At 42.4% G+C, this 54,918-nt stretch overlaps 1 protein-coding gene across 1 annotated transcript; it reads right to left on the reverse strand.

The window, feature by feature from the left end:
* Positions 1-2,741: 2,741 nt before the first annotated feature.
* On the reverse strand, positions 2,742-35,691 carry igsf5a (immunoglobulin superfamily, member 5a). The gene is made up of 9 exons (XM_041886949.2): positions 35,603-35,691; positions 35,066-35,143; positions 19,449-19,775; positions 7,797-8,087; positions 6,457-6,570; positions 5,533-5,557; positions 5,332-5,423; positions 4,999-5,063; positions 2,742-4,455 (listed from the first exon to the last, which is right to left on the reverse strand). Exons 2-9 carry the CDS (start codon positions 35,106-35,108, stop codon positions 4,348-4,350), a joined length of 1,065 nt encoding a protein of 354 aa, XP_041742883.2. The 5' UTR covers positions 35,109-35,143; positions 35,603-35,691; the 3' UTR covers positions 2,742-4,347.
* Between the last annotated feature and the right edge of the window lie 19,227 nt (positions 35,692-54,918).

The raw sequence follows: 54,918 nt of genomic DNA on the forward strand, positions 1-54,918 counted from the left end.
GTCCGGCAGGTTCTGCAGCGATTGTTGGAGAATCGCCTGTTCGTGAAGGCCGAGAAGTGCGAGTTTCACGCCCACACTACATCCTTTCTCGGGTACATCATCTCCAGGGGTGAGATTAGGATGGATCAGGAGAAGGTTAGAGCGGTTCTGGAATGGGTCCAGCCCGGTACGAGATTGCAACTCCAGAGATTTTTGGGGTTTGCGAATTTCTACCGCAGATTCATCCGGGATTACAGCCGTGTGGCCGCTCCACTAACTGCCTTGACTTCCAGCATCAGGACCTTCAAGTGGAATCCGGAGGCGGATCGAGCGTTTCTGGATTTGAAGAGGCGATTCACCAACGCACCGATTCTCTCTCAACCGGACACGGCCCGTCAGTTCGTCGTTGAAGTGGGACGCTTCTGATGTGGGAGTTGGCGCCATCCTGTCGCAGCGATGCTCCACGGACAGTAAACTCCATCCCTGCGCCTACTACTCTCGTCGCCTTTCGCCTGCGGAGAGGAATTACGATGTGGGTAACCGGGAGCTTCTCGCGGTGAAACTTGCCTTGGAGGAGTGGCGCCACTGGTTGGAGGGGGCGGAGCAACCGTTTATTGTCTGGACTGACCACAAGAATCTTGCTTACGTGCAATCGGCTAAACGTCTCAACTCCCGTCAGGCCAGGTGGGCGTTGTTTTTCGGACGATTCAGGTTTGTCCTGACGTTCCGACCTGGATCTAAGAACGGCAAGGCGGACGCCTTGTCCCGGATGTTCTCCAAGACGGAAGAGAGTGGGTCCAAGACCGAGACAATTCTCCCCCGGAACTGCGTCGTGGGAGCAGTTATGTGGAAGATTGAGGAGGAGGTGATGGCGGCCCTTCGGACGCAGCCCGGTCCCGGTAACGGTCCACCCGGTCGGTTGTTTGTGCCTGAGTCGGTTCGTCCTGCTGTCCTCAAATGGTCCCACGCCAGCAAGATGGCTTGTCACCCTGGCGTGGCTCGGACGATGGCGTTTCTTCGCAGACGTTTTTGGTGGCCTGCCATGGCCGAGGATACTCGGGGTTTTGTTGCTGCCTGTCCAGTGTGTGCGCAGAATAAGAGTACCAATCGGCCCAGCTCTGGACTACTTCACCCCCTTCCTATTCCCCGGCGACCATGGTCGCATCTGGCCCTGGACTTTGTCACTGGGTTGCCCGCTTCTGAGGGGAACACGGTCATTCTGACTATCGTGGACAGATTCAGCAAGTTCGCCCACTTTGTGCCTATTGCCAAGCTTCCCTCTGCCTCGGAGACGTCCGAGATCCTGGTCAGGGAGGTTTTCAGGGTCCACGGTTTGCCCAGTGATATCGTTTCCGACCGTGGTCCTCAGTTTACCTCTGCTGTCTGGAAGTCCTTCTGTTTGGCCATTGGAGCTACAGTCAGTCTCACATCTGGTTTTCACCCCCAATCCAATGGTCAGGCGGAGAGAGCCAACCAGAAGATGGAATCCACGCTACGCTGTCTGGTCTCTTCCAACCCCACCTCCTGGGCCTCTCAGTTGCCTTGGGTTGAGTATGCCCACAATACTCTCCCTACATCTGCCACTGGGATGTCTCCCTTCCAGTGCCTGTATGGCTACCAACCTCCCCTGTTCCCTTCTCAGGAGAAGGAGCTCTCTGTGCCTTCTGTTCAGGCCCATATTCGTCGTTGCCACCGGACCTGGCATCGGGCCAGAAAGGCACTCCTTAGAGGTTCGGACCGGTATCAGCTCCAGGCGAATCGTCGCCGGACCCCCGCTCCCACCTATACCATCGGAGATAGGGTTTGGTTGGCCACACGGGATCTTCCGTTACGGACTGAGTCTAGGAAGTTGTTACCGAAGTTTATTGGTCCGTTTGTGGTGGAGAAGGTGATCAATCCAGTGGCAGTTCGACTCAAACTCCCGAGGACGCTCAGAGTCCATCCCACCTTTCATGTCTCCTGCCTCAAGCCTGTCTTCCTCAGTCCTCTGTTGCCTCCTCCGCCTCCTCCTCCTCCTCCTCGGATGATCGGAGGTGGTCCTTCTACACGGTGCGTCGCATTATGGATTCCAGACGGCGGGGCCGGGGTTTCCAGTATCTCGTGGACTGGGAGGGGTATGGTCCTGAAGAGAGGAGTTGGATTCCACGGCGACAGGTCCTAGATGCGGATCTCATCAGGGACTTTTACCGCCTCCATCCTGGCGCTCCGGGGAGTCCGCCCGGTGGCGTTCGTCGGAGGGGGGGTACTGTAACGATCCCGGCTGTCTGAGTCGGGTCCTGTTCGTAATCTCCAGTTTCCCGAGGGTTCGGGAACGCTCCGGGGAGCGCTCTGGTTTCCGCACCTGATTCCCATTTAGCAATCTGCACACCTGGGCCTAATCAGCACCTTTCTTAGGCTCTGGCCCAACATCCAGTTCCTGCCGGATCGTTAGCCATGAACAGTAGGTGTATCTGCGTATCAGTTTTGAGTGCTAGCGTGAGTTTTGGTTGTTTTGTACTTTGTCAAGTTTTTGTGTCCTTACCTCCGTTTTTGTTCCACCTGCAGTCACACGTCCGGAACCTTCACCCCACCTCTGCCTGATGGTCGGCGGCTGCCGAGCCATCACTGGACCAAGTACTGCACCCCCAACTACTCACCCACGCCGTCCGCTCTGTCCCTGGATTATTCTGCACCTTTTTGTTATCTGAATAAACCCTCACTGTCGTTCAACTCTCCTTGTCCTGGTCTGCTTCTGGGTTCTGGCTGAGGGAACTGTGACAGATGCAGGCTGACCGATTGACTCTCTTCATTGGTAGAGTGAAAAATATGGGTGAATGTGTTTTACGCCCCATGGCTTTTGGAAACTATAACTCTGAAATGGTCATTAGTATTTCCCATGCTTATGTTGCACTCTGAAACGTCCTATTAGTCATGGTAATGTCCTTCGTAGGAAAATTAGAAAGTGCTTATTTGATTACATCATACATCACCGGACTTGACCCTGTCAAAACAATTTGACATACTTCATCTGGTAAATCCATACCTCACAATTACAAGATGTTGCATATTACAGTAAACAATTGTTGTCATTTTTATTATAAATACAGAATTGATTTAAAACGATTAAGTTCTGTTTGAACAAAAAGGCCCATTATTATATAGTTATTACACTATGATAATGATGGAAGACTCTTATAGGAAAGTGCTGCACCATCATGTTTTCGGAGTATGACAAAACTTTGTTTCGGGTAGGGTTGAAACATTTTCGGTAATTTCTCAAAATTCCCTGGTTTTCCAGAACTACGGGTTGGATGATTCTTGGAGGGAATGAGCAGGAAATCCTGCAATACTCCTACCTGGATTTCTGGAAAACCTGGGAATTTCGGGAAAGTTACCAGAATTTTGCAACCCTAGCCTCAGGTAATGACACTTCTCAATATGTCTACTGAATCACATTGCATACATGCCATTAACAAAAAGAGAATACATTTTAACATTGATATAGCCCTAAACCTGAATGGCTGAAGCAGTGAGAGTTCCAATGGACTCAGGTGCCTTCTTATGGGCTGAAGGGAAGGAGGAGGATTCTCTCTACTGTCATAAACCTCTGGTTCAATCATGCTGATTTTATGAGGCCCACCACAGCGCTAGCTGGTACACTAGATATAAATTTGGCGGTGCTGGGGCTGTGGGCGGACAAGCTCTTAACCTAACAGAGTTATGAAGCCCTGTGCTCATGACGGAGTGTTGAGAGGCAGGCCTTCGTGCATCAATCAGTTAGTCAAAGTTTCCATCACATTTACCTTGCATGGTCGAACCTTACTGTCAAAAAGATTTTGGCTGCGTGCTTGTGGACTAATTTACACCCAGTTTGCCATTATATAAAACCATGTAGAAATGTATAGTTTTCCCAGTGTGCCAATAATTGATCTTCCATGTACTTTAATGAACATTGGCCCCCTTCAGGTCTCCCTTGTGAAAGAGATATTTCGACCTCAATTGGTCAACCTGGTTAAATGGAAAAATTCAACTTTTTTTTAAAAAAGTTTACACAACTCCCCAGACAGAAATGTAGAAAGCAGATGATGTCCTTTACCCCTCTGACATGCTCCTAAAACTCAAGGAGAATTTGTTTGGTTGGCATCATATGCCCCTGCCCTTAGTTGATATAGATGTGTTTTGACATTATTTGGCCTGGTAGGTTCCCCTACAAGCAAACCCTTCGAGGCTTAGTTCCAAAATAGAGGCACCACTTTGTTTCAAAAGTTGGGGAAGTTTCCAAAATGACAACATGCAGAGCAGAGAAGGGCAACATTAAAACATTTAGAGAGCATTTGACATATTTTAGAGCTTGATTCTGCTGTATGTGAGTAAGATTGTACAATTCCTTCACACAATAGTAACATGTCTGTGTTTCCTGACACCAGTTCCACCCAGGGTGTTGTATGCACTGGCATGGCCATTTGCTGCCTGGTTTCTTTTGACAAGATCAGGAATCTGGTAAACAAAAGCAAAACATAGATTACAGTGTATACTCTTCCCTAAATGTGTCCCAAATGATACATGTTGTTTACAGTTTATGTTTTACTTCTCCCATTTAGGTAATGAAAGAGCACAGTAACACTTTACTGCTCTCTCTCTCTCTCTCTATCGCTCTCTCGCGCTCTCTCTCTCTCTCTCAGGGTTGTGGGTTCGAGTCCCACGGGGACCAGTACGAAAAAGTACATATGCACTCACTACTGTAAATCGCTCTGGATAAGAGTGTCTGCTAAATGACTAAAATGTAAAATGACTAAGTAATAATCTTCAGCTGAAAATGCAATCACCCTGAAATTCTTAGGTTAAGACTTATTATAGTGGACTTCAATTTCACATTTGTTAAGTTTTATGGAGGTACTTCTCACCAGACTCATTACTCTAATGAAAACGAATAAATTACACTGTAAATAAATCATACACAATAAATTGGCATCTGAACAAATTAATAAATCCACATCTAAATCTAAAGGCCACCTCATGTGTCAATGTATTATTACGTACCTCTAAATATTTTGTATAGTTAGTCTGGATGTAACCACTGTCGTTGAATTCACTGTGGGTAACACCTGCAGTAAGAAAGAGACGTCTCAGTATTTTTCCATTGGAGTGTTTCCAGGGATAAAGGAATGTGTACATGTGTGACAGCATGGCTGTGAACATGTGACAGCAAGAGGCTTATATAAACATAACATGACATAACTTAAGCAGTTTGTTAACATTAAAAATGTGTTCTGTTAATCGACAATGTCATTAGAATCTGTGTGTAGGGACTAAGTGCCTATGCGCGCGTGTGTGTGCGTTTGTGTGTGTAAACACAGAAATGAAAGCTCCTACTTGTTTGGCCGTCTATCACGTATGCAGGGTTATCCTTGCCCTGTCTCTGTTCCACTGCACCACCACTCCTCTGGATCTGGGACCTCGTTCTCCTGGAAAACATCAAACACTTCACTGCAACAATCACACTATAAACCTCATATAATGATCAAGGTAACTGATCTGGTCATTGGGGACAAAATGGTAGCAGAATTCTCTTACCCCATTTCCTTCTGGTAGCTGGATTCTGAAATGAACCACAGAGAGAAAATAATAATGAATCAGGTATAGACGTGTTGCTTTTGTTGATGGTAATTATGCCATGATTAATGTAGTAGAAGGTCAAACTTTATTTGGATAGTCCATCTGTAGATGCTATCTACAGACTATCAGTAACATTTCAACTACCTATCTACTAACCCTAACCCTAGCATTAACCCTTATCCTAAACCTACATTTAACCCTTACCCTAACCCTAACCTTAACTCTTACCCTAATCCTTATTCTAAACCTAACCCTAATCTTAGCAAGCACTTGCTTATCAACAGATAGTTTGTTGATAGTATGACCATCAGTAGAGCATCTACGGAAAGTCCGGACTATCCAAATAAAGTGTGACCGAATTAATTCTCCAACATTTGTCCCGAGACACATAGGCCTACTGGTAGGTGTTATAGACCTATAGTCAGAGTTTTGATATTAGACCTCATGTGTAACCTTTCAGACAGTGAATAATCTATATCCACAAATGATCATACATTAACCTTCATACTCATTAGAAAGTTTACTGCAAGTCAATCTCTTTGTTGACATCTCCTTGAAATCTGTTGCTTGTTGTGCCATCCTGTATGCATCGGACAGATGAGAGGCAGGCAGCGGGAGCCAAACAGTCCTAAAGTCACAATACTTGCTGACTGGTGTGTCCTGTATTTAGATGAAGGCCTCTGCATATATCTCACCCTGTCATTGTCCTCATAGAGGACCTCAGTGAGACCTGTCATGACTCCATCATTCAACTTTTAACGGTCTACTTGTTTTCTACTTTCTTCAGTGAAACCGAGCAAGAGGCTCGATTTTGGACATCACTCCTGCTCCTTGGACTATAGGGGGTTTGTACTTGATACAAGCTAAAGAAAGGCTTCTTACTTGCTTCTTTTCTGCGTTTGCAGCAGAAGACGATTCCAAGGATGAGCAGCACCAGCAAAGCGAAGCCACCGATGGAACAAACAACAGCTATGAGCACAGTCCAGTCAGGGGGCTCTGGTGAAACAGTAATCTCTAGGTAAGTAAGGGTTAGTGAGTTAGTATGTATAGTTAGTGAGTATCACAGTGAAGACTGACATCTTAGCCTCAAACTCAGTTGCCTATTGAGTCAGCAGGTTCTATTGTAAGTCCAACCTGCCACTAGTTGTTACAGTACTAAACTAATCAAATGTGTGACGGAACTACAGAAAATTATAAATGGCAATGTATGGGAGTGTTTCATATACATATAATATGGAGCCTCGGTGCCCTTGAACGAAATACACAACTTGTATCACGTAAGCATCTGCATAAACAAAAACTTCATTCACTTATTTTTTTATGTAATAAGTAGTTATGGAAAAATATTCACGGTCCCACAGAACAGGACAAAGGCATATGTTAAGGGAGGTAGCTCTTATCCTTTCTCAGATGACATAATCTTTTTATTGCTCAAAACATAGTACGGCAAGCCAGGATCATCAGCTTTTAATTGTGATTTTTGGCAGCACCTCGACTTGGCCAGGAACCCATAAAATCACTTTCCTGACTCCACAAGGGTTCCCATTTCTGACAATGTAAGCAGGCCTCACTAAATCCTGTCCATGTTGAAGGTACTGTCCAGGCTACTGGAAGTGACCAGACAGGGCCGGCATTATGGGCAGGCCTTAGGGGGCCTGGCCCGCCCTACTGTACCTCCTTAACTGTCCAAATAAAACATTTAAATATTGATCATTTATTTGATCGAGAAGCACGCAAACAGCAAGACTGATCAATCTCAGATAAAGCATTCGAGTGAGCAAAACAGCGCCCCACTGTCTCAATATGTGTAGCCCATGTATCTGATGCTGTCTGGCCAAAAAGAGATGACAGTTTCGCTCGCTCGGATGCTTTCTCCGGTGAGATAGTTTCAGCCACTTGCGAATTTAAGGAAAGTTGGCGGGTGCACGGTGAACTGTTCGGATGCTGGAATTATTTTGGACAAACGTGCTAAGGTAATCTACTTTTGAAGTGATTTGTTTGACAATCAGATGAAAATATCAGACTGGTTGTGTTCATGCACATTAAACCGTAATACATTTTTACAGTTAAATTACATCTTTACAATAAAACCCATTAAAACAATGTGTGCATGCGCTTGTCCCGTAAACAAAACGTGCCCCCCTATGGAAATCAAATGCCTGTCCAACTGATTTGTTCTGGTGCCGGCCCTGGACAGACAGAAAAGTCAGAAGAGTTCTTACCAACCACCAGGTAGATGGAGCTGGATAGTGCGGTGGTTAGGGCAGATACGCTGGCCAGGCACTTCACCTGGACACTGTTGACCCCACGGACAGTGAGGAGGCTGATGGAGTTATACAGACCGTCCAGGGCCTCACTGCTACTGTTGTAGCTGTTCTGGTCCACCACAACCCCATCCAGCACCCAGCTCACTGTGGGCTTAGGGAACCAACCAGAGGCCTCACACCGGATGATGGCCTGGTGGCCCTGGGCCACTGTCATGTTACCTCCCACAATCCTCACTGTGCCGCTCTCTATGGGAACAGACAGAAGAGAACAGTCAGCAACCGTGAGGGTTGACATCATACATTAATCACAATGAATATACTGTAGGGTTAATGTTGGACCAACTACAGAGTGGAAAATACTACAGATGTAGGATCTTAATTTGAGCCTGTTTGCTACAGCAGGAAAATAATCCTGCATCTGTATGTTCTAGTATGGTGAATGCTTTCTGAATGTCCTGACTTAACACTGGTCCCAGCTGAGGGTTGGCCACAATGTAAACAATCAATGTAATCTCGACATCCATTCAGTTGGATATTACATTTTTACATTTTAGTCATTTAGCAGACGCTCTTATCCAGAGCGACTTACAGTCAGTGAATACATATTTTTTTATACTGGCCCCCCGTGGGAATCGAACCCACAACCCTGGCATTGCAAATGCCATGCTCTATCAACTGAGCTACATCCCTGCCGGCCATTCCCTCCCCTACCCTGGACCAATTGTGCGCCGCCCATGAGTCTCCCGGTCGCGGCCAGCTGCGACAGAGCCTGGATTCGAACCAGGATCTCTAGTGGCACAGTTTGCACTGTGATGCAGTGCCTTAGACCACTGCGCCACTCAGGAGACAGTATTACTACTGCCTGCCTAGGAGTATTGATACATGGAGGGGAATATGTTTGTAATCGGGTAGGTCCAAATCAGGGGAATGAGATAAGTCCATCCATGCACCATAGGAAACAAATCAATATCCAATAAAAGCAATCCAATAGAGCCAGCAGGAGCCACAATGAGATAAAGCCTACAACCAGGTTTAGATCCTCTGTACATTAAAACCCCTGGGTGGAGGGCTGGTGGAGGATGTAGCTGGTACGTGTTTGATTCAGTTTTTTAACTGAATGGATGAGGGATCATAATTTTCTGTGTGAGTTCTGGATTTATCCATGTTTATCATGACATCATACATGAATCACAATGAATATACTGTCCCTGGAGGAATGGAATGGCGAACACTAAGATGAATAGTAAATTGGAACCGTGAATTTGTAAATGGCATACCATCACCCAAGCCACTAGAGCAAGGAGGAGAAAACAGAGTCAACCAGGGACAACCACACTCACGTGATGAGTACCCTTTTTTTTAACTGAATGGATGAGGGATCATAATTTTCTGTGTGAGTTCTGGATTTATCCATGTTTATCATGACATCATACATGAATCACAATGAATATACTGTCCCTGGAGGAATGGAATGGCGAACACTAAGATGAATAGTAAATTGGAACCGTGAATTTGTAAATGGCATACCATCACCCAAGCCACTAGAGCAAGGAGGAGAAAACAGAGTCAACCAGGGACAACCACACTCACGTGATGAGTACCCTTGCCTGAGATTTGAAGACTTGCATTAGGTCCCTAAGCTAATGCATAGGCTTTAGCTCAGCAGGATAGCAGTCTTAAGGCACACAGGAGACCAGGGTTCAAATTACGGTCAGTCATACATTTTGCTGAAGTGTTAATAAAAACAGATTGGCAAAAGAGTGTTTAGTAAAGATCAACTGAATTGAGAATATTTGGCTCCCGAAATGTTTTTCGACATCTTGTCTCCAGGCTGGAATCTTTTAACTAAGTGTCTAAGAACATCTGATGTCAAACTTTATTCCTCTCTTTTTTTTGTGAACTCTACCATGTAGAAATAGGCAAAGTCAAATTTTGCAAATCAATGAGCCCCTCCTTATGCATATGCGTGGTGCAACTCTTCAAGATAGTCCCTAACTGCTGAGCCCTGCAAGGCATTTGTATATCTACAGTGTGTTTCCGATATGCTTTCTTATACAGTGGCTTGCGAAAGTATTCACCCCCCTTGGCATTTTTCCTATTTTGTTGCCTTACAACCTGGAATTAAAATTGATTTTTTGGGGGTTTGTATCATTTGATTTACACAACATGCCTACCACTTTGAAGATGCAAAATATATTTTATTGTGAAACAAACAAGAAATAAGACAAAAAAACAGAAAACTTGAGCGTGCATAACTACCCCCCCCAGCAATTACAGCTGCAAGTCTCTTGGGGTATGTCTCTATGAGCTTGGCACATCTAGCCACTGGGATTTTTGCCCATTCTTCAATGCAAAACTGCTCCAGCTCCTTCAAGTTGGATGGGTTCCACTGGTGTACAGCAATCTTTAAGTCATACCACATATTCTCAATTGGATTGAGGTCTGGGCTTTGACCATTCCAAGACATTTAAATGTTTCCCCTTAAACCACTCGAGTGTTGCTTTAGCAGTATGCTTAGGGTCATTGTCCTGCTGGAAGGTGAACCTCTGTCCCAGTCTCAAATCTTTGGAAGACTGAAACAGGTTTCCCTAAAGAATTTCCTTGTATTTAGCGCCATCCATCATTCCTTCAATTTTGACCATTTTCCCAGTCCCTGCAGATGAAAACCATCCCCACAGCATGATGCTGCTACCACCATGTTTCACTGTGGGGATGGTGTTCTCAGGGTGATGAGAGGTGTTGGGTTTGCGCCAGACAGCTCAAAAAGCTCAATTTTAGTCTCATCTGACTAGTACCTTCTTCCATATGTTTGGGGAATCTCCCACATGCCTTTTGGCGAACACCAAACGTGTTTGCTTATTTTTTTCTTTAAGCAATGGCTTTTTTCTGGCCACTCTTATGTAAAGCCCAGCTCTGTGGTGTACGGCTTAAAGTGGTCCTATGGACAGATACGCCAATCTCCGCTGTGGAGCTTTGCAGCTCCTTCAGTGTTATCTTTGGTCTCTTTGTTGCCTCTCTGATTAATGCCCTCCTTGCCTGGTCTGTAAGGTTTGGTGGGCGGTCCTCTCTTGGCAGGTTTGTTGTAGTGCCATATTCTTTCAATTTTTTTATAATAGATATAATGGTGCTCTGGGGATGTTCAAAGTTTCTGATATTTTTTTATAACCCAACCCTGATCTGTACTTCTCCACAACTTTGTCCCTGACCTGTTTGGAGAGCTCCTTGGTCTTCATGGTGACGCTTGCTTAGTGGTGCCCCTTGCTTAGTGGTGTTGCAGACTCTGGGGCCTTTCAGAACAGGTGTATATATACTGAGATCATGTGACAGATCATGTGACACTTAGATTGCACACAGGTGGACTTTATTTAACTAATTATGTGACTTCTGAAGGTAACTGGTTGCACCAGATCGTAATTAGGGGCTTCATAGCAAAGGGGGTGAATACATATGCACGCACCACTTTTCCGTTATTTATTTTTTAGAATTTTTTGAAACAAGTTATTTTTTAAATTTCACATCACCAATTTGGACTATTTGGTCCATTACATGAAATCCAAATAAAAATCCATTTAAATTACAGGTTGTAATGCAACAAAATAGGAAAAACGCCAAGGGTGATGAATAATTTTGCAAGGCACTGTAGTTCACTTTATTTACCCCAAAATAATGGGGGAGGGGTGGGGGGGGGATTGGTTCTTCTATCCTTTTGGGGACCTAAAATCGCTCAAAGTCACCATAAAGATAGTAAAAAAAAGGAACATTCTCCCGCGTGGGGACATTTCCCTCTGCCCAATGAGGACAAAGGCTTTTTTAAGCTTAGGGGTTTGGTTTAGGGTTAGGGTTACAATTAGGATTAGGGTTATACACTGCTCAAAAAAATAAAGGGAACACTTAAACAACACAATGTAACTCGAAGTCAATCGCACTTCTGTGAAATCAAACTGTCCACTTAGGAAGCAACACTGATTGACAATACATTTCACATGCTGTTGTGCAAATGGAATAGACAACAGGTGGAAATTATAGGCAATTAGCAAGACACCCCCAATAAAGAAGTGGTTCTGCAGGTGGTGACCACAGACCACTTCTCAGTTCCTATGCTTCCTGGCTGATGTTTTGGTCACTTTTGAATGCTGGCGGTGCTTTCACTCTAGTGGTAGCATGAGACGGAGTCTACAACCCACACAAGTGGCTCAGGTAGTGCAGCTCATCCAGGATGGCACATCAATGCGAGCTGTGGCAAGAAGGTTTGCTGTGTCTGTCAGCGTAGTGTCCAGAGCATGGAGGCGCTACCAGGAGACAGGCCAGTACATCAGGAGACGTGGAGGAGGCCGTAGGAGGGTAACAACCCAGCAGCAGGACCGCTACCTCCGCCTTTGTGCAAGGAGGAGCAGGAGGAGCACTGCCAGAGCCCTGCAAAATGACCTCCAGCAGGCCACAAATGTGCATGTGTCTGCTCAAACGGTCAGAAACAGACTCCATGAGGGTGGTATGAGGGCCCGACGTCCACAGGTGGGGGTTGTGCTTACAGCCCAACACCGTGCAGGACGTTTGGCATTTGCCAGAGAACACCAAGATTGGCAAATTCGCCACTGGCGTCCTGTGCTCTTCACAGATGAAAGCAGGTTCACACTGAGCACATGTGACAGACGTGACAGAGTCTGGAGACGCCGTGGAGAACGTTCTGCTGCCTGCAACATCCTCCAGCATGACCGGTTTGGCGGTGGGTCAGTCATGGTGTGGGGTGGCATTTCTTTGGGGGGGCGCACAGCCCTCCATGTGCTCGCCAGAGGTAGCCTGACTGCCATTAGGTACTGAGATGAGATCCTCAGACCCCTTGTGAGACCATATGCTGGTGCGGTTGGCCCTGGGTTCCTCCTAATGCAAGACAATGCTAGACCTCATGTGGCTGGAGTGTGTCAGCAGTTCCTGCAAGAGGAAGGCATTGATGCTATGGACTGGCCCGCCCGTTCCCCAGACCTGAATTCAATTGAGCACATCTGGGACATCATGTCTCGCTCCATCCACCAACGCCACATTGCACCACAGACTGTCCAGGAGTTGGCGGATGCTTTAGTCCAAGTCTGGGAGGAGATCCCTCAGGAGACCATCCGCCACCTCATCAGGAGCATGCCCAGGCGTTGTAGGGAGGTCATACAGGCACGTGGAGGCCACACACACTACTGAGCCTCATTTTGACTTGTTTTAAGGACATTACATCAAAGTTGGATCAGCCTGTAGTGTGGTTTTCCACTTTAATTTTGAGGGTGACTCCAAATCCAGACCTCCATGGGTTGATAAATTTAATTTCCATTGATAATTTTTGTGTGATTTTGTTGTCAGCACATTCAACTATGTAAAGAAAAAAGTATTTAATAAGATTATTTCATTCATTCAGATATAGGATGTGTTGTTTAAGTGTTCCCTTTATTTTTTTGAGCAGTGTATATTAATTAGGGAATATATTAATTGTAGGTCCCCACGAGGATAGAATAACATAACGTGTGTGTGTGTGTGTGTGTATGTGTGTGTGTGTATGTGTGTGTGTGTGTGTGTGTGTGTGTGTGTGTGTGTGTGTGTGTGTGGACTGGCCTGAGGCTGCAGTGAACTAGCTGCTCTGGACTGTGCTGATCACTCTGTTTCCCATTCCGTGTACCAGAATGCTGCCGTTGGTGAGGACATTCTCACCTTTACTGTAAAGGCGAGGCTGCAAGTTCATTGCTAGACATGACTGCCTTGTTGACCTGATAGCCAGCGAGGTGAGACAAGTAGTCTCACCAACAGCACACATGTACGTTTGCCCACTGAAAAAGAAATGATCAGTCTATAATTTGAATGGTAGGTTTATTTGAACAGTGAGAGACAGAATAACAACAACAAAAATCCAGAAAAACGCATGTAAAAAAATTTATAAATTGATTTGCATTTTAATGAGGGAAATAAGTATTTGACCCCCTCTCAATCAGAAAGATTTATGGCTCCCAGGGGTCTTTTATACAGGTAACGAGCTGAGATTAGGAGCACACTCTTAAAGGGAGTGCTCCTAATCTCAGTTTGTTACCTGTATAAAAGACACCTGTCCACAGAAGCAATAAATCAATCAGATTCCAAACTCTCCACCATGGCCAAGACCAAAGAGCTCTCCAAGGATGTCAGGGACAAGATTGTAGACCTACACAAGGCTGGAATGGGCTACAAGACCATCGCCAAGCAGCTTGGTGAGAAGGTGACAACAGTTGGTGCGATTATTCGCAAATGGAAGAAACACAAAAGAACTGTCAATCTCCCTTGGCCTGGGGCTCCATGCAAGATCTCACCTCTTGGAGTTGCAATGATCATGAGAACGGTGAGGAATCAGTCCAGAACTACATGGGAGGATCTTGTCAATGATCTCAAGGCAGCTGGGACCATAGTCACCAAGAAAACAATTGGTAACACATTACGCCGTGAAGGACTGAAATCCTGCAGCGCCCGCAAGGTCCCCTGCTCAAGAAAGCACATATACAGGCCCGTCTTAAGTTTGCCAATGAACATCTAAATGATTCTGAGGAGAACTGGGTGAAAGTGTTGTGGTCAGATGAGACCAAAATCGAGCTCTTTGGCATCAACTCAACTCGCCGTGTTTGGAGGAGGAGGAATGCTGTCTATGACCCCAAGAACACCATCCCCACGTCAAACATGGAGGTGGAAACATTATGCTATGGGGGTGTTTTTCTGCTAAGGGGACAGGACAACTTCACCGCATCAAAGGGACGATGGACGGGGCCATGTACCGTCAAATCTTGGGTGAGAACCTCCTTCCCTCAGCCAGGGCATTGAAAATGGGTCGTGGATGGGTATTCCAGCATGACAATGACCCAAGAACACGGCCAAGGCAACAAAGGAGTGGCTCAAGAAGAAGCACATTAAGGTCCTGGAGTGGCCTAGCCAGTCTCCAGACCTTAATCCCATAGGAAATCTGTGGAGGGAGCTGAAGGTTCGAGTTGCCAAACATCAGGCTCGAAACCTTAATGACTTGGAGAAGATCTGCAAAGAGGAGTGGGACAAAATCCCTCCTGAGATGTGTGCAAACCTGGTGGCCAACTACAAGAAACGTCTGACCTCTGTGATTGCCAACAAGGGTTTTGCCACCAAGTACTAAGTCATGTTTTGCAGAGGGGTCAAATACTTATTTCCCTCATTAAAATGCAAATCAATTTATAACATTTCTGACATGCGTTTTTCTGGATTCTTTTGTTGTTATTCTGTCTCTCACTGTTAAAATAAACCTACCATTAAAATTATAGACTGATCATGTCTTTGTCAGTGGGCAAACGTACAATATCAGCAGGGGATCAAATACTTTTTTCCCTCACTGTATAAACATTCTTGTATAAGGGGATGCTAGTTTGATGTTGATGATGTGTTTTCCTGTGTGCCAAATACGCCAGATATTGTTGTTGTGAAGGGAGGCGCTGATTTTTGGAATGTAGCAGGCCTTTGCCGAGAAGTTGCTTAAGTACCAGCCCATCGTGGTATGCATGGATAGCCTCGGTTGTAGGTGCAAGCTGGTGCTGCTGATATTTGGCAGTCTCTGCCACATACACAGGATTGCAGTGCGTGGCCTCCACATTGCTGGCCTGACAAAAACATGGCCAAAGCAGTTGGCTAGGTACTTCTCTGTTTCAGCTGTCGTGGGTGTCATGTAAAAATCTTCCCAACGTGAAATAGTTCCCAATCGTTCTGATTGTGTTGTGATTGTGACGTCATGTTGTAACATTCCCAGTCAATAATTGTGTGGATGGTTGAACTCGTGCAGATGTTTCTCTCACACCCCCTTGCCCTTGATTTAGCTAGCTAGATAACTAACTAACAAATATATGCACTGTCAATCAAAAATGTACGCCCAAGTCATTGCAATCGCAAAAAATCTCTCCTGACATCAACCCTCAGCACTTTGACGAGCGAGTCCGGGTATTTACAGCACCAGTCAAAAGTTTGACACACCTACTCATTCAATGGTTTTTCTTTATTTTTACTATTTTCTACATTTAAGAAAAATAGTGAAGACATCAAAACTATGAAATAACACATATGGAATCATGTAGAAACCAGAAAAGTGTTAAACAAATCAATATATATTTGAGATTTTTCAAAGTAGCACCCTTTGCCTTGATGACAGCTTTGCACACTCTTGGCATTCTCTCAACCAGCTCCATGAGCTAGTCACCTGGAATGCATTTCAATTAACAGGTGTGCCTTGTTAAAAGTTAATTTGTGGAATTTCTTTCCTTCTTAATGCGTTTGAGACAATCAGTTGTGTTGTGACAAGATAGGGGTGGTATACAGAAGATAGCCCTATTTGGTAAAAGACCAAGTCCATATTATGGCAAGAACAGCTCAAATAAGCAAAGAGAAACGACAGTCCATCATTACTTTAAGACATTAACGTCAGTCAATCCAGAAAAATTCAAGAACTTTGAAAGTTTCTTGAAGTGCAGTCGCAAAAACCATCAAGCGCTATGATGAAACTGGCTCTCATGAGGACCGCCACAGGAAAGGAAAACCCAGAGTTAAATCTGCTGCAGAGGATAAGTTCATTAGAGTTACCAGCCTTAGAAATTGCAGCCCAAATAAATGCTTCACCGAGTTCAAGTAAGACACATCTCAACATCAACTGTTCAGAGGAGACTGCGTGAATCAGGCCTTCATGGTCAAATTGCTGCAAAGAAACCGCTACTAAAGGACACCAATAATAAGAAGAGACCTGCTTGGGCCAAGAAACACGAGCAATGGACATTATACCGGTGGAAATCTGTCCTTTGGTCTGATGAGTCCAAATTTGAGATTTTGGTTCCAACCGCCGTGTCTTTGTGAGATGCAGAGTAAGTGAACGGATGATCTCCACATGTGTGGTTCCCATCGTGAAGCATGTGGGAGGAGGTGTGATGGTGTGGGGGTGCTTTGCTGGTGACACTGTAAGGGATTTATTTAGAATTCAAGGCACACTTAACCAGCATGTCTACCACAGCATTCTGTAGCAATACGCCATCCTATATGGTTTGCGCTTAGTGGGACAATCATTTGGTTTAAAAAAGGACAATGACCCAACACACCTCCAGGCTGTGTAAGGGCTATTTGACCAAGAAGGAGAGTGATGGAGTGCTGCATCAGATGACCTGGCCTCCACAATCACCCGACCTCAACCCAATTGAGATGGTTTGGAATGAGTTGGACCGCAGAGTGAAGGAAAAGCAGCCAACAAGTGCTCAGAATATATGGGAACTCCTTCAAGACTGTTGGAAAAGCATTCCAGGTGAAGCTGGTTGAGAAAATGCCAAGATTGTGCAAAGCTGTCATCAAGGCAAAGGGTGGATACTTTGAAGAATGTAAAATCTAAAATATATTTGGATCTGTTTAACACTTTTTTGGTTACTACATGATTCCATATGTGTTATTTCATAGTTTTGATGTATTCACCTTTATTATACAATGTAGAAAATAGTAAAAAATTAAGAAAAACCCTTAAATGAGTAGGTGTGTCCAAAATTTTGACTGGTAATGTATATTCTGACCTCACGCCTCAACAAGCTTCTGATTGGTCAGAGTCAATACTCCTGGCCACCAATGATTGGCAGACGTGTGAAGGAAATGCGCGTTTCCACAGAACAGTTTTTCGAGGGTGTGAGAGAAACATTTGCACGAGCTAAGCCATCCACATGAAGAGATGCGCTTGCAGTTATTAAACTGGGAACATTTTCACGCTGGGAGAGAATTTACAGCATGACGACACAATCAGAACACAACAGAACGATCAGAACGATTGGGGACTATTTCAGGCTGGGAAGATTTTTACATGACAGTGGGCAGCCTAGCTGTTTGGAGAAGGAGGTGCTTTCTGTACCCTTGAGTGTCATGCATACAGGGACCTTTGAAATGTTTGGATCCTTTTTCAATGTAAATTTGATTGGTGGATTCAAATAAAGTATTTATTGTGTGTGTGTGTGTGTGTGTGTGTGTGTGTGTGTGTGTGTGTGTGTGTGTGTGTGTGTGTGTGTGTGTGTGTGTGTGTGTGTGTGTGTGTGTGTGTGTGTGTGTGTGTGTGTGTGTGTGTGTGTGTGCGCGTGTGCGTGCATGCATGCGCACTTGTGTGTGTGACTTGAGGAGATTGCGCGTCAAAGAAATGCTTACCACCAAAGTAAGCAGTAGAGTACAATTAACCATAATGCAATTCCTATGGCTCCCATCCACTAGTGTGTTTGACCTTACCCTTGTCTAGGAGCCAAAGCATACTTGCTGATTGGAAACAACGGATGCTAGGGTCCGTAATTCATTAAAAAAATTATTGTGGTGTACAATGTTTCTCTGGGATCCATAGACCACCGCTGTATCTTCCCTACACAACTGCTAATGTGTAGATCAGACCAGTATAATTTGTGTCTATAGCAATAAGACTTCCGTTACATGGACTTGGTTCATTGGTTATTTATGACACTAATCAATTTAGGCAATTGTGGCAAATTAGCTAGACAGAGAAAACTTGAAATAGAAACACAGGGGATGTAATCAACTGGCCTATTTTGCCCCATAACATTTTTTCTATTGCAGACTTTGCTACTTTTCCTTGCTTGACACTGTTTTGATGAAGGCACTTACACTACCCACTGGGCACATACGTCAGTTCAACGTCTAGTTTTGATTTACATTTGGCTGAGCTGAGCAATTAACGTGAATATGTTGAAAAATGTATGCACTCACTAACTGTAAGTCGCTCTGGATAAGAGTGTCTGCTAAATGACTAAAATGTAAATGTGAAATGTGAATTCAACGTGAAATCCCCCAAAAATGTCATCATGTCATTGGATTTAGGTAAAAAGTTAGGTGAAAAAAAGCACAAATCCAATACGTTTTCCATGTTGATTCAACGTCATCTCATTTAATTCTTTGGTTGAAATGACGTGGAAACTACGTTGATTCAACCAGTATTTGCCCAGTTGGTACATAGAGAAAAAGGTTCTACCTAGAACCATAAAGGGTTCTTCGGCTTGTCCATGTAGATTATAGTATCTGCCTTTCTTCCCCAGAGGCATTAACATCAATAGTTTCCGTTCTTCTGCTATAGTAACTGCCCCAGTTACTCTGCAGTTTATTAATTCATTTAATTTAATCTCCTCCACAATAGTACTCTATAATTTCAGTAAAGGTTATTATCTAAATGAACTCCATATTCTAACCTTGGATACATAGAAGCTCATCAAAAGTCTTATAAAGAGTTATTTCTGTCTGAATCAGACTGTTCCATCTGCCTAATACATGGATCCTTGTTCCTGTGTTGGTGAAAAGGCCTCAGCCAGAAACTGCTGAGAGAACAGATTGTTATCCCTTTCTATGCTCAGAGTATACAGTGTGCTGCCACTTCTCTACTCTCTGAGCTTACAGTGTGTACTCTCCAGAGCATAGGCCAGTCATTACACTACAGTCATCGATAGTGATACTGTATGTGCACAGCCTAAACAGTGCAGGATGAGATGGGAAACAGATAATATTTAACTACTCTGCACATTTTGATTCCAGTAAAGAGGCCAGTCTTCACTTCTAAGGATGAAATATTGAGGAATTGTTCCCAACCTTGGACAGAGAGCTGAGCGGTCTGGGTCGGCTTTTCCTGGACGGCACAGCTGACGTCGCCAGAGTCGTTCCTCCAGACGTCTCGGATGATGAACTCCCAGCAGTTTATGTCAGCGCTGGAGTAGTTGTTAACGGAGAAACGGGGGTTGTGCTCAGACACACCGGTGTCACTGTTGATGGTGAGGATCAAAACAGTTTTAAGCATCCAGGACATGGAGTACCAGGCCTCAGACAGGCTGACGTTAAACCGAGCCTCTGAGCCCCGCAGCACAGTCACATTCAGGGGCTCCAGCTGAGGGACTCCTGAGACTCCTGAAGAGGATATGGCTAGAGAGGAGAGGAGAGGAGAGGAGAGGAGAGGAGAGGAGAGGAGAGGAGAGGAGAGGAGAGGAGAGGAGAGGAGAGGAGAGGAGAGGGAGGAGAGGAGAGGAGAGGAGAGGAGAGGAGCATGGTGTGTTTAGGGTTGGGGTTGAGAGGAGATCATGATTATCTATTTGTCATTTGTAATATTTGAGATATATTTGTGAATTGTTGTCATTTGTCATTTTGCAAGATAAGCGCAGGTGCTTTTGTTGAAGAACAGCCCTTTAAAATGCTATACATTCTTGGGGTTATTTGTGTCGCAGGTGCCAGTCAGCTATGATTAGCTTTTTAGAGAACTAGCTCTTATTTTATGAATATGGTGTTTATTTGAGTTGCAGTGGAAATGTATTTAGTAACTGTGCTTTATGCTTGCCTGTGCATGTTTTTGTTGTTTTGCTGTGCCTCTTTCCCTTCTGTGTGTTTCCCCTAGTTGATTAATTTAGTTCCCTTGGCTGGCCTCCTTGGAGATGGACGTTCCCCTGAACTGGCACACCTGTAATGATTCCGAGCCACTGCACCGCTTAAAAGGAGAGCTCAGAGCCACTTCCACTACTGCTACTACTGGGGACAGACTGCTGCCGCCGCTGCCGCTACTACTTCTGCCGCTGCTACTTCCTGGTCCAAGAGGGTGGAGTGGAGCCGAACTGAACCGATGGCGCTACAATGCTCAGATGACTGATGCAACGCATGCTATTTCACAGAAATGGGATGATCGACTTTCCTAAACTGTGTGAGTGATTTGAGGTGCTCCGTGAGAATGATCTCCTCCTTACCTATGGAGCGATTTCAGTGCCAACAGAAATTGTATTTGAATTCCATCATTTTGAATTTGTATTAGGACATTGAACTTGAATTGAATATTTTTGAATTTCTAATGCACAAATTGAATCATTGAATTCATAAACTGAAATTGTATTTCATTATTTGAAACTAAATTGGATGAATATTGCATTCAGTTTTCAAATTCAATTAAAATGTTATTGAATATTCAAATTGAATATTTATATAATCAGTTTCAATATGGTAGATATTGCATTCATTGTCTGTGTATCAAGTTAACAAACTATCATTTCAAGTTGATCAATGTTTCAAATATTCAACTTCTCAGATGCATTCAGATTCAGTTTTCAAATTCAGTTCTCTAAATTCAGATTCAAAAGCAGAGACAATATCCTGGTACTTTCCCGGCCAGGAAAGGTAGAGGAGAACAAATAGAATCAAACTCTCTCTGTGGTAAACAGAAACCTCTGCCGATTTCTGAAGCCAACCCCAAACGGACTCAAAACAACGCAGTGCGAACCAGGACAAACTGTTGGGACTGTTCTTGTGTATGTATCTATGTTGGTGTTTGTAAATGTGTCCTGGTCCTTGAACGAAATATAAATAAGCTACATTTTAAAAACCTTGTCTATGTGGTGGGCTGGGGCCTTAGTACCTGCATTCTTGTCTTTGCTGCAAGTTCCACACCTTTAGAACAGTAAACCTTGAGAACCCTTTTGGGTTCTATCTGCCGATAGAACAAGTTACTAAAATAGTCTCTGGTGTTTGGAGTGTTCAGCCTGTTTACACTCTGAGGAGCTCATTCATTACATAATTATATATATATTTAATATAGCTCTTTACAGATTATCACTTTTTAAAAATGCATCTAAGGAGACCAGGGGCGGCCTGTTCAATAGGGCGATATGGGCGACGCACTGCCAAACGGGAAAAGGAAGGGATTTTTTTTCTAATCAATTATATCACGGCAACAGTAGTTATCAGTGTTGTAATCTATACGTCTGATCTGCCACAGTGCCACACTGCCACTAAATGTCGAATCAGGCTAAAGTCGTGCTTCAAATGGCTCCCCCCCCTTTTGGGGCGATTTCAGTCAGGTTGAAAATCGCCCAGAAGTCTGTCATAGACTCCCATGTAAAATCTATTTTTTTCAAATTTCAGAGCCTTCAATACAATCTCAATGGGTGTCTGTGGGCTTGCACTTACGCGCTTTCGTCATACGTTACGTAACCATGAACGTAACTGAGAAAAGAGCGGATTGTTTGAAAGAAGTTCCTTTTTGTCGGCGAACAAATGAAGATAAATTGGCAACGAAACAATTAGGACCTCCCAGACCAAATTTAATAATTCAACAGGTTTCTACTAAAGGCGGAAAGTCCTACACCCGAGGATTTTCCAAAAATTGGTACGAACGAAAAAAGACATTGCCACTCACTCAACTGGATGAGGGATACAGGCTAGCTGTCCGCCGCCACAACGATGAGGTTAGTGTTGATAATCACAAGTTTACTGGAGAACTGAGACCAAGTAGAGACTTTGGACAGGGTGGATATGGTATAATAAAGGCAGTTTATTCAGAGGTAAAGATATCTGGAATCGCGTTCACGGACCCGTTCGTCAAACTCTTAGGGAGCTATAAATTAAGCCCCATTACTTACCATATCAGATAAGAGAAATTGCTGCAGCCAGTGGCGGCTCCTGAAAAAATTCTCAGGAGGGGCAATTTTTCTGATGATTTAGGTGACCTACACACATTTTTAAAAAGATATGTCCAGCAACAACATGAAGACAGGGGCAGCATATAAGTCAATACCAGAAGCATTTATTGACTGATCTCAAAAGTGTTGGCTTACCAGGGTTGGTGGAGCCCTCAGTTTCATCTTTGCCTCGCAAAGCTAACTCAAACACTCCGCAAAACTTCACACACTGGATTAGCCGGCTGAGGATGTGGCGGTTCTTGCTAATGTCGTAGTAAATATATTTGTTATAGTGAATATGGAATATGATATGTTGAGTAAAATGTTGTGCTAAGATCTATTTAGGTCAGGAGCTGGTTATAAGTTCTGTTCCTATCCAATAACAATGGACAAAAGGGTCCTATCTTGTCAGCCTTGTCAGCAGGTGGCCAAGGACAACACCCACGCCATAGGCCTCTCAGTTCTTCCAACTCACGAGTTCTTGCTCTGAGGACACACACACACACAAACACACACACACATCATCACTGTTAAACACACACACACACACACACACACACACACATCATCACTGTTAAACACACACACACACACACACACAAAAATCCCCTCTCTTAGGCTGAACATTTGAAGACAGAGAACCCGACTCAGAGCCAATGCAACAGTGACAGTAGCCTGGAGGGGACCTCGCCCAACTCATCAGGACCAATCAGAAGATCAGAACTACTAGATTCAACCTACTTCATTTATTGCATAAAATGTCTGCACACAATGTTTCGGGGCTCTCTTCAGATAATAATAATAATAATAATAATATGCCATTTAGCAGACGCTTTTATCCAAAGCGACTTACAGTCATGCGTGCATACATTTTTGTGTATGGGTGGTCCCGGGATCGAACCCACTACCTTGGCGTTACAAGCACCATGCTCTACCAGCTGAGCTACAGAAAGTGGATACTCATGGATGCGCATCGCAATTGTAAAATGTCAACACAATTGGAGACACCACGTCATTTTTGGAGACATGTTATTGACAGTAAACTATTGTAGATGCGACTGCTAACTAAATAAAACATTTTAGCTGGCTAGCTAATCATCTTAGCTAAATGTGGGGCAAACAATTCAGTTATTTACCGTTAATTTGAGGGATTGGGGTGAAAGAAATCGAGTTACATAGTGATACTTTACGATATACCGTATTGACAATATCGCAATATTTTAGCGCTAGTTGGCTGTACCTGCACCAAAACACCATTATTGTTCCTTCATAGCTTGTTCTCAATCTTTTCACATTGGGAGCCAATTTGTTTTCAGCACTTTTATTTCCATGACTGATCAAAACTTGTTCTCATGGCTTTCTGATCCCTCTGCAACAGACATATGGTGCGCAATAAAATCACAGTATCGAATCGCAATACGTATAGAATCATGAGACTCGCAATGCTGATGCATATATCTTATCGTGAGGTTCCTGGCAATTCCCAGCCCAAGTTCATTTGCCACAACAAATCTCTTCGCTAGCAAACGCGATGTCTTCTCCAAAACGGCAATGTGTCTCCAGCAATGTTTACTTTTTTGACGTTCTATGGCATCTCCACTTTCCAAGCATATATGACCACATGTAATATTTTGGTAAGTGATGCAAATAGTGAACTATGTAGGGCCAGGATGTAAAATATATGTAGCTGCAGCAATTTCTCTTATCTGATATGGTAAGTAATGGGGCTTAATTTATAGCTCCCTAAGAGTTTGACGAACGGGTCCGTGAACGCGATTCCAGATATCTTTACCTCTGAATAAACTGCCTTTATTATACCATATCCACCCTGTCCAAAGTCTCTACTTGGTCTCAGTTCTCCAGTAAACTTGTGATTATCAACACTAACCTCATCGTTGTGGCGGCGGACAGCTAGCCTGTATCCCTCATCCAGTTGAGTGAGTGGCAATGTCTTTTTCGTTCGTACCAATTTTTGGAAAATCCTCGGGTGTAGGACTTTCCGCCTTTAGTAGAAACCTGTTGAATTATTAAATTTGGTCTGGGAGGTCCTAATTGTTTCGTTGCCAATTTATCTTCATTTGTTCGCCGACAAAAAGGAACTTCTTTCAAACAATCCGCTCTTTTCTCAGTTACGTTCATGGTTACGTAACGTATGACGAAAGCGCGTAAGTGCAAGCCCACAGACACCCATTGAGATTGTATTGAAGGCTCTGAAATTTGAAAAAAATAGATTTTACATGGGAGTCTATGACAGACTTCTGGGAGATTTTCAACCTGACTGAAATCGCCCCAAAAGGGGGGGGAGCCATTTGAAGCACGACTTTAGCCTGATTCGACATTTAGTGGCAGTGTGGCACTGTGGCAGATCAGACGTATAGATTACAACACTGATAACTACTGTTGCCGTGATATAATTGATTAGAAAAAAAATCCCTTCCTTTTCCCGTTTGGCAGTGCGTCGCCCATATCGCCCTATTGAACAGGCCGCCCCTGGCTGCAGCTACATATATTTTACATCCTGGCCCTACATAGTTCACTATTTGCATCACTTACCAAAATATTACATGTGGTCATATATGCTTGGAAAGTGGAGATGCCATAGAACGTCAAAAAAGTAAACATTGCTGGAGACACATTGCCGTTTTGGAGAAGACATCGCGTTTGCTAGCGAAGAGATTTGTTGTGGCAAATGAACTTGGGCTGGGAATTGCCAGGAACCTCACGATAAGATATATGCATCAGCATTGCGAGTCTCATGATTCTATACGTATTGCGATTCGATACTGTGATTTTATTGCGCACCATATGTCTGTTGCAGAGGGATCAGAAAGCCATGAGAACGAGTTTTGATCAGTCATGGAAATAAAAGTGCTGAAAACAAATTGGCTCCCAATGTGAAAAGATTGAGAACAAGCTATGAAGGAACAATAATGGTGTTTTGGTGCAGGTACAGCCAACTAGCGCTAAAATATTGCGATATTGTCAATACAGTATATCGTAAAGTATCACTATGTAACTCGATTTCTTTCACCCCAATCCCTCAAATTAACGGTAAATAACTGAATTGTTTGCCCCACATTTAGCTAAGATGATTAGCTAGCCAGCTAAAATGTTTTATTTAGTTAGCAGTCGCATCTACAATAGTTTACTGTCAATAACATGTCTCCAAAAATGACGTGGTGTCTCCAATTGTGTTGACATTTTACAATTGCGATGCGCATCCATGAGTATCCACTTTCTGTAGCTCAGCTGGTAGAGCATGGTGCTTGTAACGCCAAGGTAGTGGGTTCGATCCCCGGGACCACCCATACACAAAAATGTATGCACGCATGACTGTAAGTCGCTTTGGATAAAAGCGTCTGCTAAATGGCATATTATTATTATTATTATTATTATCTGAAGAGAGCCCCGAAACATTGTGTGCAGACATTTTATGCAATAAATGAAGTAGGTTGAATCTAGTAGTTCTGATCTTCTGATTGGTCCTGATGAGTTGGGCGAGGTCCCCTCCAGGCTACTGTCACTGTTGCATTGGCTCTGAGTCGGGTTCTCTGTCTTCAAATGTTCAGCCTAAGAGAGGGGATTTTTGTGTGTGTGTGTGTGTGTGTGTGTGTTTAACAGTGATGATGTGTGTGTGTGTGTGTGTGTGTGTGTGTGTGTTTAACAGTGATGATGTGTGTGTGTGTGTGTTTGTGTGTGTGTGTGTCCTCAGAGCAAGAACTCGTGAGTTGGAAGAACTGAGAGGCCTATGGCGTGGGTGTTGTCCTTGGCCACCTGCTGACAAGGCTGACAAGATAGGACCCTTTTGTCCATTGTTATTGGATAGGAACAGAACTTATAACCAGCTCCTGACCTAAATAGATCTTAGCACAACATTTTACTCAACATATCATATTCCATATTCACTATAACAAATATATTTACTACGACATTAGCAAGAACCGCCACATCCTCAGCCGGCTAATCCAGTGTGTGAAGTTTTGCGGAGTGTTTGAGTTAGCTTTGCGAGGCAAAGATGAAACTGAGGGCTCCACCAACCCTGGTAAGCCAACACTTTTGAGATCAGTCAATAAATGCTTCTGGTATTGACTTATATGCTGCCCCTGTCTTCATGTTGTTGCTGGACATATCTTTTTTAAAATGTGTGTAGGTCACCTAAATCATCAGAAAAATTGCCCCTCCTGAGAATTTTTTCAGGAGCCGCCACTGAAGGAGACCCATGGAGCTCCAAGGAGAGGTCATGGATTTCAGCAAAATGAATCTCTTACTTTTTTAGTAATTTAGCAGATGCTCTTATCAACTGCATACATTTTCATTTGCACTGTTCCCCCGTGGGAATTGAACCCACAACCCTGTCATTACAAGTGCCATGCTCTACCAACTGAGCCACACAGGTCATACATTGTGAAATCGCTTTGATTTAACTTGTATTGTATCTTACTCGTAGGCGATGTTCCCTCTAAACTGTGCGCGGGCACGCAGTAGCCCGAAACTGCAAATATCAGCCCATGGAGAGAAGCAGAAGATTTAACTTCAGTCAACTTTCTAGAGCGTTGGTCACCAACCGGTTGTTCGCGATCGACTGGTCGAGCTCCAAGGCATTCCTAGTCGATCGCCAAACATTTCTGTAAAAAAATCTAACGATAAAGCATTGAGTTTCTATTTTTTTTTTATTGGTCTCGGGCTGTTAGAGGTAGGTGAACACGATTCAGCTGCACTGCGCGCCGGGTAGGCGAACTGTTGCCCTTTTGAACTATTTCATGTGTCTGAAGGGACAAACTCTGCCTTCCCTGCGGACCTGGAGAGCAAATCAAGCAGTGGCGATTTTAGCATGTAAATCATGGTGGGGCAAACTCCCAAAAAATGTTTTTAGATGCATGCCAGCAAAGCCACTACACAAGACAACACAACACTAAACAATACATTAATTGCACTATAACGGTGACAAACGGTGCCCACAAACTGTTAGGGCCTACATAAAGCAGTCCCAACACTGTTACACCTGGCTATCAGCGGAGCCTTGTCTGGCAGCGAAACAGTTCATTCAGTCTCATTTACTGCCTTTTAAAAAAACATAGCTGAGATGTACTACTTAAGTCGTTTTTTTAGGTATCTGTACTTTACTTTACTATTTATATTTTTGACTACTTTTATTTCACTACATTCCTTAAGAAAATAATGTACTTTTTACTCCATACATTTTCCCTGACACGCAAAGTACTTGTCACATTTTGAATGATTAGCAGCACAGGAAAACAGTCAAATTCCCGCACATATCAATAGAACATCCCCGGTAATCCATACTGCCTCTGATCTGGCGGACACTTTTACTCAAGTATGACAATTGGGTACTTTTTCCACCACTGGATGAAAGTGGTATATTTTCAAAACTCTAAGTACAAAACTAAACTGATAACACTTGTAATGACCCCCTATCTTATGTTCAGAACCTTTGTGCATTCATTGGGGTTTCATATCTTTCACCCCTGAGCCATTCATGCAAAATCTAAATCTAAGTTTTCCGTGAAATATCATGAGCACATTTTTTTAAGTCACCAATACATCAAATCATTATAGGCTCACCATTTAGTCATTTTAACAACCAGTTAATCCAATAACAAAACAAAAAAATATACAATGGGGGAAAAAAGTATTTAGTCAGCCACCAATTGTGCAAGTTCTCCCACTTAAAAAGATGAGAGAGGCCTGTAATTTTCATCATAGGTACACGTCAACTATGACAGACAAATTGAGAAAGAAAAATCCAGAAAATCACATTGTAGGATTTTTAATGAATTTATTAGCAAATTATTGTGGAAAATAAGTATTTGGTCACCTACAAACAAGCAAGATTGTTGAATCTGCAATAGGTAAGCAGCTTGGTTTGAAGAAATCAACTGTGGGAGCATTATTAGGAAATGGAAGACATACAAGACCACTGATAATCTCCCTCGATCTGGGGCTCCACGCAAGATCTCACCCAGTGGGGTCAAAATGATCACAAGAACGGTGAGCAAACATCCCAGAACCACACGGGGGGACCTAGTGAATGACCTGCAGAGAGCTGGGACCAAAGTAACAAAGCCTACCATCAGTAACACACTACGCGGCCAGGGACTCAAATCCTGCAGTGCCAGACGTGTCCCCCTGCTTAAGCCAGTACATGTCCAGGCCCGTCTGAAGTTTGCTAGAGTGCATTTGGATGATCCAGAAGAGGATTGGGAGAATGTCATATGGTCAGATGAAACCAAAATAGAACGTTTTGGTAAAAACTCAACTCGTCGTGTTTGGAAGACAAAGAATGCTGAGTTGCATCCAAAGAACACCATACCTACTGTGAAGCATGGGGGTGGAAACATCATGCTTTGGGGCTGTTTTTCTGCAAAGGGACCAGGACGACTGATCCGTGTAAAGGAAAGAATGAATGGGGCCATGTATCGTGAGATTTTGAGTGAAAACCTCCTTCCATCAGCAAGGGCATTGAAGATGAAACGTGGCTGGGTCTTTCAGCATGACAATGATCCCAAACACACCGCCCGGGCAACGAAGGAGTGGCTTCGTAAGAAGCATTTCAAGGTCCTGGAGTGGCCTAGCCAGTCTCCAGATCTCAACCCCATAGAAAATCTTTGGAGGGAGTTGAAATTCCGTGTTGCCCAGCGACAGCCCCAAAACATCACTGCTCTAGAGGAGATCTGCATGGAGGAATGGGCCAAAATACCAGCAACAGTGTGTGAAAACCTTGTGAAGACTTACAGAAAACATTTGACCTGTATCATTGCCAACAAAGGGTATATAACAAAGTATTGAGAAACTTTTGTTATTGACCAAATACTTATTTTCCACCATAATTTGCAATTAAATTCATTAAAAATCCTACAATGTGATTTTCTGGATTTTTTTTCCTCATTTTGTCTGTCATAGTTGACGTGTACCTATGATGAAAATTACAGGCCTCTCTCATCTTTTTAAGTGGGAGAACTTGCACAATTGGTGGCTGACTAAATACTTTTTTCCCCCACTGTACACATTTCAAAACTGTTCTTTTTTTAGTGCTGAATAGAAAGAATAGCTGATGGTAAATATAATTTTCCATACAGTATTTGACTATTACTTGACATGCACAATTTAAAAAATGTATAACTTGTATCCAATGGCAGGTTGTGAGCATGTTGAGAAGTATGTCAGTCTTAGTTTAATTATCCTTATACAGTAGGCTACATAAGTAGGACAAATCATCAGAAATACAGTTGACGTCGGAAGTTTACATACACTTACGTTGGAGTCATTAAAACTTGTTTTTCAACCACTCCACAAATGTCTTGTTAACAAACGATAGTTTTGGCAAGTCGGTTAGGACATCTACTTTGTGCATGACACAAGTAATTATTCCAACAATTGTTTATAGACAGATTATTTCACTTATAATTCACTGTATCCCAATTCCAGTGGGTCAGAAGTTTACATACACTTCGTTGACTGTGACTTTAAACAGCTTGGAAAATTCCAGAAAATTATGTTATGGCTTTAGAAGCTTCTGATAGGCTAATTGACATAATTTGAGTCAATTGGAGGTGTACCTGTGGATGTATTTCAAGGCCTATCTTCAAACTCACTGCCTCTTTGCTTGACATCATGGGAAAATCAAAAGAAATCAGCCAAGACCTCAGAAAAAAAATTGTAGACCTCCACAAGTCTGGTTCATCCTTGGGAGCAATTTCCAAACGCCTGAAGGTACCACGTTCATCTGTACAAACAATAGTACGCAAGTATAAACACCATGGGACCACGCAGCCGTCATACCGCTCAGGAAGGAGACGCGTTCTATCTCCTAGAGATGAACGTACTTTGGTGTGAAAAGTGCAAATCAATCCCAGAACAGCAGCAAAGGACCTTGTGAAGGTGCTGGAGGAAACCAATACAAAAGTATCTATATCCTCAGTAAAACGAGTCCTATATCGACATAACCTGAAAGGCCACTCAGCAAGGAAGAAGCCACTGCTCCAAAAACGCCATACAAAAGCCAGACTACGGTTTGCAACTGCACATGGGGACAAAGATCATACTTTTTGGAGAAATGTCCTCTGGTCTGATAAAACAGAAATAGAACTGTTTGGCCATAATGACCATCGTTATGTTTGGAGGAAAAAGGGGTAGGCTTGCAAGCTGAAGAACCCCAACCCAACCGTGAAGAACGGGGGTGGCAGCATCATACTGTGGGGGTGCTTTGCTGCAGGAGGGACTGGTGCACTTCACAAAATAGATGGCATCATGAGGAAGGAAAGTTATGAGGATATATTGAAGCAACATCTCAAGACATCAGTCAGGAAGTTAAAGCTTGGTCTCAAATGGGTCTTCCAAATGGACAATGACCCCAAGCATACTTCCAAAGTTGTGGCAAAATGGCTTAAGGACAACAAAGTCAAGGTATTGGAGTGGCTATCACAAAGCCCTTTTTATTTAATTTAATTTTTTTCACCTTTATTTAACCAGGTAAGCCAGTTGAGAACAAGTTCTCATTTACTACTGGCCAAGATAAAGCAAAGCAGTGCGATAAAAACAACAACACAGAGTTACATATGGGGTAAACAAAACATAAAGTCAAAAATACAAACAGAATATATATATACAGTGTGTGCGAATGTAGTAAGTTATGGAGGTAAGGCAATAAATAGGCCATAGTGCAAAATAGTTACCATTTCGTATTAACACTGGAATGATAGATGTGCAAAAGATGATGTGCAAATAGAGATACTGGGGTGAAAATTAGCAAAATAAATAACAATATGGGGATGAGGTAGTTGGGTGTGATAATTTCAGAATGGCTGTGTACAGGTGCAGTGATCGGTAAGCTGCTCTGACAACTGACGCTTAAATTTAGTGAGGGAGATAAGAGTCTCCAGCTTCAGAGATTTTTGCAGTTCGTTCCAGTCATTGGCAGCAGAGAACTGGAAGGAATGGCGGCCAAAGGAGGTGTTGGCTTTGGGGATGACCAGTGAGATATACCTGCTGGAGCGCAGACTACGGGTGGGTGTTGCTATGGTGACCAGTGCGCTAAGGTAAGACGGGGATTTGCCTAGCAGTGATTTATAGATGACCTGGAGCCAGTGGGTTTGGCGACGAATATGTAGTGAGGGCCAGCCAAAAGAGCGTACAGGTCACAATGGTGGGTAGTATATGGGGCTTTGGTGACAAAACGGATGGCACTGTGATAGACTACATCCAATTTGCTGAGTAGAGTGTTGGAGGCTATTTTGTAAATGACATCGCCGAAGTCAAGGATCGGTAGGATAGTCAGTTTTACAAGGGCATGTTTGGCAGCATGAGTGAAGGAGGCTTTGTTGCGAAATAGGAGGCCGATTCTAGATCTAACTTTTGATTGGAGATGCTTAATGTGAGTCTGGAAGGAGAGTTTACAGTCTAACCAGACACCTAGGTATTTGTAGTTGTCCACATACTCTAGGTCAGACCCGCCGAGAGTAGTGATTCTAGTCGGGTGGGCGGGTGCAAGCAGTGTTCGGTTGAAGAGCATGCATTTAGTTTTACTAGTGTTTAAGAGCAGTTGGAGGCTACGGAAGGAGTGTCGTATGGCGTTGAAGCTCGTTTGGAGGTTTGTTAACACAGTGTCCAATGAAGGGACAGATGTATACAAAATGGTGTCGTCCGCATAGAGGTGGATCCGAGCTTCACCAGCAGCAAGAGCAACATCATTGATATACACAGAGAATAGAGTCGGCCCGAGAATTGAACCCTGACCTCAATCATATTGAAAATTTGTGAGCAGAACTGAAAAAGCGTGTGCGAGCAAGGAGGCCTACAAACCTGACTCAGTTACACCAGCTCTGTCAGGAGCAATGGGCCAAAATTCACCCAACTTATTGTGGGAAGCTTGTGGAAGGCTCCCCAAAACATTTGACCCAAGTTAAACAATTTAAAGGCAATGCTACCAAATACTAATTGAGTGTATGTAAACTTCTGACCCACTGGGAATGTGATGAAAGGAATAAAAGCTGAAATAAATCATTCTCTCTACTATTATTCTGACATTTCCCATTCTTAAAATAAAGTGGTGATCCTAACTGACCTAAGACAGGTAATATTTAATAGGATTAAATGTCAGGAATTGTGAAAAACTGAGTTTAAATGTATTTGGCTAAGGTGTATGTAAACTTCCGACTTCAAATGTAGGGGTATTGTAAAGCAGTTGGCTACTGTAAAAACGTAGAACGGTATTGTTTTCCATTTCTGCCCCATGCAACATTTTCTACCTGACTTGTCAACTGATACAGTATCACCTGTCTCTCTGCTTGACAAAATTCATCAGCTTACAGTGAGTGTATCAATGAAATTCAGAAAATTAGTGGAATATATTGTTAAATACAACCAAGGTATTTCAGCAGTGAATTGTACACTGCACTATAATTCCAAATGGTAGCACACAAGAGTGACTCTTTCCACTTTGTCCTAGTGAAGCACACTGGCGGATGGAGAATTATGTATTTACAGCCACATCCATACAGTGAGGGAAAAAAGTATTTGATCCCCTGCTGATTTTGTACGTTTGCCCACTGACAAAGAAATGATCAGTCTATAATTTTAATGGTAGGTTTATTTGAAAAGTGAGAGACAGAATAACAACAACAAAAAATCCAGAAAAACGCATGTCAAAAATGTTATAAATTGATTTTCATTTTAATGAGGGAAATAAGTATTTGACCCCTCTGCAAAACATTACTTAGTACTTGGTGGCAAAACCCTTGTTGGCAATCACAGAGGTCAGACATTTCTTGTAGTTGGCCACCAGGTTTGCACACATCTCAGGAGGGATTTTGTCCCACTCCTCTTTGCAGATCTTCTCCAAGTCATTAAGGTTTCGAGGCTGACATTTGGCAACTCGAACCTTCAGCTCCCTCCACAGATTTTCTATGGGATTAAGGTCTGGAGACTGGCTAGGCCACTCCAGGACCTTAATGTGCTTCTTCTTGAGCCACTCCTTTGTTGCCTTGGCCGTGTGTTTTGGGTCATTGTCATGCTGGAATACCCATCCACGACCCATTTTCAATGCCCTGGCTGAGGGAAGGAGGTTCTCACCCAAGATTTGACGGTACATGGCCCCGTCCATCGTCCCTTTGATTCAGTGAAGTTGTCCTGTCCCCTTAGCAGAAACACACCCCCAAAACATAATGTTTCCACCTCCATGTTTGACGGTGGGGATGGTGTTCTTGGGGTCATAGGCAGCATTCCTCCTCCTCCAAACATGGCGAGTTGAGTTGATGCCAAAGAGCTCCATTTTGGTCTCATCTGACCACAACACTTTCACTCAGTTCTCCTCAGAATCATTCAGATGTTCATTGGCAAACTTCAGACGGGCATGTATATGTGCTTTCTTGAGCAGGGGGGACCTTTGCGGGCGCTGCAGGATTTCAGTCCTTCACGGCATAGTATGTTACCAATTGTTTTCTTGGTGACTATGGTCCCAGCTGCCTTGAGATCATTGACAAGATCCTCCCATGTAGTTCTGGGCTGATTCCTCACTGTTCTCATGATCATTGCAACTCCACAAGGTGAGATCTTGCATGGAGCCCCAGGCCGAGGGAGATTGACAGTTCTTTTGTGTTTCTTCCATTTGCAAATAATCGCACCAACTGTTGTCACCTTCTCACCAAGCTGCTTGGCGATGGTCTTGTAGCCCATTCCAGCCTTGTGTAGGTCTACAATCTTGTCCCTGACATCCTTGGAGAGCTCTTTGGTCTTGGCCATGGTGGAGAGTTTGTAATCTGATTGATTGATTGCTTCTGTGGACAGGTGTCTTTTATACAGGTAACAGGCTGAGATTAGGAGCACTCCCTTTAAGAGTGTGCTCCTAATCTCAGCTCGTTACCTGTATAAAAGACACCTGGGAGCCATACATCTTTCTGATTGAGAGGGGGTCAAATACTTATTTCCCTCATTAAAATGCAAATCAATTTATAACATTTTTGACATGCGTTTTTCTGATTTTTTTTGTTGTTATTCTGTCTCTCACTGTTCAAATAAACCTACCATTAAAATTATAGACTGATCATTTCTTTGTCAGTGGGCAAACGTACAAAATCAGCAGGGATCAAATACTTTTCTCCCTCACTGTATATGATTTGGTTTTACCTTCTTTAATAAATTGATGTCAAATTGATACATTTATGAGGTACAAATATATAAATGTACTCAGTCAGTTTTGAAACATGAGCCATTTTGATGATCTGTTTAGATTTTTGTGCTTAGAGTTGTGAAAATTTACCACATACTTGTGAAAATTGCACCAAAGTGATCGAAAAAAAACTGCAGTATCCTAAGGATGAGACCTGACTCATAAAGTTTCCTTAAGCAGGAAGTAATATAGCCTGGTGTAGTCAACGTAAAGCCGGATCCATTAGGCGTGTTAAATCAGAGACCTGCACCCATCTCCTGTATGTCTCTGCATGGCTGTGATAAACATGAGAAGGCCTCCGTGTCAAATTAACAGCTTTAATCACTCCCAGTCTGATTAGGGCAAAATGAAGCCAGGGATAAATTATATGCTGAGCTGGGTTCTCATGTTCGTTCAGTGAAATAGAGTTTTGATGTTTATTCACTAATATCTATTTTCATAAACAGGGAAATGTTTGGGTAATCCCAATGGCGACGTCAACTATGGATTTTGTCCCATCCTATCATATTCAGTATATTTGTTTCAATTGTGAGTATATGGGATAGTGCAATGTAGTGTGTCAATGTGTGCAAAACATATTCAGATCTGCTCACCTGTTGTATAGAGTAAAATCAACGTGAAGAAAACACTGGCCATGTTGCCCAGGTAACAGTCATGCTAATATTCCCTGGCTGAAATATAAAAACAACAAACACAATGGCATGGAAACAACCCAGCGGGAAGCAAAATACTGTACATTCACACAGACCTGAGCTCTGAACGCTACATTTTTCACCAAGGTATGTTGTGTGAGGAACTCCCCTGTTCACAAAAACACACACACATTCTCTGATTGATCGCTGATCAAAGACTCACTGCAGCCCAGCCACAGAAACATAAACATTATATCTTAATAACGTATCTTCTCGAACAAACATTAATCAAAGAAAATATATTATTGAAACAAAATATATTTCAATAATTGCAGTCTCACAGATCCGTCCATCCAAAGTACCTACAGAATCGTACTTCCTCCCTAAGTCTTTCCCTCAACAACCACAAACAAGATCATTCTTAAATTGTATTTTTCTTTAGGAAATATTCCTATTGAGATCCAATGTACATCGACATACATCATTCTAATAACTTACTTGTTGAAGAATTTCAGAGTGATGACTAAAATGGATCCAAGGTTAATTTCCTGTTGAATCAGACCTAGTAAATAGAGGGACTCCACCTGTTCAGGTGAAACCAAATGTAGCGTCACTTCCCCATATACATCTCCCTCTACAGAGAGCAAGGTCCACCCATATAACAGTCCCCTTATCAGTCACACTTGTGTGAGTGCTTAAGTGTTTGTTTGAGTGTGTGTCACAGTTTCACCTTCTTACATAGTGGTTATTGGCATAGTTAAGCTTGCTGGTAGAGCAGAAGGTTACCAGAGAGTCAACTGAGGTAGGTCGTCTACCCAACAGATTACTTTGGGGGCTTTGACCCCCCCATGACACATCTGGGGTGTCGTCTGGGGTGATTAATACCTCATAGTGATTGTGTTGTGACACACACACACACAAACACACAACAGCATTTAAGCAGACACACCCATGTGTTGTATTAGCTGCCATGTTTTAGTGTAAGTACAGCATTTTCAATCTGAGGTTTTCCAACATGGGGCCACATACTTCTGACCCACATACAGTGCCTTCGGAAAGTATTCAGACCCCTTGACTTTTTCCACATTTTGTTACGTTACAGCCTTATTCTAAAATTGATTAAATAAATATTTTTTCTCAGCAATCTACACACAATACCCCATAATGAAAAAGTGAAAACAGGTTTAGAAATTTTTGCAAATGTATTAAAAATAAAAAACCGAAATACCTTATTTACATAAGTATTCAGACCCTTTGCTATGATACTCGAAATTGAGCTCAGGTGCATCCTGTTTCCATTGATCATCCTTGAGATGTTTCTACAACTTGATTGGAGTCCACCTGTGCTAAATTCAATTAATTGGACATGATTTGGAAAGGCACACACCTGTCTATATAAGGTCCCACAGTTGACATTGCATGTCAGAGGAAAAACCAAGCAATGAGGTCAAAGGAATATTTCGTAGAGCTCCGAGACAGGATTGTGTCGAGCCACAGATCTGGGGAAGGGTACCAAAAAAATTATTCAGCATTGAAGGTCCCCAAGAACACAGTGGCCTCCATCATTCTTAAATGGAAGACGTTTTGAACCACCAAGACTCTTCCTATAGCTGGCCGTCCAGCCAAACTGAGCAATCGGGGGAGAAGGGCCTTGGTCAGGGAGGTGACCAAGAACCCGATGGTCACTCTGACAGAGCTCTAGAGTTCCTCTGTGGAGATGGGAGAACCTTCCAGAAGGACAACCATCTCTTCAGCACTCCACCAATCAGACCTTTATGGTAGAGGTGCCAGACGGAAGCCACTCCTCAGTAAAAGGCACATGACAGCCTGCTTGGAGTTTGCCAAAAGGCACCTAAAGACTCTCAGACCATGAGAAACAAGATTATCTGGTCTGATGAAACCAAGATTGAACTCTTTGGCCTGAATGCCAAGCGTCACGTCTGGAGGAAACCTGGCACCATGCATGGTGGTGGCAGCATCATGCAGTGGGGATGTTTTCAGCGGCAGGGACTGGGAGACTAGTCAGGATCGAGGCAAAGATGAATGGTGCAAAGTACAGAGAGATCCTTGATGAAAACCTGTTCCAGAGTGCTCAGACTTGGGTGAAGGTTTACCTTCTAACAGGACAACGACCCTAAGCACACAGCCAAGATAACGTAGGAGTGGCTTCGGGACAAGTCTCTGAATGTCCTTGAGTGGCCCAGCCAGAGCCCGGACTTGAACCCGATCGAACATCTCTGGAGAGACCTGAAAATAGCTGTGCAGCAACGCTCCCCATCTAACCTGACAGCGCTTGAGAGGATCTGCAGAGAAGAATGGGAGAAACTCCCCAAATACAGGTGTGCCAAGCGTGTAGCGTCATACCCAAGAAGACTCGATGCTGAAATTGCTGCCAAAGGTGCTTCAACAAAGTACTGAGTAAAGGGTCTGAATACTTATGTAAATGTATTATTTCATTTATTTATTTTTTATAAATTAGCAAAAAAATATAAAAACCTGTTTTTGCTTTGTCATTATGGGGAATCGTGTGTAGATTGATGAGGGGGGAAAACAATTTAATCAATTTTAGATTAAGGCTGTAATGTAACAAAATGTGGAAAAAGTCAAGGGGTCTGAATACTTTCCTAAGGCACTGTGTACTGTACACATTTGCATTTTTCTTACTACAGGCTCAGCTGTTACTACATCACAGAAACCGTCTTATGCCAAAGCCTTCATGCACAAACATACCATTGTTTGTCCAAACATGGATTTATGTGTGTGTGCAAGCAGTGTATGGTTCTCCTGGCCTTTTGACTAGTTTGTGAAACAAAGACCCTCACCTGGTGCTTTTAACCTAGGAAGCTGAGAGCCTCCATCATCTGATTTAGTCAATCACACTGAACAATGGTTAGAATACAAAAACAACATATCTGATAATTACATATTATACAACGGGTGGTTCTAATCCTGAATGCTGATTGGTTAAAACCGCATTCCAGCCGGTGTCTATTCCACAAGTTACCACCGGCTAAATCTATGACTTTAAAATGCCTATTTCCTCTGTTCCATTTGACTGTGCAATCCACTGTCTCGTCAGCCCAGCAAAGCAATTTATAAACTTGATCTCCACTATAAAAAGCATCTAGACGTTATTTATTTATTATTTGTGAGAAAATAAACATATGGGGGATTGGAAGTGATGCAGACAATTACATTGATGGAAGTTACAATCTATCTGCAATATTAAAGCTGATCTACCCCCTAAAAATTTTTTTTTAATGCTGAGATTTGTATAAACCTTGCTGTCTGTCTCTCCGACATTTGCAACATTGTTTCAATATTCAAATTAGATCTCCAGCTGTCCCATAGTAACGAACATGTCGGGAGTCGGAACGAGACAGACAGTCAGGCAGCGTTTCTCAGCCATTCGAAATCATGAATCAGCTGGCATCATTTTTATGGATATATACAAAGAAATGTAAATTGAAAAAAGGTCAAACGAAACGAAGTGCAGCTATTTTGCAGTCTTTCCAGCTTCAGTTTGAAGTGATTGTGTTATCTGTGTTGTTGGCTAGCTCCTCTGAACAACAGTGTCCTGACGAGAGAGCACATTTTCTATGCCAGTTGAAATCACGCCTCATTAGCTCATTGTTATGGATGTATCCAAATAAATGTCACTAGAAAACAGCTTAAACAAATGGAAATGCAGCTACTGTTGTTATTCTGGCTGCACTGTTTGACGTGACTGTAAGTTAGCCATAGTTGGCTAGCTAGCAAGCAAGGGATAAGAACATTGCCAGCCAGTATGGCAATGGAACATTTAGAACGAACGACTGGGTCGCCTCCATAGATACAGAACAAAAAGATTGAACGACTGGGTCGCGTCTGTGGCAACCGAACCGATAGAACTAATGATCAGCTGGCTTGGGTAGAAATCCTTGTGGAAGGATTAAATAGTATTAATAAATTCATCAAAATAACATTGTAAATGAAAATATGCCAGTCATTATTTGAATATGTTGGTAACCCGTTGTGTAAAAGTGATAATGCCCTCGAAGGCGGTGTTTAGAGGATATATTGGCACGGTTTGCCGGCCCTCGATTTAGTCTCGGGTCTAACAACACTCGTGCCAATATATCCTCCAAACACCGGCTTTTCGGGCATTATCACTTAACTATATGTGGTCAACTATTTTGGCACATAGAAACAATAATATCAGCAAATACAGTAGATCCAGTCAATTATATATTTAAACCTACAGCAAACAACAACATGTATTGTAAAACAACAAGTGAAAAGGCCACATAGGTCAATATCACACTGGACAGGTGGGTCCACAGTGCAGCTGTTATCATCACCAGAGTCCAACTGAAGAGTTCACACTCCTACTATGGTGGCATGTGGTGCACTGACGCACATTTGATGAGTGTTGATGGGAGGGATCTGGTCATGTTCAAAGACAAGGTCAAGTGGAGACTGTTTTATGGCTCAGGAGCTGTGTCTGTTACTATGGGGTCATTACACAGCAAAGTAGCACACTATTTATTCCCTGATAAATTACCCAATAATGTCTGTCCATGTCCTGGCTGTTACAAATGGAAAGGCACACACACAGATAGTTTGTTTTTTGAATCTCTAAGTGCTGTTCACAATAATAATATGTCTGGGGAAGCTAACCATATCATAATAATTATGATAGATCACACAGTAATTCCATCTAAATGAAGGGTAACACCAATGTTGAAGAGTCAAGTTTCAGTCAGAAATCTCTGAGGTGCATTTCTCTCACTCTACCACTAGAGTGTTCTGTAATGTCCTAGATTTGAAAACAGTATTTGCCCCTTTTGCTCACATCCCTCAATTTTTTTAAGGAGTATCCTTATGTATTTTTGGTAATAAATGTGTTTGTGTAGTATCTTAATTTAATTATGAAAAGAGACAGAGTAGCTTCTCCATTCAAAATGTAAATGTAAATGTAAAATTATAGCAAACTACAACCCTGCAAAGGGTAAAAGGACAACACATCCTTGCCTTTTTGTACAATGATGGTATAGAGAACATATCTGAACATACTAGGGCGTCATCTGGTGGATCCTACCTCCCCCGTGGGTAGGAGAAACAAGAACCCCATCTGTCTGTCATTGTTAATCTGTGGCACCAAGCTGTGGCAGGAAGGTGTACTACAACAAAGTTTACGTTTAGAAACATAGCTCCCATCAAAATGGCACAAAATTATAGATTCTCTGTAGATGTATAATACTTTATTTTCATAAATTGAGTATTAATAACACTTTAGTCATTTAGCAGACGCTCTTATCCAGAGCGACTTACAGTTAGTGAGTGCATACATTTTTCTACAGGCCCCCCGTGGGAATTGAACCCACAACCCTGGCGTTGCAAGCGCCATGCTCTACCAATTGAGCTACAGGAGGCCTAACCCCATGATGGTGCTAAAACTAGTCACATATTTTTGTCTTGCTTGTGGAGAGTCATTTTAGCTGAGCTTGCATCATCTAATAAAACAGAAATGTGACTCATCTGTTTAAAATGAGATCATTGTTCCACATAAAGCTTAGTCTCTTTGGTAATGAAATACCCATCCATTGTTATCAAGTATATGTTTTTGCTGAATAGGCCTCTACAGTATATTGACACAAACAGTGCATCGCACTATGACGATGTCAATGACCCAGTAGCATTAAAATAAATAAAACAGGAATTGCATGAAGATGGCGGCCAAAATGGAGTCCAGACAGGCCTTTACACCTGTGACGTAATGGGCAGGGTGACATATAGAGACCCTGGAATGTCTCCAGACACAGCTCATATTGTATTTTGCAGTTTTATAACTAATTTCATGCAATTCTACTCATTAAAAATGTATGCACTCACTAACTGGTCCTCTGTAGCTCAGCTGGTAGAGCACGGCGCTTGTAACGCCAAGGTAGTGGGTTCGATCCCCGGGACCACCCATACACAAAAAAAAAAATGTATGCACGCATGACTGTAAGTCGCTTTGGATAAAAGCGTCTGCTAAATGGCATATTATAATTATTATAACTGTAAGTCGCTCTGGATAAGAGCGTCTGCTAAATGACTAAAATGTAAATGTAAAATGTATAGGTAGAGAGGAAAGCAGACAAGCATGAAAACAGGAAATAGGTAGTGGAGTGAGGGAGGGGCGGTAGGGCAGGCCCTGGGCGTCCCCTGAATCTAAGGGATCATTACAGCCCTCTCCGCCATTAGAAGTCATCCTGCTCCGATGTCATTGAGATCATAAGTTGTAACTCTTCAACATTTATCCATTGTCTCCGATGTCTTGACTTCTCCTTAAATGCTTTCCTACCATTCTGCTTCTTGCCTCTTTTGCGAGTCATGTATAGTAACCCTAGGTGTAAAATAGTAAATAATGGCTAAACTGTCAAGAGGAGTAAAACAAGGTTGTCCACTATCGGCATATCTATTTATTATGGCCATTGAAATGTTAGCTATTAAAATCAGATCCAACAATAATATCAAGGGATTAGAAATCCAGGGCTTAAAAACAAAGGTGTCATTGTATGCTGATGATTAATGTTTTCTTTTAAATCCACAACTTGAATCCCTCCACAGCCTAATAGATGACCTAGATACATTTTCTAACAATCTCTGGATTACAACCAAATTATGATAAATGTACTATATTACGTATTGGATCACTAAAAATTGCAATTTTTACATTACCATGTAGTTTACCAATAAAATGGTCTGATGGTGATGTGGATATACTCGGAATACATATCCCAAATGAAATAAATGATCTCACTCCAATACATTTTAATATTATTATTATTATTATTATTAATAGAAAGTTAGCAAAAATAGATAAATTCTTGCTACCATGTAAAGGTAAATACCTGTCTATTTGTGGAAAAATCACCCTGATTAACTCTTTAGTATTATCCCAGTTTACCTATTTGCTTATGGTCTTGCCTACGCCTAGCGAATAGTTTTTTAAATTATATGAGAAAAAAATATTCAATTTTATTTGTAATGGCAAGCCAGACAAAATTAAACGGGCCTATTTATATAATGATTTTTTTTTTTTTACATTTTAGTCATTTAGCAGACACTCTTATCCAGAGCGACTTACAGTTAGTGAGGGCATACATTTACATACTGGCCCCCCGTGGGAAATGAACCCACAACCCTGGCTTTGCAAGCGCCATGCTCTACCAACTGAGCTACACGGGGCCCCAATATGAATTCGGAGGACAGAAATGATTAAATATTAAAGCATTAGACCTATCACTAAAAGCTTCAGTCGTACAAAAGTTATACTTATATCCAAACTGGTTCTCTAGCAAATTAGTAAGATTGTCTCACCCCATGTTCAAGAATGGCCTTTTTCCCTTTATTCAGATTACAACCTCTCACTTTCAGTTATTTGAAAAGGAAATCATCTCCCAAATATCACTATCTCTAAAACAAGCCAGAACAAATAATGTAACAAATATTTTGTTTAAACTCAAATATACTAAGTAATTAAAAACCATTATTTTTTGAAAATGTTTAAAAAAAAGGTATAATCTTCGTAAATGATATCATAAGTACGACTGGTGGAGTTATGTCACACATTCAGCTAACAAAAACATATGGAAATGTCTGCTCTACCCAAAATTACAACCAAAGAATTGCAGCATTACCGCAAAAATGGAAGAGGAAAGTGGAAGGGGAAAAAGGTTCAAGAAAATTGTGATAAATAAAAAAGTATACCAGTTTCATTTAAGGACCAAAAGATTGACAGCCTTCCCATATAGATTGCAAAATAGTTGGGAAGAGAATTTTGACGTACCGATTCCATGGCATAGTGTTCATGAACTGATACACAAAACGATGGAAGATTCAAAACTTAGAATTTAAATTATTATACAAAATTCTTGCTACCAATAGAATGTTATTTATATGGGGGATACAATCTTCCCAGCTCTGCAGATTTTGCTGCGAAGAGACAGAATCATTAGATCATTTGTTTTGGTACTGTCCATTTGTAGCTTGTTTTTGGTCACAGGTCCAGGAATGGCTGAAGGATTGCAATATTTACCTGGAGCTAACCCTGCAGATAGCACTACTGGGTGATCTGAAAAGTCATAGTCAATCGATCAATAATATAATAATACTTTTAGCAAAAATGTTTATTTTCAATTTACAATCTGTAGAAACAATGAGAATAGAAGGGTTCAGAACTTTTGTGAAACATCACAGTACAGTTGAAAAATATATGGCAAATCTGGACATCCAATCTGGATGGTGTTAAGAGATAGATGGGAGGTGTTGAATGGAGCTGAAGGATGGGACTAATGACAACTAACAAAAACAAGATCACTAATGTAAAGCATACTGTGTCCATAACAATTATATAGATTATAGGTTGAGAGCGTTTGTGAAAGAGCATAGTTAGAAAAATATGGCATATAGAAGCAAACCGGATGGACATCATGAAAATGATCGGAGAGGTTGAGGAAGTTCAGGAGTAAAAACAAACAAAATAGAATTATCGTAAAATGTATATGTATATATATATATATGCATGTATATGTATTTATATGTATGCATGTGTATGTATATATACAGTGAGGGGAAAAAGTATTTGATCCCCTGTTGATTTTGTACGTTTGCCCACTGACAAAGAAACGATCAGTCTATAATTTTAATGTTAGGTTTATTTGAACAGTGAGAGACAGAATAACAACAAAAAAGTCCAGAAAAACGCGGTGAAGTTGTCCTGTCCCCTTAGAAAAAAACACCCACAAAGTACACTGCTCAAAAAAATAAAGGGAACACTTAAACAACACAATGTAACTCCTTGTCAATCACACTTCTGTGAAATCAAACTGTCCACTTAGGAAGCAACACTGATTGACAATAAATTGCACATGCTGTTGTGCAAATGGAATAGACAACAGGTGGATATTATAGGCAATTAGCAAGACACCCCCAATAAAGAAGTGGTTCTGCAGGTGGTGACCACAGACCACTTCTCAGTTCCTATGCTTCCCGGCTGATGTTTTGGTCACTTTTGAATGCTGGCGGTGCTTTCACTCTAGTGGTAGCATGAGACGGAGTCTACAACCCACACAAGTGGCTCAGGTAGTGCAGCTCATCCAGGATGGCACATCAATGCGAGCTGTGGCAAGAAGGTTTGCTGTGTCTGTCAGCGTAGTGTCCAGAGCATGGAAGCGCTACCAGGAGACAGGCCAGTACATCAGGAGACGTGGAGGAGGCCGTAGGAGGGCAACAACCCAGCAGCAGGACCGCTACCTCCGCCTTTGTGCAAGGAGGAGCAGGAGGAGCACTGCCAGAGCCCTGCAAAATGACCTCCAGCAGGCCACAAATGTGCATGTGTCTGCTCAAACGGTCAGAAACAGACTCCATGAGGGTGGTATGAGGGCCAGACGTCCACAGGTGGGGGTTGTGCTTACAGCCCAACACCGTGCAGGATGTTTGGCATTTGCCAGAGAACACCAAGATTGGCAAATTCGCCACTGGCGCCCTGTGCTCTTCACAGATGAAAGCAGGTTCACACTGAGCACATGTGACAGACGTGACAGAGTCTGGAGACGCCGTGGAGAACGTTCTGCTGCCTGCAACATCCTCCAGCATGACCGGTTTGGCGGTGGGTCAGTCATGGTGTGGGATGGCATTTCTTTGGGGCGCCGCACAGCCCTCCATGTGCTCGCCAGAGGTAGCCTGACTGCCATTAGGTACTGAGATGAGATCCTCAGACCCCTCGTGAGACCATATGCTGGTGCGGTTGGCCCTGGGTTCCTCCTAATGCAAGACAATGCTAGACCTCATGTGGCTGGAGTGTGTCAGCAGTTCCTGCAAGAGGAAGGCATTGATGCTATGGACTGGCCCGCCTGTTCCCCAGACCTGAATCCAATTGAGCACATCTGGGACATCATGTCTCGCTCCATCCACCAACGCCACGTTGCACCACAGACTGTCCAGGAGTTGGCGGATGCTTTAGTCCAGGTCTGGGAGGAGATCCCTCAGGAGACCATCCGCCACCTCATCAGGAGCATGCCCAGGCATTGTAGGGAGGTCATACAGGCACGTGGAGGCCACACACACTACTGAGCCTCATTTAGACTTGTTTTAAGGACTTTACATCAAAGTTGGATCAGCCTGTAGTGTGGTTTTCCACTTTAATTTTGAGGGTGACTCCAAATCCAGACCTCCATGGGTTGATACATTTGATTACCATTGATAATTTTTGTGTGATTTTGTTGTCAGCACATTCAACTATGTAAAGAAAAAAGTATTTAATAAGATTATTTCATTCATTCAGATCTAGGATGTGTTGTTTAAGTGTTCCCTTTATTTTTTTGAGCAGTGTATAATGTTTCCACCTCCATGTTTGATGGTGGGGATGGTGTTCTTGGGGTCATAGGCAGAATTCCTCCTCCTCCAAACACGGCGAGTTGAGTTGATGCCAAAGAGCTCCAATTTGGTCTCATCTGACCACAACACTTTCACCCAGTTCTCCTCTGAATCATTCAGATGTTCATTGGCAAACTTCAGACGGCCCTGTATATGTGCTTTCTTGAGCAGGGGGACCTTGCGGGCGCTGCAGGATTTCAGTCCTTCACGGCGTAGTGTGTTACCAATTGTTTTCTTGGTGACTATGGTCCCAGCTGCCTTGAGATCATTGACAAGATCCTCCTGTGTAGTTCTGGGCTGATTCCTCACTGTTCTCATGATCATTGCAACTCCACGAGGTGAGATCTTGCATGGAGCCCCAGGCCGAGGGAGATTGACAGTTCTTTTGTGTTTCTTCCATTTGCAAATAATCGCACCATCTGTTGTCACCTTCTCACCAAGCTGCTTGGCGATGGTCTTGTATCCCATTCCAGCCTTGTGTAGGTCTACAATCTTGTCCCTGACATCCTTGGAGAGCTATTTGGTCTTGGCCATGGTGGAGAGTTTGGAATCTGATTGATTGCTTCTGTGGACAGGTGTCTATTATACAGGTAACAAGCTGAGATTAGGAGCACTCCCTTTAAGAGTGTGCTCCTAATCTCAGCTCGTTATCTGTATAAAAGACACCTGGGAGCCAGAAATCTTTCTGATTGAGAGGGGGTCAAATACTTATTTCCCTCATTAAAATGCAAATCAATTTATATTTTTTTTTGACATGCGTTTTTCTGGATGTTTTTGTTGTTATTCTGTCTCTCACTGTTCAAATAAACCTACCATTAACATTATAGACTGATAATTTCTTTGTCAGTGGGCAAACGTACAAAATCAGCAGGGGATCAAATACTTTTTTCCCTCACTGTATATATATATATATATATATACATACATATAAATACATATACAGTGGGGAAAAAAAGTATTTAGTCAGCCACCAATTGTGCAAGTTCTCCCACTTAAAAAGATGAGAGAGGCCTGTAATTTTCATCATAGGTACACGTCAACTATGACAGACAAATTGAGGGAAAAAAATCCAGAAAATCACATTGTACGATTTTTTATGAATTTATTTGCAAATTATGGTGGAAAATAAGTATTTGGTCACCTACAAACAAGCAAGATTTCTGGCTCTCACAGACCTGTAACTTCTTCTTTAAGAGGCTCCTCTGTCCTCCACTCGTTACCTGTATTAATGGCACCTGTTTGAACTTGTTATCAGTATAAAAGACACCTGTCCACAACCTCAAACAGTCACACTCCAAACTCCACTATGGCCAAGACCAAAGAGCTTTCAAAGGACACCAGAAACAAAATTGTAGACCTGCACCAGGCTGGGAAGACTGAATCTGCAATAGGTAAGCAGCTTGGTTTGAAGAAATCAACTGTGGGAGCAATTATTAGGAAATGGAAGACATACAAGACCACTGATAATCTCCCTCGATCTGGGGCCCACGCAAGATCTCACCCCGTGGGGTCAAAATGATCACAAGAACGGTGAGCAAAAATCCCGAACCACACAGGGGGACCTAGTGAATGACCTGCAGAGAGCTGGGACCAAAGTAACAAAGCCTACCATCAGTAACACACTACGCGGCCAGGGACTAAAATCCTGCAGTGCCAGACGTGTCCCCCCTGCTTAAGCCAGTACATGTCCAGGCCCGTCTGAAGTTTGCTAGAGTGCATTTGGATGACCCAGAAGAGGATTGGGAGAATGTCATATGAAACCAAAATATAACTTTTTGGTAAAAACTCAACTCGTCGTGTTTGGAGGACAAAGAATGCTGAGTTGCATCCAAAGAACACCATACCTACTGTGAAGCCTGGGGGTGGAAACATCATGCTTTGGGGCTGCTTTTCTGCAAATGGACCAGGACGACTGATCCGTGTAAAGGAAAGAATGAATGGGACCATGTATCGTGAGATTTTGAGTGAAAACCTCCTTCCATCAGCAAGCGCATTGAAGATGAAACGTGGCTGGGTCTTTCAGCATGACAATGATCCCAAACACTCCGCCCGGGCAACGAAGGAGTGGCTTCATAAGAAGCATTTCAAGGTCCTGGAGTGGCCTAGCCAGTCTCCAGATCTCAACCCCATAGACATTTTTTGGAGGGAGTTGAAAGTCCGTGTTGCCCAGCGACAGCCCCAAAACATCACTGCTCTAGAGGAGATCTGCATGGAGGAATGGGCCAAAATACCAGCAACAGTGTGTGAAAACCTTGTGAAGACTTACAGAAAACGTTTGACCTGTGTCATTGCCAACAAAGGGTATATAACAAAGTATTGAGAAACTTTTGTTATTGACCAAATACTTATTTTCCACCATAATTTGCAAATAAATTCATAAAAAATCCTACAATGTGATTTTCTGGAATTTTTTTCCTCATTTTGTCTGTCATAGTTGACGTGTACCTATGATGAAAATTACAGGCCTCTCTCATCTTTTTAAGTGGGAGAACTTGCACAATTGGCGGCTGACTAAATACTTTTTTTCCCCACTGTACATACATACAGTGCCCTCCACTATTATTGGCACCCCTGTTTAAGATGTGGTCGAGGACTTCCAAAAATTCTCATTTTTTTTAAAACAACATAGAACCCAAATGCAAAAAAAGAGAAAAATCCAACCTTTTATTTAAGTACATTACTTTGGTGGTAAAAAAAAAAACTTGAAATCATGTGTCCCACAATTATTGGCACCCCTAACAATTCCACTGAAAATTTTAATTGAATTTTTTAAAAATATATTTTTCTGTAGTTGCTAAAGTTGGTCAGGGTATCTAGGAACTTTTAATTAGTAATTCATGACTTCCTGTTTCCCTGGGGTATAAATATGACGTGACACAGAGGCCTAATTCTCTTACCCATTTGTCAACATGGCAAAGACAAGAGAACACACCATTCAAGTAAGGCAGATTTGTGTCGACCTTCATAAGTCAGGCAATGGCTACAAGAAAATAGCCACTCGCCTTAACTTGCCCGTATCTACAGTCAGAGGAATCATTAAGAAGTTTAAAACAACTGGAACAGTGACAAACAAGGCTGGAAGAGGTCCCAAGTTTATCTTGCCACAACGCACAGTGAGGAGGATGGTAAGAGAAGTAAAAAAAGTCCTAAGCTCACTGTCACAGAATTGCATCAAAGAGTGGCATCTTGGGGTCACAAAGTCTCCAAAACAACCATCAGACGCTCTCTACATGCCAACAAGCTGTTTGGGAGGCATGCAAGGAAAAAGCCTTTTCTCACTAACACTCACAAACGTAAACGTCTGGAGTTTGCTAAGCGGCACTGGGACTTCAACTGGGATCGTGTGCTTTGGTCAGATGAGACTAAGATTGAGCTTTTTGGCAACAAACACTCTAAGTGGGTCTGGCGTAAAACAAAATATGAGTATGCCGAAAAGCACCTCATGCCCACCGTGAAGTATGGTGGAGGATCTGTGATGCTGTGGGCCTGTTTCTCTTCCAAAGGCCCTGGGAACCTTGTTAGGGTGCATGGCATTATGAACGCTTTGAACTACCAGGACATTTTAAATAAAAACCTGATGGCCTCTGCCAGAAAGCTGAAGATGGGTCGTCATTGGGTCTTTCAGCAGGATAATGATCCAAAACATGTGGCAAAATCTACACAAAAATGGTTCAGCAGTCACAAACTCAAGGTCCTCCCATGGCCATCTCAGTCCCCAGACCTCAACCCAATCGAAAACCTGTGGGGCGAGCTAAAGAGGAGAGTGCATAAGAGAGGACCCAGGACACTGGATGATCTAGAAAGATTGTGCAAAGAAGAATGGTCAAAGATCCCTCTCTCTGTGTTCTCCAATCTTGTGAAATGTTATAGGAGGAGATTAAGTGCTGTCTTGTTGGCAAAAGGGGGGTTGTACAAAGTATTAACATCAGGGGTGCCAATAATTGTGGGACACATGATTTCAAGTTTTTTTTTCTAAATGTGTGATTTTTTATTTTTTTACACCAAAGTAATGTACTTAAATAAAAGGTTGGACTTTTCTCTTTTTTTGCATTTGGGTTCTATGTTGTTTAAAAAAAAAGGAGAATTTTTGGAAGTCCTCGACCACATCTTAAACAGGGGTGCCAATAATTGTGGAGGGCACTGTATATATACACATATCCTTTAAAAAAATATATTTCCCTTTGCGGGAAAAGAAAAGGTATGGGGGACTGGAAGTGATGCAGACAATTACATTGATGGAAGTTACAATCTATCTGCAATATTAAAGCTGATCTACCCCCATTAAATAAATAGAAAATAACATGCTATACAGTAGGCCCTTCATGATGTTACAGCTCAGGTTTTGACTGACAGCCGATATAAACTTGAGCACCGCACGCGACAAAAAGATCCCTCCCGCTAATTGGGCTATATTTGCACTTTGTTGTTGTCTGAGTGAGGGAAATGTGTTCTGAAAGATGAGACAGAGGATTATAATAACAAATAAATAAAAACAACTACATGTGTGCTTGCTTTAGTTCCTCAATGGCAAAGCTAGGAGAGCTCAAAAAAGCACCTTATAGTTGAAGGCTCTTTCTATGAGTCATAAAAGTGCATTGAAATTACATAGGAACTGTGCACAGTTTGGAGGGGTGTGTGGCCACTTGGAGACACCAGTTAGACCATGTTGTGTCGAGAAAACGTTGCTAATTATGCTGTGAGCCCAAGGAGAACCGCTGACGCTGTATTTTCATCATAAAGGTTTATTCATAACAAAGGGTTACAGCGTCGATTTACAGATACCTGCAGATATCTGGAGAATAATTGCCCCATCTCAAATATGATTATTCTGCTCTCCTTTGTCACAACCTAGTATTTATAATCTTTACCCTGCTGTGGGTGGTTTCCCATACAGACCAATCACCTGTCTCCACACAACATACTTCCTCTGTTCTATGGGGTGTACCCCTAAAACTACTCCCCAGATGCTCCCTCTAAGCTGAATAAACCTCCTCTCAGGTTCCATTTGAAAACGTTAGCAAAGTCATAATTCCTCAGATACTACAACCACTCCCTCAAACCCTTGTAATTTCAATGAATATTCTTATCATGTTACTGAATGAATCCCGAGTATGTTCAGATTGAATTATTTCACTATGAGATTCACGGTGACGTGGGGAGCAAGAAAATACCCTCCCTCTGGCTAGAAACTCATTGTAGGTTTTGAAAATCACTGTTTTTCTTACTTTTAATCCTACCCTGTGATTTCACAGATAAGCATTATTTAGGACCTTACTTCTTAATTTCTTAACCACAGATCCACTCCGTTTTCACATATGTAGACACTGGAATGATGCTGGAGGTAATGAATATGAGGTTGAAAAGTGGTGGAATTGCCTTTCAAAGTGGCAATCAGCAGTTGAAACAATAACAAAACGTTTTCCTCACCCGTTTCGGTAAAAAGCTGGGAGAAATGTAACCACTCTCAAATTCATAGACAAAGCTATCTATGTATGCAAGGACTGACCATACATGATATAAAATATATAGTTTTAACCATGTTTTGAGGCTAATAGCGTTTGTTTACTTTTACTTTGTTTATATTTTGGGTTCTGATGGGGTACAACAGTTAAACTAAGTTCATTAGGCATTTATAAGTTATATTCATCAAGAATCAATGGGTTCATGTCATTAATTTCAATGTCCAAAAATGTATGTACAGTGCATTTGGAAAGTATTCAGAACAATTCACTTTTTCCACATTTTGTTACGTTACAGCCTTATTTTAAAATGGATTAAATAAAACATTTACCTTATCAATCTACACCAAATACCCCATAATGTCAAAGAAAAAACAGGTTTTTAGACATTAGTATTCAGACCCTTTGCTATGAGACTCGAAATTGACCTCAGGTTCATCATGTTTCCATTGATCATCCTTGAGATGTTTCTATAACTTGATTGGAGTCCACCTGTGGTAAATTCAATTGATTGAACATGATTTGGAAAGGCACACACCTGTCTATACAGTGGCTTGCGAAAGTATTCACCCCCCTTGGCATTATTCATATTTTGTTGCCATACAACCAGGGGCGGCCTGTTCAATAGGGCGATATGGGCGACGCACTGCCAAACGGGAAAAGGAAGGGATTTTTTTTCTAATCAATTATATCACGGCAACAGTAGTTATCAGTGTTGTAATCTATACGTCTGATCTGCCACAGTGCCACACTGCCACTAAATGTCGAATCAGGCTAAAGTCGTGCTTCAAATGGCTCCCCCCCCTTTTGGGGCGATTTCAGTCAGGTTGAAAATCGCCCAGAAGTCTGTAATAGACTCCCATGTAAAATCTATTTTTTCAAATTTCAGAGCCTTCAATACAATCTCAATGGGTGTCTGTGGGCTTGCACTTACGCTGCTTTCGTCATACGTTACGTAACCATGAACGTAACTGAGAAAAGAGTGGATTGTTTGAAAGAAGTTCCTTTTTGTCGGCGAACAAATGGAGATAAATTGGCAACGAAACAATTAGGACCTCCCAGACCAAATTTAATAATTCAACAGGTTTCTACTAAAGGCGGAAAGTCCTACACCCGAGGATTTTCCAAAAATTGGTACGAACGAAAAAGACATTGCCACTCACTCAACTGGATGACGAGGGATACAGGCTAGCTGTCCGCCGCCACAACGATGAGGTTAGTGTTGATAATCACAAGTTTACTGGATGTGGATATGGTGTAATAAAGGCAGTTTATTCAGAGGTAAATATATCTGGAATCGCGTTCACGGACCCGTTCGTCAAACTCTTAGGGAGCTATAAATTAAGCCCCATTACTTACCATATCAGATAAGAGAAATTGCTGCAGCTACATATATTTTACATCCTGGCCCTACATAGTTCACTATTTGCATCACTTACCAAAATATTACATGTGGTCATATATGCTTGGAAAGTGGAGATGCCATAGAACGTCAAAAAAGTAAACATTGCTGGAGACACATTGCCGTTTTGGAGAAGACATCGCGTTTGCTAGCGAAGAGATTTGTTGTGGCAAATGAACTTGGGCTGGGAATTGCCAGGAACCTCACGATAAGATATATGCATCAGCATTGCGAGTCTCATGATTCTATACGTATTGCGATTCGATACTGTGATTTTATTGCGCACCATATGTCTGTTGCAGAGGGATCAGAAAGCCATGAGAACGAGTTTTGATCAGTCATGGAAATAAAAGTGCTGAAAACAAATTTGCTCCCAATGTGAAAAGATTGAGAACAAGCTATGAAGGAACAATAATGGTGTTTTGGTGCAGGTACAGCCAACTAGCGCTAAAATATTGCGATATTGTCAATACAGTATATCGTAAAGTATCACTATGTAACTCGATTTCTTTCACCCCAATCCCTCAAATTAACGGTAAATAACTGAATTGTTTGCCCCACATTTAGCTAAGATGATTAGCTAGCCAGCTAAAATGTTTTATTTAGTTAGCAGTCGCATCTACAATAGTTTACTGTCAATAACATGTCTCCAAAAATGACGTGGTGTCTCCAATTGTGTTGACATTTTACAATTGCAATGCGCATCCATGAGTATCCACTTTCTGTAGCTCAGCTGGTAGAGCATGGTGCTTGTAACGCCAAGGTAGTGGGTTCGATCCCCGGGACCACCCATACACAAAAATGTATGCACGCATGACTGTAAGTCGCTTTGGATAAAAGCGTCTGCTAAATGGCATATTATTATTATTATTATTATTATTATTATTATTATTATCTGAAGAGAGCCCCGAAACATTGTGTGCAGACATTTTATGCAATAAATGAAGTAGGTTCAATCTAGTAGTTCTGATCTTCTGATTGGTCCTGATGAGTTGGGCGAGGTCCCCTGCAGGCTACTGTCACTGTTGCATTGGCTCTGAGTCGGGTTCTCTGTCTTCAAATGTTCAGCCTAAGAGAGGGGATTTTTGTGTGTGTGTGTGTGTGTGTGTTTAACAGTGATGATGTGTGTGTGTGTGTGTGTGTTAACAGTGATGATGTGTGTGTGTGTGTGTGTTTGTGTGTGTGTGTGTCCTCAGAGCAAGAACTCGTGAGTTGGAAGAACTGAGAGGCCTATGGCGTGGGTGTTGTCCTTGGCCACCTGCTGACAAGGCTGACAAGATAGGACCCTTTTGTCCATTGTTATGGGATAGGAACAGAACTTATAACCAGCTCCTGACCTAAATAGATCTTAGCACAACATTTTACTCAACATATCATATTCCATATTCACTATAACAAATATATTTACTACGACATTAGCAAGAACCGCCACATCCTCAGCCGGCTAATCCAGTGTGTGAAGTTTTGCGGAGTGTTTGAGTTAGCTTTGCGAGGCAAAGATGAAACTGAGGGCTCCACCAACCCTGGTAAGCCAACACTTTTGAGATCAGTCAATAAATGCTTCTGGTATTGACTTATATGCTGCCCCTGTCTTCATGTTGTTGCTGGACATATCTTTTTTTAAATGTGTGTAGGTCACCTAAATCATCAGAAAAATTGCCCCTCCTGAGAATTTTTTCAGGAGCCGCCACTGCATACAACCTGGAATTAAAATTGATTTTTGGGGGGTTTGTATCATTTGATTTACACAACATGCCTACCACTTTGAAGATGCAAAATATTTGTTATTGTGAAACAAACAAGAAATAAGACAAGAAAACAGAAAACTTGAGCGTGCGTAACTATTCACCCCCCCAAGTCAATACTTTGTAGAGCCACATTTTGCAGCAATTACAGCTGCAAGTCTCTTGGGCTATGTCTCTATAAGCTTGGCACATCTAGCCACTGGGATTTTTGACCATTCTTCAAGGTAAAACTGCTCCAGCTCCTTCAAGTTGGATGGGTTCCGCTGGTGTACAGCAATCTTTAATTGGATTGAGGTCTGGGCTTTGACTAGGCCATTTCAAGACATGTAAATGTTTCCCCTTAAACCACTCGAGTGTTGGTTTAGCAGTATGCTTAGGGTCATTGTCCTGCTGGAAGGTGAACCTCCGTCCCAGTCTCAAATCTCTGAAAGACTGAAACAGGTTTCCCTCAAGAATTTCCCTGTATTTAGCGCCATCCATCATTCCTTCAATTCTGACCAGTTTCCCAGTCCCTGCCGATGAAAAACATCCCCACAGCATGATGCTGCCACCACCATGTTTCACTGTGAGGATGGTGTTCTCGGGGTGATGAGAGGTGTTGGGTTTGCGCCAGACATATTGTTTTCCTTGATGGCCAAAAAGCTCAATTTTAGTCTCATCTGACCAGAGTACCTTCTTCCATATGTTTGGGGAGTCTCCCACATGCCTTTTGGCAAACACCAAACGTGTTTGCTTATTTTTTTCTTTAAGCAATGGCTTTTTTCTGGCCACTCTTCCGTAAAGCCCAGCTCTGTGGAGTGTACG

Source organism: Coregonus clupeaformis, chromosome 9, assembly GCF_020615455.1.
Source record: "Coregonus clupeaformis isolate EN_2021a chromosome 9, ASM2061545v1, whole genome shotgun sequence".
Classification (NCBI taxonomy): Eukaryota; Metazoa; Chordata; class Actinopteri; order Salmoniformes; family Salmonidae; genus Coregonus; species Coregonus clupeaformis.

Bases quoted from the DNA above. Each gene is read 5' to 3' on its own strand.
- igsf5a (XM_041886949.2), bottom strand. From the start codon at position 35,108: ATGGCCAGTGTTTTCTTCACGTTGATTTTACTCTATACAACAG. The intron at 19,776-35,065 runs GTGAGCAGATCT...TCTCCTCTCTAG, and splicing joins GATTTTACTCTATACAACAG to CCATATCCTCTTCAGGAGTC. The intron at 4,456-4,998 runs GTACGTAATAAT...TTTGTTTACCAG, and splicing joins ACTATACAAAATATTTAGAG to ATTCCTGATCTTGTCAAAAG.